Source organism: Orcinus orca, chromosome X, assembly GCF_937001465.1.
Source record: "Orcinus orca chromosome X, mOrcOrc1.1, whole genome shotgun sequence".
NCBI classification, from domain to species: domain Eukaryota; kingdom Metazoa; phylum Chordata; class Mammalia; order Artiodactyla; family Delphinidae; genus Orcinus; species Orcinus orca.
The window spans coordinates 54,540,142-54,612,230 of NC_064580.1; the positions used below are offsets into that span (position 1 = coordinate 54,540,142).

The following is a 72,089-nucleotide window of genomic DNA, read 5'->3' on the forward strand; positions in this document are numbered from 1 at the left end:
GCTTTTATTATAGGGCTCCTTAATGTAGATTTGAAAAATGGTACAATAGTTCCATTTTCTAGGCCTGGACAGTGAACTCCCTCATGGAAAATTATATTCAATAAAGAGGGAATTTTCCTATGAGGAGGGAGGAGGAGAGGGTTCTAAATAAATCTTTCTCTTGCTCTTTTCAAGAGTCTTTCTTCATCTTTGTTTTTGGCAGTTTAATTGTGGTTAGACGTGGATATTTTTGAATTTATCCTACATGAAGTTCATTGAGCATCTTGGATGTATAGATTACTGTTTTGTTATCAAAATTGGGATGATCTCAACTAATATTTCTTCAAGTATTCTTTCTTTCCCTTTCTCTCTCTTATTGCCTTCTGGGACTCCCACTGTGTGTATATACCCTTGATGGTGTCCCACGTGCCTCTTTATTCTTTCTCATTCTTTTTTTCTTCCTGTTCCTCAGACTGGATAATGCCAATTTATCTATCCTTCAAGTTTATTGTTTCTTTCTTTTATCAGTTTAAATCTTCCATTGAGCACCTTTAATGAATTTTTTATTTCAGTTAACTTTTCGATTCCAGAAGTTTTATTCAGTTCTTCTTAAGACTTTCTCTTTATTAAGTCTATATTTAGTGAGACATTGTTCTAATAATTTTCTTTAGTTCTTTAGAAATGTTTTCTTTACATGTGCCATAATTTTTGGTGAAAAAATAACCTTTTAACTAATATAATGTGGCAACTCATGAAATCAGTTGCTGTCTTCCACAGGGTTTGTTTTTGTTGCTCTTATTTTTGTTGCTGTTTTTTTGCTTAGTGGCTCTCCTCATCTAACTCTGTAAAGTCTGTATTCTTTAACATATGTGGCCACTGAAGTCCCTGCTTGGATAACTTAATGATCAACTAATAAATGGATAAAAATGTCCTTAAATGCCTGGAACCAGTACATTTTCCAACTGTTGCCAAGGAGCTCAGTGTATACGTTGGAGCAAGGCTTCAAAATTCAGTCAGGCAGTTTTCAACTCTGCCTTAGCTTTCATGTTCATAGTGAAGTGCCTCAAAGTCAGCCAGAAGTGAGAGATTAAGACCTTTTAGTGTCTTTCCATTCAAATAAGGAAAAGAGCATAAATAAATGAAATAGAGAATATTAAAAAAAAGTAAAGAAAATCTGCAAAAAAACAAAAACAAAAAAAACCTTTGTTCTTTGAATAGGTTAAAAACTGGCAAACTTTTACCTCGTGATGAAGAAAAAAAGAGAGAGAAAACTCAGATTACTAAAATCAGGGATAAAAGAGGGTGTATTAATAGCAATTTTACAGAAATAAAAAGAATTATAAGGGAATACTATTAACAATTGTATTGCAACAAATTAGTTATCCTAGATGAAATGGACAAATTCCCATGAAAACACAAATTATTGAAAATTATTCAATAAAAAATAGAAAACTTGAATAGACATATTACATATAAAGAGATTGATTTAGTAATCCAAAATCTTACTAAGAGAAGCCAAGGATAAGATGATTTCCTTATTGAATTCTACTACAGTTTTAAAGAGGAATTAACATAAATACTTCCTAAACTCTTCCAAAATAGTAGAAGAGAAAGGACCACTTTCCAACTCATTTTATGAGGCCAGTATTACTCTGATATAAAAATTAGATGAAGACATCATAAGAATATGGGACTACAGACTAATGTTCCTTATGAATATGATGTAAAAATCCTCAACAAAATACTAGCAAACAAAATATAGCAGCTTATAAAAAGGATCACACATCATGACAGAAGTGGAATTTATTACAGAAATGAGAGGTTGGTTCAACATATGAAAATCAGTCAGTGCAAATCACCACATAATAAAGAAAAAAACTATCAAATGGTCATCTCAATAGATAAAAAGAAAGCATCTGACAAAATCCAAGACCCTTTCATAATAAAAATATTCAACAAATTAAGAATAGAAAGGGACTCCCTCAATCTGATAAAGCGTGTCTACAAAAAACCCACAGCTAACATCATACTCAATGGTGAAATAGTGATATCTTTCCCGTTAAGATCTGGAACAAGACAATGATATTCATTCTGGCCACTTTTATTCAACGTTGTAGTTGAGATTCTAGTCAGAGCAATTAGACAAGGAAAAATAAAAGTTTTGCATATTAGAAAGGAAATAATAAAAGTATTTCTATTGTAGATGACATCATCTTAATAAATATACCCCCAAAAAGTAAACATTAGAGTTGATAAATTAATTCAGCAATGTTGGAGGATACAAGGTTAATATACAAAACTCAATTGAATACACTAGCCATGAACAATCTGAAAACTAAAAAATAGTAATTCAATTTATAATTAAATCAAAAAGAATAAAATAAGTGGGTACAGACTCAACAAAAGAAGTGCAAGGTTTGCCATCTTAATGAAAAGCTTTTATTATAGGGACACGGCAAAACATTGTTGAAAGAACTTAATACCTAAATAAACGGAAAGCAACCCCATGTTCCTGGACTGAAAGACTTAACGTTAAGATTGCAATACTTTCCAAACTGATCTACAGATTGAATGCAGTCTAATAAAATTCCAACTTTTTGCATAAATTAACAAGTAGATCCTAAAATTCATATTGAAATTCAAAGGACCCAGAAAAGTCAAAATAATATTGAAAGAGAAGAACAAATTTGGAAGACTCATATTCCTAATTTCAATTCTTACTACAAACCTATATTAATCAAGATTGTGTGGCACTAGCAAAAAGATACACACCTAGATCAATAAAATAGAATTGAGAGTCCGTAAACATGCTCTTACATTATTTGTCAATTGATTTTTGACAAAGATGCCAAGATATTTCAATGGGGGAAAGATTAATCTTTTCAACAAACGGTCCTGGGACAACTGGATATCCACATGCAAAAGAGGGAATTTGGATGCTTACCTCCTGCCATATACAAAAATTAACTCAAAATGGAACAGAGAACTACATGTAAGAGCTAAAACTAAACTAAAATTATAAAATTTCTAGAGAAAAACTGTTATGGGTTAAATTGCATTTACCCCCCAAAATATGTTGCACTTCTAAACCTCAGCATGTGACCATATTTGAAGATAAGGTATTTACAGAGATAGTAGTTAAAATGAGGCTATTAAGGTGTGCCCTAACCCAACATGACTGGTCTCCTTATAGAAAGGGGAAATTTGGACACAGAGACATACACACACAGAGATGATGTCACATGAAGATGACAACTGAGATCAAAGGATGCCTCTATGAGCTGAGGAATTCCAACAATTGCCAGCAAACCACCAGAAGCTAGGCAAGGGGCATGGAATGGAATTTTTCTCATGGATCTCAGAATGAACCAATCCTACTGACACCTTGATCATGGACTTCTAGCTTCCAGAACTGTGGGACAATACATTTCTGAAGTTTAAGCCACCCAATTTGTGGTGCTTTTTTACAACATCCCAAGTATACTCATACATAAACATTGGAGTAAATCTTCATGACCTTAAGTCAAGCAATGTTTTCTTACATATGAAAGCAAAAGAATTAGTGACAAAAGAAAAATACAGAAAAATTGGACTTCATCAAAATTTTTAAATTTTGTGAATCAAAGGACTCTATCAAGAAAGTTAAAAATAACCCACAGATGGAGAAAATATTTGGAAATCGTATATCTGATAAGAGCATAGTATTTAGAATATATGAATAAATTACAGCACAACCAGAAAAAAAGGTAAATAATCTAATTAAAAATGGGCAGAGGATTTAAATAGATGTTCCTCCAAAGAAGTATACAGTGGTAAATAAGCACAAGAAAAATGCTCAGCATTATTCTTTATTAGGAAAACACAATTCAAAAAGTGCAATGCAATGCCACTTCACACCTACATTTACGACAGTAACAACAGCAAAAAAGTTTCTCCCTTCATGTAACTTATCTTTTCATCCTCTTGCTAGTCTTTTGCAAATCAAAAGTTTTTTAGAGAGGAACCAAGAGGGTGGAATAGAAGGACGTGCTCTCACTCCCTCTTGCAAGAACACCAAAATCACAACTAGCTGCTGGACAATCATTGACAGGAAGACACTGGAACTCACCAAAAAAGATACCCCACATCCAAAGACAAAGGAGAAGCCACAATGAGATGGTAGGAGGGGCGCAATCACAGTAAAATCAAATCCCATAACTGGAGGGTGGGTGACTCCCAGACTGGAGAACACTTACACCACAGAAGTTCACCCACTGGAGTGAAGGTACTGAGCCCCATGTCAGGCTTCCCAACCTGGGGATCGGGCAACAGAAGGAGGAATTCCTAGAGAATCAAACTTTGAAGCTTAGTGGGAATTGATTACAGGACTTCAACAGGACAGGTGGAAACAGAGACTCCACTCTTGGAGGGCACACAAAAAGTAGTGTGTGCATCGGGACCCAGGGGAAGGAGAAGTGACCCCAGGGGAGACTGAACCAGACCTACCTGCTAGTGTTGGAGGGTCTCCTGCACAGGGTGGGGGGTGGCTGTGGCTCACCGTGGGGACAAGGACACTGGCAGCAGAAGTTCTCAGAAGTACTCCTTGGCATGAGCCCTCCCAGAGTCTGTCATTAGCACCACCAAAGAGCCCAGGGAGGATCCAGTGTTGGGTTGCCTCAGGCCAAACAACCAACAGGGAGGGACCCAGCCCCACCCATCAACAGTCAAGTGGGTTAAAGTTTTACTGAGCTCTGCCCACCAGAGGAACAGTCAGCTCTACCCACCACCAGTCCTTCCCATCAACCCTCTTAGATAGACTCATCCACCAGAGGGCAGACAGCAGAAGCAAGAAGAACTACAATCCTACAGCCTGTGGAACAAAAACCACATTCACAGAAAGACAGACAAGATGAAAAGGCATAGGGCTATGTACCAGATGCAGGAACAAGATAAACCCCAGAAAAACAACTAAATGAAGTGGAGATAGGCAACCTTCCAGAAAAATAATTCAGAATAATGATAGTGAAGATGATCCAAGACCTCCAAAAGAGAATGGAGGCAAAGATCAAGAAGATGCAAGAAATGTTTAACAAAGACCTAGAAGAATTGAAGAACAAACAAACAGGAATGAACAATACAATAACTGAAATGAAAACTACACTAGAAGGAATCAATAGCAGAATAACTGAGGCAGAAGAACGGATAAGTGACCTGGAAGACAGGATGGTGGAATTCACTGCTGAGGAACAGAATAAAGAAAAAAGAATGAAAAGAAATGAAGGCAGCATAAGAGACCTCTGGGACAACATTAAACCCACCAACATTTGCATTATAGGTGTCAAAGAAGGAGAAGAGAGAGAGAAAGGACCAGAGAAAATATTTGAAGAGGTTACAGTCTAAAAGTTCCCTAACATAGGAAAGGAAATAGCCACCCAAGTCCAGGAGGCACAGCAAGTCCCATACAGGATAAACCCAAGGAGAAACACGCTGAGACACATACTAATCAAATTGGCAAAAATTAAAGACAAAGAAAAATTATTGAAAGCAGCAAGGGAAAAACGAAAAATAACATATAAGGGAACTCCCATAAGGTTAACAGCTGATTTCTCAGCAGAAACTCTACAAACCAGAAGGCAGTGGCGTGATGTACTTAAAGTGATGAAAGGGAAGAACCTACAACCAAGATTACTCTAACCAGCAAGGATCTCATTCAGATTCGATGGAGAAATCAAAAGCTTTACAGACAAGCAAAAGCTAAGAGAATTCAGCACCACCAAACCAACTCTACAACAAACGCTAAAGGAACTTCTCTAAGTGGGAAACACAAGAGAAGAAAAGGACCTACAAAAACAATCCCAAAACAACTAAGAAAATTGTCATAGGAACATACATATTGATAATTACCTTAAATGTAAAAGGATTAAATGCTCCAACCAAAAGATATAGAGTGGTTGAATGGATACAAAAACAAGACCCATATATATGCTGTCTACAAGAGACCCACTTCAGACCTAGGAACACAAACAGACTGAAAGTGAGGGGATGGAAAAAGATATTCCATGCAAATGGAAATCAAAAGATATCAAGAGTACCTATACTCATTTCAGATAAAATAGACTTTAACATAAAGAATGTTATAAGAGACAAGGAAAGACACTACATAATGATCAAGGGATCAATCTAAGAACAAGATATAACAATTATAAATATATATGCACCCAACATGGGAGCACCTCAATACATAAGGCAACTGCTAACAGCTATAAAAGAGGAAATCAAAAGTAACACAATAATAGTGGGGGAATTTAACACCTCACTTACACCAATAGACAGATCATCCAAAATGAAAACAAATAGGGAAACAGAAGCTTTAACTGACACAATAGACCAGATCGATTTAACTGATATTTATAGGACATTCCATTCAAAAACAGCAGATTACACTTTCTTCTCAAGTGTGCTCAGGATAGATCACATCTTGGGTCACAAATCAAGCCTCAGTAAATTTAAGAAAATTGAAATCATATCAAGCATCTTTTCTGACCACAACGCTATGAGATTAGAAATGAATTACAGGAAAAAAAACGTAAAAAACACAAATGCATGGAAGCTAAACAATACGTTACTAAATAACCAAGAGAAAACTGAAGAAATCAAAGAGGAAAAAAAAATACCTAGAGACAAATGACGATCCAAAACCTCTGGGATGCAGCAAAAGCCGTTCTTAGAGGGAAGTTTATAGCTATACAAGTCTACCTCAAGAAACTAGAAAAATCTCAAGTAAACCATCTAACCTTACACCTAAAGGAACTAGAGAAAGAAGAACAAACAAAACCCAATGTTAGCAGAAGGAAAGAAACCATAAAGACCATACTAGAAATAAATGAAATAGAAACAAAGAAAACAGTAGCAAAGATCAATAAAACTAAAAGCTGGTTCTTTGAGAAGATAAACAAAATAGATAAACAATTAGCCAGATTCATGAAGGAAAAGAGGGAGAGGACTCAACTCAATAATATTAGAAATGAAAAAGGAGAAGTTACAACAGACACCGCAGGAATACAAAGCATCCTAACTGACTACTACAAGGAACTCTATGCCAATAAAATGGACAACCTGGAAGAAATGGACAAATTCTTAGAAAGGTATAGCCTTCCAAGACTGAACCAGGAATAAACAGAAAATATGAACAGACCAATCACAAGTAATGAAATTGAAACTGTGATTAAAAATCTTACAACAAACAAAAGTCCAGGACCAGATGGCTTCACAGGTGAATTCTATGAAACTTTTAGAGAAGAGCTAACACCTATCCTTCTCAAACTCTTCCAAAAAATTGCAGAGGAAGGAACACCACCAAACTCATTCTATGAGGCCACCATCACCCTGAAACCAAAACCAGACAGAGATACTACATAAAAAGAAAATTACAGACCAACGTCACTGATGAATATAGATGCAAGGATCCTCAACAAAATACTCGCAAATAGAATGCAACAACACATTAAAAGGATCATACACTATGATCAAGTGGGATTTATCCCAGGGATGTAAGGATTCTTCAATATATGCAAATCAGTCAATGTGATACACCATATTAACAAATTGAAGAATAAAAACCATGTGATCATCTCAATAGATTCAGAAAAAGCTTTTGACAAAATTCAACACCGATTTATGATAAAAACTCTCCAGAAAGTGGGCATAGACGGAACTTACCTCAACATAATAAAGGCCATATATGACAAACCCACAGCAAACATCATTCTCAAAGGTGAAAAGCTGAAAGCACTTTGTCTAAGATCAGGAACAAGACAAGGATGTCCACTCTCACCACTATTATTCAACATAATTTTGGAAGTCTTAGCCATGGCAATCAGAGAAGAAAAATAAATAAAAGGAATACAAATTGGAAAAGATGAAGTAAAACTGTCACTGTTTGCAGATGACATGATACTACACCTATAAAATCCTAAAAATGCCACGAGAAAACTACTAGAGCTAATCAATGAATTTGGTAAAGTTGCAGGATACAAAATTAATGCCCAGAAATCTCTTGCATTCCTATAAACTAATGATGAAAAATCTGAAAGAGAAATAATGGAAACACTCCAATTTACCATTGCAACAAAAGAATAAAATACCTAGGAATAAACCTACCTAAGGAAACAAAAGACCTGCAAGCAGAAAACTATAAGACACTGATGAAATAAATTAAAGATGATACCAACAGATGGAGCGATATACCATGTTCTTGGATTGGAAAAATCAATATTGTGAAAATGACTGTACTACCCAAAGCAATCTACAGATTCAATGTAATCCCTATCAAATTACCAATGGCATGTTTTACAGAACTAGAGCAAAAAATCTTAAAATTTATATGGAGACCCAAAAGACCCCTAATTGCCAAAGCAGTCTTGAAGGGAAAAAACAGAGCTGGAGGAATCAGTCTCCCTGTCTTCAGACTATACTACAAAGCTACAATAATCAAGACAATATGGTACTGGAACAAAAACAGAAACATATATCAATGGAACAAGATAGAAACCCCAGAGATAAACCCACGCACCTATGGTCAACTAATCAATGACAAAGGAGGCAAAGATATATAATGGAGAAAAGACAGTCTCTTCAATAAGTGTTGCTGGGAAAACTGGACAGCTACATGTAAAAGAATGAAATTAGAACACTCCTTAACACCATACACAAAAATAAACTCAAAATGGATTAGAGACCTAAATGTAAGATCAGCCACTATAAAACTCTTAGAGGAAAACATAGGAAGAACACTCTTTGACATAAATTACAGCAAGATCTTTTTTTCTTTTTTTTTTTTTTTTTTTGCGGTATGCGGGCCTCTCACTGTTGTGGCCTCTCCCGTTGCGGAGCACAGGCTCCAGAAGCGCAGGCTCCGGAAGCGCAGGCTCAGCGGCCATGGCTCACGGGCCCAGCCGCTCCGCGGCATGTGGGATCTTCCCGGACTGGGGCACGAACCCGTGTCCCCTGCATCGGCAGGTGGACTCTCAACCACTGCGCCACCAGGGAAGCCCACAAGATCTTTTTTGATCCACCTCCTAGAGTAATGGAAATCAAAACAAAATTAAACAAATGGGACCTAATGAAACTTCAAAGCTTTTACATAGTAAAGGAGACCATAAACAAGACGAAAAGACAACACTCAAAGTGGGAGAAAATATTTGCAAATGAATCAACGGACAAAGGATTAATCTCCAAAATATATAAAAAGATCATGCAGCTCAATATTAAAGAAACAAACAACCCAATCCAAAAACGGTCAGAAGACCTAAATAGATATTTCTCCAAAGAAGACATACAGATGGCCAAGAAGCTCATGAAAAGCTGCTCAACATCACTAATTATTAGAGAAATGCAAATCAAAACTACAATGAGGTATCACCTCACACCAGTTAGAATGGGCATCATTAGAAAATCTACCAACAACAAATGCTGGAGAGGGTGTGGAGAAAAGGGAACCCTCTTGCAGTCTTGGTGGGAATGTAAATTGATACAGCCACTATGGAGAACAGTATGGAGGTTCATTAGAAAACTAAAAATAGAATTACCATTTGATCCAGCAATCTCACTACTGGGCATATATCCAGAGAAAACCATAATTCAAAAAGACACATGCACCCCAATATTCATTGCAGCACTATTTACAATAGCAAGGTCATGGAAGCAACCTAAATGCCCATCAACAGATGAATGGATAAAGAATTTGTGGTACATATATACAATGGAATATTACTCAGCCATAGAAAGGAACGAAATTGACTCATTTGTTGAGACATGGATGGATCTAGAGACTGTCATACAGAGTGAAGTAAGTCAGAAAGAGAAAAACAAATACCATATATTAATGCATGTATGCGGAACCTAGAAAAATGGTACATATGAACTGGTTTGCAGGGTAGAAGTTTAGACACATGTATAGAACAAACGTATGGACACCAAGGGGAGAAAACCACGGTGGGGTGGGGATGGTGGTGTGCTTAATTGGGCAATTGGGATTGACATGTATACACTGATGTGTGTAAAATTGATGACTAAGAAGAACCTGCAGTATAAAAAAACAAACAATAAAAAGATAATACTAAACTTTCTTTGGGTTATTTGTATGGAAATATGTTAATATAAATGTTTTCAGACATTACATGAAATTTCTAAAAGTCTTATATGTTCTGGTATAATGTTATAAGTCATAATTCTAGTTATTAGTTTAAGTGTATATCTCAGAAATAACTAAATTTTCTTGTCAATTTCATTATTATGAACTTTCATCAAATCTTTAACTGTGGTCATTTTTAAGTCTTGTCATTCACAGACAGTTCCGGGTGTACTCTGATACTTTTGCAAAAATGTTCCTATAAAAGGGTTTCATCTTCAAGGAATTCATGGAAAAAACTCTGACAAGTACAGGTTTCTGGTAACTGACTATATTGCTGAACTGAATGAATAAGCATTTTCAGAACTCTAATGGAAAACTGGTGAATTCATAGAAGTGCTAACAAAAGACCAAGATGAAAAAATAATTAATTACATGGGACTGAGTGAACTGATGAGCATGATTATAATTTTTGTGACTTTCTGTTTGAATAAGAAATAAAAAATCCCACAAGGACTAAGAGGCAAAAAATATACAAATCAATTTTCACTGCAAAGTAAAGGAGCTGTTACAGTGGAGGATTACTGGACTGAATGTCAATATTATGACATAGTATGAGTGTGTTTCGTGTTTGGTAATTGCAATCATTGTTGCTTTTGTTGTGGTCATCCATTTATAATGCTTGGGTCAGTTTATTCATCTCTTGTAAAAATAAAAATAAAAAATAAAGGTTTTTAATTTTCCGAAGATCCAATTTAATAGTTTTTCCTTTTATATATCACACTTTTGTTATCAAGTCTAAGAACTCATGGCCTAGCTCTAGATCTCTCCAAATTTTCTTCTATTTTTTAAGTGTTATAGTTTTACATTTCACTTTTAAGTACCTGATCTGCTTTGAGTTGTAAATGATATTGGGTCTTTAATTTTTGCTTTACACATGTTCATTGTTATTATATAGGGTTGCAATTAACTTTTGTGTATTGATCTTATATTCTCAACCTTGCTGAACTTTCTAGTCTTGGTTTTCCAAGAATGCTTTTATTTATTTCCCTTTATTCACAGGACACTGAATTCACAGTTCATTCTTCTTTTATTTCAGCATTTGAAAAATATTCTGCCACTTCCCTTTGTCCTTCATGTTTTTTTGTTTTGTTTTGTTTTGTTTTTTGCGGTACACGGGCCTCTCACTGCTGTGGCATCTCCCGCTGCAGAGCACAGGCTCCGGACGTGCAGGCTTGGCTCATGGGCCTAGCCGCTCCGTGGCATGTGGGATCCTCCTGGACTGGGGCACGAACCCGCATCCCCTGCATTGGCAGGCAGACTCTCAACCACTGCACCACCAGGGAAGCCCCGTCCTTCATGGTTTTTGATGAGAAATCTGCTGCCATTTAAATTCTTGTTCCCCTGGGGGATAGATCAAGATGGCAGCATAGGAGGATGTGGTATTCACCTCCCTCCATGCACACATCAAAATTACACCTACATGTGGAACAATTCTCACCATAAACTAACTGGAAACTGGCAGAAAGACTTCTGTACAACCAAGGTTGCAAGATAGATCCACATGTAATTGGGTAGGAAGGGAATGAAAGTGATCAGGTCAGGACTGGTGCACCTGGGAAGAGACTCAGAGGAAAAGAGAGAATACATGGGTGGAGATCTACCCTGGGGAGTAAGTGATTTGAGCCATAGATTGGGTGCCCCAGTCTTGGGGTCTTACACAGGGGAGATGAGCCTGCTTGGCCTGTTGGAGAGCTGGGACTTAAAAGAAGGCTGAGGGAAGCCTGGATTCTGCTCTTGAGGAGCATGTGAACCCTGGTTTGCCCTCCAGGCAGGGCAGAAAGGGTAGATTGAAACCACATGTCTGGCTGACTCCTTCCTGATGACCATCTAGCCCTGTGCCCTAGCCTGAGCCAAGCAAATACTCCAGCCCCACTTACTCCATGTCACAGTGTAGCACTGGATCTAGGGCTTCCACAACTTAAGAGAAAACTCGACCATGGGACAGATAGGTGACCTGGTCCCAGGGAAGACCCTGGGTGGTGCAGCAACAGCCGTTGTTGGCACTTATTCAAGCACTGCCTCAGAAACAGCCCAGAACTGTGACTGCAGCCACTCCACCACAGCTCACATGCCAATATACACCAAGAGTCCACACAGGATTGCCTGCCCCGTCCAACAAGAGGGTGGGGGCTGCAGAGGCTGTAAGGAGTTGCCAGCTGTGGGGGACAAAGGAGACTTGGACCCAGGGCTGTGTCTGAGCAAAGCAAAGGAAACAATTGCTGGTGCTGGCACAGGCAACACATCAGAGACAGCTCAGAACTCTCTCTGTGATCAACATGAGCTGAGAGCTTACATGGGTTCTCCTTGCCTCAGCACTCTCCCTCTCTGGGGCAAGGGTCCCAGTGCTGGGGAGGGGAAAGCATACACTTAAAGGAAACTGAGCCATCTCAGGCCAACCCTCAGGGCTGCTCCAGCAACTTGGGATCAGACCTCAGCCCAATCAGGTGGTGATAGCCATTGAGCAGAGGAGAAATCCTATCTAACACCTGGCTCCAGCTGTAGCCCTTCCATCTCCAGCCCCACTCCTTATGAAGGTGATAGCTCCCAGCACATCTTGAGGAAAGATGTGACTTGTATCCATGTCAAATTCAGCTCTCCTACCAAAAGCACTAGGCACACACAGTCTGTATAGAGATGCTCCCACATCAGAATACACCTTCAAGATCACAATAGGCAACAGTTTCACCTAAATTCATTAAATCAAAGGAAGTTAAGCAAAAGGAAAAGGCAAAAGAACTCATCACAATTGAAAGAGTGAGAGAAAAACCCTGAAAAAATAATGAAACAGAAATAAACAATTTACCAGATAAAGAATTCAAAACATTGGTAATAAGAATGTTAATTGGATTAGGGAAAATAATATATGAATACAGTGAGAATTTTGACAATGAACTGGAAAATATTTTTTAAAACCCAATCATAAAGGAAGAATTCAATAACTGAAATGAAAAGCACACTAGAAGGAATGAATAGCAGACTAAGTGTTACAGAAGAACACATAAGTGATCTGGAAAATAGAATAATGGAAATCAACTGTCAGAACAGAAAATTAAAAAAAAATTTTTTAAATGAGAACAGTTTAAGAGATCTCTGTGATAACAATAAGCATATTAACATTCGCATTATAGGGTCAAAGAAGGAGAAGGGAGAGGGAAGGAGATCAAAAAGTATGTGATGAAATTATGGCTGAAAAATTCCCAAATCTTAAGAAGGAAACAGATCCAGGTACAAAAGCACAGAGGGTCCCAAACAAGTTGAACTCAAAAAGACCTACACTAAGACATATCATAATTAAAATGGCAAAAGTTAAAGACGAAGAAAGAATTCTAAAGGCAGCAAGAGAAAAAGAGTCATATACAAGGGAACTCCCATAAGGCTGATTTTTCTGCATGTAATTTGTAGATCAGGAGGTAGTGGAAATGATATATTCAGAGTGATGAAAGGGAAAAGCCTGCAACCTAGGATACGGTACCCAGCAAGATTATCATTTAGAATTGAAGGAGAGAAAAAGATCTTCTCAGGCAAGCAAAATTTTAAAAGTTCATCAATACTAAATCTGTATTAAAATAAATGCTGAAGAGCCTTCTCTGAGTGGAGGAGAAGTAAGAATCTATACAAAAAGGGAAAACCATGTAAAATGAACTAAAACTATGATAAACAGTTAAAGGATTAACATGAAGATTAAAAATATGACATCAAAAACACAAGATATGAGGAAGGGAGAAAAAACATAGATATTTTAGAATGTGTTTGAACTTAAATAACTACCAGTTTAAAACAAGAAGATATAGGTCAACATATATGAAACCCATGGTAACCAGAAACCTACAATAGATACACAAAGACTAAAAATAAAGGAACACAAACATAAAACTAAAGAAAAGCAGCAAACCATAAGGAAAGAAACAAAAAGAAGTAATGGTCAGAGCAGAACTAAAAAGACAACCTGAAAACAAGTATTAAATTGGCAATAAGTACATACCTATGAATAATTACTTTAAATGTCAATGGAATAAATGCTCCAATCAAAAGACATAGGGTGACTGGATAAAAAAGCAAGACCCATCTATATACTGCCTACAAGAGACCTAAAGACCTCAGACCTAAAGACACACACAGACTGAAAGTGAGGGGATGGGAAAAGACATTTCATGCAAACAGAAAGGACATGCAAGCAGAGGTAGCAATACTCAAATCAGACAAAATAGACTTTAGAACAAAGGCTAAAACAAAATATGAAGAAGGGCATTATATAATGATGAAGGGATCAATACAAGTAGAGAATATTATACTTTTAAGATATATGAACCCAATACAGGAGCACCTAAGTATATAAAGCTAATACTAACAGATATAAAGGGAGAAGTATATAATAATACAATAACAGTAGGTGACTTTAACACCCAACTGACATCAATGGACAGATCATCCAGGCAGAAAATCAATAAGGCAACAGTGGTATTAAATGACACAATAGACCAGTTGGAATTAATAGATACCTACAGGATATTCTAACCAAAAACAGTGGAATACACATTCTTTTCAAGTGCACATAGAACATTCTCCAGGGTATGTCACATGTTAGGTCACAAAACAAGGCTTAACAAATTTAAGAGGATAGAAAATATATCAAGCATTTTCTCTGATCACAATGTTATGAAACTAGAACTCAATTACAGTAAGAAAAATGGGAAAAGAGCAAACACGTGAAGATGAGACAACATGCTACTAAAAACCAAAGGGGTAAAGGAGGAAATCAAAGAGGGAATCAGAAAATACCTCAAGTCAAATGAAAATGGAATCACAGCTCTCCAAAATATATGGATTCCAGCAAAAGCAGTTCTAAAATGGAATTTTATAGTGATACAGGCCTCCTTCAAGAAACAAGAAAAATCTCAAATAAACAACCTAAACTACCATATTCAACAGTTAGAAAAACAAGAAAAAAAAGCCTGGAATTGGCAAAAGGAAGAAAATAATAAAGGTCAGAGAGAAAATAAATGACATAGAAACCAAAAAAAAAAAAATCAATGAAACCAAGAGCTATTTTTTTAAAGATAAACAAAATTGATAAACCTTTAGCCAGACTAACCAAGAAGAAAAAAGAGGGGACGCAAATAAACAAAATAAGAAATGAAAAAGGGAAAATAGCAACCAATACCACAGAGATACAAAAAATCATAAGAGAATACTATGAGCTATATCACAACAAATTGGACAACATAGAAGAAATGGACAAATTTCTAGGAGCATACAACCTGCCAAGAATGAATCAAGAAGAAACAGATAATTTGAAAAGACCAATCAGTAGAAGTGAAATTGAATTTGTAATAATAATTAAAAAAACTCCCAGAAAGCAAAAGTCCAAGACTGAATGGCATCACAGGGGAATACTACCAAGCATAGAATGAAGAAATAATTCCTATCCTTCTAAAACTACTCCAAAAAATTGAAAAGGATGCACCAATCCTAAATTCATTCTACAAGATCACCATTATCTGATACTAATACCAGACAAAGACCCTACCAAAAAAGAAAATTTCAGGACAATATCTTTGATGAATATACATGCAAATATCCTCAACAAAATATTAATGAAATGAATCCAACAATATATAAAGTGGTCATACACCATAATCAAGGAGGATTTATTCCAGGGACTCAAGGATGGTTCAACATTCACAAATCAGTCAATGTAATATACCACAGTAACAAAAGGAAGGATAAAAATCATATGATCACCTCAATAGATTTAGAAAAAGGATTTGACACAATTCAATATCTATTCATGATAAAAACTCTCACCAAAGTTAATATAGAGGGAACATATCTTGACATTAGCAAGACCATTTATGACAAATCCACAGTTAACATCATACTCATTGGTGAAAACCTGAAAGGCTTTCCTCTAAATTGAGGGAAAAGACAAGGATGCCCATTCTCACCACTTCTATTTAACGTAGTATTGGAAATCCTAGCCATAGCATTCAGACAAGAAAAAGAAATAGATGGCATCCAAATTGGGAGGGAAGAAGTAAAACTCTCACTACTGTCATCTACATGATACTTTATATAGAAAACCCTAAAGTCTCCACCAAATAACTATTAGAACCAATAAGTGAATTTAGTAACATTGCAGGATACAAGATAAACATACAGAAATTTGTTACTTTTCTATACACTAATAAGAAACTATCAGAATGAGAAAGTTAAAACAATAATTGTATTTAAAAATCACATCATAAAGAATAACATACCTAGGAATAAACCTAACCAAGGAGTTGAAAGATTTATACTCTGAAAACTATAAAACACTGAGGAAGAAAATTAAAGATGATACAAAGAAATGTAAAGATATCTGGTGCTCTTGTATTGGAAGAATTAATATTGTTAAAATGGCCAAACTTCCCAAAGCAATCTACAGATTTTATGTAATTCCTGTCAAAACACTCATGACATTTTTCACAGAATTAGAATAATAATCCTAAAATTTATATGGGACAACAAAAGATCCCAAATTGCCAAAGCAATCTTGAAAAAAAAAAATACAAAGCCGGAAGTATCACCCTCTCTGAATTACAAAGCTACAGTAATCAAAAGAGTGCGATACTGGCACAAAAACAGACACATAGAACAATGGGACAGAATAGAGAGCCCAGAAGTAAACCCACACACCTATGGCCAATTAATCTATAACAAAGGTGGGAAGAATATACAACAGGGAAGAACAGTCTCTTCAATAAGTGGTGCCAGGAAAACTGGACAACTACATGTAAAAGAATGAAATTAGATCATTTCCTCATACCATACAAAAGTAAACTCAAATGGATTAAAGGCTGAAATATAAGACCTGAAAGCTTAAAACTCCTAGAAGAGAGCATAGGCAGAACATTCTTTGACATAAATCATAGCAATATTTTTTTTGGATCTGTCTCCTCAGGCAAAAGATATAAAAGCAAAATTAAACAAATGGGAGGGCTTCCCTGGTGGTGCAGTGGTCAAGAATCCGCCTGCCAAAGTAGGGGACAAGGATTCGATCCCTGCCCCAGGAAGATCCCACATGCCATGGAACAACGCAGCCCATGCACCACAACTACTGAGCCTGAACTCTAGAGCCCGCAAACCACAACTACTGAGCCCGTGTGCCTAGAGCCCGTGCTCCACAACAAGAGAAGCCATGACAATGAGAAGCCCGCTCACTGCAACGAAGAGTAGCCCCCGCTCGCTGCAACTAGAGAAAGCCTGTGCACAGCAACGAAGACCCAACACAGCCAAAAATAAATAAATAAACAAATGGGACCTAATTAAACTTAAAGGCTTTTGCATAGCAAAGGAAACCATCAACAAAATGAAAAGACAACCTATGGAATGGGAGGAAATATTTGTAATTGATATCACTGCCAAGGGGTTAATATCCAAAATATATAAACAGCTCATACTACTGCATATCAAAAAAATCCAATCAAAAAATGGGCAGAAGACTTGAATAGACATTTTTCCAAAGAAGATACACAGATGACTAACAGGCACATGAAAAGATGTTCAACATCATTAATAATCAGAGAAATTCAAATTAAAGCCACAATGAGATATCACCTCACACCTGTCAGAATGGCTATCATCAAAAAGTCTACAAATAACAAATTTTGGCGAGGTCGTAGAGCAAAGAAAACATTTGTACACAGCTGGTGGGAATGTAAATTGGTGCAGCCACTGTGGAAAACAGTACAGAGGTTCTTTAGAAAACTATAAATGGAACTACCATATGATTCAGCAATTCCACTCTTGGGTATACACCTGGAAAAAATGAAAACAATAATTCGAAAAGATACATGCACCCCAATGTTCACAGCAGCACTATCTACAATAACCAATATGTGGAAGCATCCCAAGTGCCCATCAACAGAAGAATGGATTAAGAAGATGTGTTATGTATGTACAACGGAATACTCAGCCATACAAAAGAATGTAATTCTGCCATTTGCAACAACGTGAATGGACGTAGAGAATATTATGCTTAGTGATTTAAGTCAGATATATCACTTATATGCGGAATCCAATAAATAGTTTGTTTTATTTAACAAACTAATATATATAGTAAAATAGAAACAGATTCATTGATATAGGAAACAAACTAATGGTTCCCAGTGGGGAGAGGGAAGGGCAGAGGTACAGGATTATGAGATACAAACTACTATGTATAAAATAGATAAGCAACCAAGAATATATTGTGCAGCACAGGGACTTATCACCATTATTTTGTAACATCTTTTAATGGAGTATAATCTAAAAATAATAAAGCACTATGCTGTATACCTGAAACTAATATATTATAATCCAACTATATTTCAATATGAAAAGAATTATTTCTGAACCATTGAAAATTTCTTATTTATCTAATAAAACCAGAAAAAATAAATTGAATAAAATTGTGACTTTCTTTAATAATTATTAAAATAAAATCAAATTCTTGTTCCCCTATAAGTAATATATTGGTTCCCTCTGGATCCTTTCAAGGTTTTTTTCTTTTCTTTAGTTTTCAAGTTTTAATTATGATTGTTTGTATTGGTCCTATTTGAGGTTCACTCAGTTCCTTGAATATGTTAGTTTATATCTTTCACCAAAATTTGGAAGTTTTCATCCATCATTTTCTCATATACTCTTTCACCTCCATTCTCTTTTCTCTCCTTCTGTGACTCAAATGATACAAATGTTATATCTTCTGTTTTTGTCCCAGTGGTATTATGGTTTTGTTCATTGTTTTCAACCTATCTTCCCTCTATTGTTCAGATTGCATAAATTCCACTAATCTGTCCTCAAGTTCACTGATTCTATCCTCTGTTATATCCTTCAATTTTGAGTCTATCCAGCATTTAAAAAAAATTCAGTTACTGTTTTTTTTTTTTTAGTTTTAAAATTATCATTCGGTTCTTTTTGATGACTTCTAATTCATTGTTGAGATTTTCTAATTTTTCATTTGCTTCAGGAGAATTTGTTATTGGCTGCTGAGGCATTTTTATGATGGCTGCTTTAAAATCCTTATCGGATTATTCCCAACATGTGATTTATCTCAGTGTTGGCATCTGTTGATTGTCATTTCTCAACAGAAATGTCATATTAGTTAAAGTTTGATTTTCCTTGCTCTTGTATGATGGGTGATTTTTTATTTTATCATGGATATTTTGCATAGTATGTTAGGAGACTCTGCATCCTATATAAATGTTTTATGTTAGCAGGCAGTCACCCTGTTTAGGTTTAACATGCAGGTCCTGGACTACTTTTGTGGGCTGTGGCTTCAATGGCAATTTAGTTTTCTTTGTGGTCTTTATGGTACTATTTTACTCTTCTTGGTCTATCTGGTGCTGATGGAATTCCCATTTGTTTCTGATGTTGCTGCCTGAGGGGTGGAGAGAATCCCCCAGGCCAGGCTACCTGGTGAACCTAGGTTAAGGGGAAAATAGTCACTGTCCTGCAAGGAGGATGAGCATGTCCCAAGCTGGGCCACTTGTTTTGCTAGGATAACCCTTGCGGGTACCACATAGTTACCTGATGTCTCTTAATAGTAGAGAGGAATCTGAAGCCTAGCAGAGAAAGAGAATGATTCCTTTTACTGCTTATTATTAGCAGGATTCCCAGTCAATCCTCTTTGCTGGTGCTGTTGGAATCACATGATGTTGTCAGAGGGACATCTGTTCCTTCTGGGAGAGGGTTAAACTTTCCTTGGCTGCTTTCTGTTGTTAGGTTTGGGGTCAGGAAATGCCAGGTCCATGTCACCATTTTTTCATGGGTTGGAGGATGCATGATGTCCTGCTGTTGTGCTATTTTCCTCCAATTCTATGATCCCTAGCCAGCTCACCTCTTCTTTCCACTTATAAAGTTCTCCTTTGGTTGTGTCTTATGTTATTTCCAGAATTTATAATTGTACTTTAGGGGAAGTACTTCTGGACCAGAAGACCCTGTAAAACATTTTTTAAAAGTCATTATTACCTGTCATAAAGATGAGTAATGTATTACTTCTGCCCTTAGGGAACAATAGGCTAGTCAGAGAGATGAGACAAGAATATAAATATAACAGCAGCATTTATTATGTTTCAGTTTACAGTTAACAAACATTAAGTTAATAAATGTTTAACATTTTATAACAACCTCTGAGGGAGGTACTAATATGTTGCCATTTTAAATATGCACAAGAAAACTTAAGCAACTTGCTCAATGTGACACAGCTAGTAGGTAGCAAAGTCAGGACTGGGACCTAAGCAGTCCGGCTTAAAAGCTACTACTCTTACCACTATACTATGTTGGTTAACAACACAGAAAGGCAAATGAATAGGGTTCAGAACACCAAATGAACCTCCTATGATGTGGAAAACAGGAGGAGGTGGCATTTAGGAAGTGTAATGAAGGATAAGTAGGATTTCAATGGGTGAAGGTGGTGGAAGTCTAGTTAGAGGGAAGAGCATGTATAAAGGTCCTGTGGTGGTAACAGTGGGGGCCTATTGAGGAATCAGCTAAAGTATCTAGTATATAGAGTGGTGAGAGTTAGGACTACAAAAATGTTTGGAGCTGTAAGATAGAAGGTTTTGAATGCCAGGTTGAGGAAGTCAGTATTAATTTCACAGGCAATAGTGACTTCACAAGAGGCATGGCCTGAACAGTTGGGTGATTTTAAAGAACATTCTGGTGGCAGCAGCTGAGAGTAGATGCATGGAGCTCAGTGGAGACTGGGGTTGAAGGCCTGACCTAGGACCATGGCAGCTGAGATGGAGAAGAGGTGATGGATTCAAGAAATATTTAAGGGGTAGAGTCAACAGAATTTAGTGAACAATTAGATATGGCAACTGAGCATAAGAAAGGAGTCAATGATGACTCTTTTTAGGAGTCTGACTGGCTGGTAATGCCATTAAGTGAAATGTTGAATTCTTCTGGCTTCAGGAAATGGAAAAAAGCAGTATAGCGTCCCCAGTATATCTGTATTTTGAGATGTGGACATTATTATTCTGTTGACAGGCAAATTTCTTTTCTCAAGGCAAACTTCCTTTCACCTTTCCTCATAGATCCTATTTCCAACTGTTATAATAACTTTCCTTTGCTCTCCTCTGGACATACTCTAATTTCTTGCACTCTTAGGATGCAAGACACAGGCAGACTGGTGAGGGTGGGGGTGAAGAGAAAGAGTGAGTGAAAGAGTAAGTGTGTGTTTGGGACAATGAGGCTACGGAATAAGGATATGACCTGAATTCTAACCTTAACTTAGAGAAGGCAATGAGGTAAAAGGCCTGTGGTTATCTTACCCAATCAGTACTGTTGTTTTCATGTCAGAGCCTTGTCCATTTTGACAAGGAATCAGAGGAAAATAAAATGGTAATGGAGCCTTCAGTGTTAAGACAAGGAACTAGGAGTCCCGGGGCCTAACTCCAGCTCAGCCTTAGGTCATCTGAGGGGACTTGAGAAATCCTTTTCCATTCCAGGTACTCCCCTCTGCTAAAGATGACATTCTATTAGGTTGAACTACATGAAATTGCCAGTACTCACCTAGTTTTGACTGGCACAAACAGCAATATCACATGGTTCAACTTAGTACTTTCCTCTATTGTAATCATATGCCTGCTTGCCTTACCACTTTCCCACAGCATGTATGCATGTGCAGTCACAGACATACACACACAGAAATACACACATACACACAATCACTAAATTGGAAGCTCCTTTATGATTGAAACAGTTCTAGATCTCTGAAAAAAAAGTTCCGTATTTGTAGTGTTTGCCAATTTCCATGGTGGTAATTACTCTCACCGCTGCCAATTTCATCTACCAATGTGATATCATTGAATGTGGAGTTGGAAAGAGATGTGCACAATCGGTTCTTGAGAGCTGGTACAAGCTGGCTGTAATACACCACTGCTTATCTCTACATCCATTTATAACACTTAGCACAAGATCTCAGACTTAGTATGAGGGCAGTAATTGTCAGTTTGAAGATGCAGCCTCCTCCAGAAGAATCCAAGCTGCACAGATAATGCCAGTAATAATGACAACAAGGGGCTTCCCTGGTGGCACAGTGGTTGAGAGTCCACCTGCCAATGCAGGGGACACGGGTTCGTGCCCCGGTCTGGGAAGATCCCACATGCCGCGGAGCGGCTGGGCCTGTGAGCCATGGCCGCTGAGCCTGCGCGTCCGGAGCCTGTGCTCTGTACGGGAGAGGCCACAACAGTGAGAGGCCCGCGTACCGCAAAAAAATAAAAATAAAAAAAATAATAATGACAACCATTTGGCACCTTGCTTTACAGTTTTCCAAATAACTTGTATATCCATTTCAGGAGGAAGACAGGAGGGACACAGGACAGGAATTCATATTCTTACCTGATGGATGAGGAAGTTGGGGATAAACTGAGATTGAGGAGTTGGGAGAATCAAGAAAGTGAATTCCTTTAGTTACAGCAATTTTTCAAAATAAAAAAAAGAAAACATACCCCCCCACATACACGTCAAAAATAAGATTTTAAAGTCACTGTATCCAATGACTGGGTTGTTACAATGTAGGATGTGGCTACTGGCTTTTCATAGGGCCCTGGCTTTGTGAGAGAGATGAGCTCATAGAGGGCAGACAACCAGTGCCAAAGCATTTGAGTACTACTATCACCTTGCATTTCTGTAGCCTTTTACAATTTTTTATAAAGTACTTTCACATTTAGTGTCTACTGCATTTTCCAGTAGGAAAATGAAGGTGGTCTCTGCTGAAGTACAGGCTTGGTGGGAGGGAGGCTGAGTAGGCATTAATGGCCCCATTTAGCAGGTGAGAAAACATGCTCAAGGCTGATGACAGACCTATTCAGAATCTCAAGGACTTGCCTGTTACACACTCTGGCTGCTCCCAGCACAGGGCTGCCTCAAGACATTTTTTCAGCTTCCAGGTGAGTAGAGTCCTTCTTCAGACTGGCCTACCACTAAGCCCAGCCCCAGAAGTGGCATTATAAATACCCTACAAGTACTTGGCTTTAAGGCCTGAAGGCAGCCCTCAAGGTAGGGACCCTGAGGAAAGCATTTTGGTTAGTCCTCTGTTTGCACCCTGTATGTAGATACAGCTCACATGCTTACACAAACAGTTGTTGGGAACTCATAAAAGCCCAGCCTTGACACCAAGCACCAGCCACTGTTATCTTCTTCACACTCACCTGTTTGGTCCTCCTGTTCCTCACTTTCTTCCTCCCTTTGTACCTGGGCTTCTCATGCCTACTTTAAGCTCCTTACTTAGATGATGGTTTTAATCCTGATTATACAGCTCAGACCTTAGCATGCTCTTCCAGGTACAGCCCACTACAGCTTTCAGGCACCTCCAATTTCTGATAAAAGAAGTCAAACTTGTCATGCATTCTCCTTGAAGTCTCCAATCCTACCTTCCCTTGGGGTAGGACATGGGACCTTGATCCTAGATACTGACAGCCCTGGCTTTTCTGGGAGCCCCAAGTCCAGCCATCAACAGGCACTCACAGAACTCAATGGGAGAAACATGATAGGCCCATACTCTCACTTCCCCAGCAGCTTAGGCCTTCACAGAGGGTGACCAGGTTGACTAGATTCTCTCTCACTACAGGTCCACACCTACCAAGGATCCAAAGTGAGGCTGTCTATGTGCCAAGGATACAAGCCACAATGACAACTGAGATTGACCATCATCTGGGTAGGGCTCACATGGGCCAGGCACTGTACAGAGAAGCTTTATACACACCATCACTAATCCCCACAAGATACAGATTATTTCTTCCATTTTACAGATGAAGATGTTGAGGCTTAGAGAAGGTCTCACTTATCCAAGCTCACATAGCTGGAAGGTCGTGGAGCCAAGAAGAGTATCCAGGTCTGTTTGACTCCAAAACTCATACCACTTAGCTTCTTGTAGGTGTCCAGGAGTAATGAAAATGGACCCAGGTGAATTTGTCTAAAGAGTCTTGTTCTGGGACCCAAACTTGAAGAGGGCCACTAATACTGGAGTGCGTCCAGGAGGGATTGAGAAGGCTGGGGAAGGGGCTTAGACCAAGGACATATGAGGAAAGGTTGGAAGGACCTAGGGCTGTTTAGCCTGGAAAAGAGACAACTCCAGGTAACATGAATCAGGTCATGTCATTCTCTGCTCCCATCTAACTAAGGACAAGAGTCAAAGACTTTACAATGGTCTTCCCACCTCCCCTACTCCAACATTATCTCTGTGACCTCATTTCCTATTACTGCCCCCTTCACTCACTCCAATTCAGGCACACTGGACTCCTGGTTGCTCCTGGTATTTATTATCTGCTCTCACCTCAAGGTTTTAGTTCTTCTCTCAAATGTCACCTGCTCAGTGAGTCCTCTCTTGACCACTCTATTTTATTTATTTAATTTTTTTAACATCTTTATTGGAGTATAATTGCTTCACAATGGTGTGTTAGTTTCTGCTTTATAAAAAAGTGAATCAGCCATACATATACATACGTTCCCATATCTACTCTATCCTGCGTCTCCCTCCCTCCCACCCTCCCTATCCCACGCCCCCAGGCTGTCACAAAGCACCGAGCTGATCTCCCCGCGCCACGCGGCTGCCTCCCACCAGTTATCCACCTCACGCCCAGTAGTGTATATACGTCCATGCCACTCTCCCACCCTGTCACAGCTTACCCCTCCCCCCCATATCCTCAAGTCCATTCTCTAGTAGGTCTGTGTCTTTTTTCCCATCTTACCCCTAGGTTCTTCATGACCTTTTTTTTTTCTTAGATTCCATATATATGTGTTAGCATATGGTATTTGTTTTTCTCTTTCTGACTTACTTCACTCTGTATGACAGACTCTAGGTCCATCCACCTCACTACAAATAACTCAGTTTCGTTTCTTTTTATGGCTGAGTAATATTCCATTGTATATATGTGCCACATCTTTATCCATTCATCCGATGATGGACACTTAGGTTGCTTCCATCTCCTGGCTATTGTAAATAGAGCTGCAATGAACATTTTGGTACATGACTCCTTTTGAATTATGGTTTTCTCAGGGTATATGCCCAGTAGTGGGAATGGGAGAAAATATTTGCAAATGAAGCAACTGACAAAGGATTAATCTCCAAAATTTACAAGCAGCACATGCAGCTCAATAACAAAAAAAACAAACAACCCAATCCAAAAATGGGCAGAAGACCTAAATAGACATTTCTCCAAAGAAGATATACAGATTGCCAACAAACACATGAAAGAATGCTCAACATCATTAATCATTAGAGAAATGCAAATCAAAGCTACAATGAGATATCATCTCACACCAGTCAGAATGGCCATCATCAAAAAATCTAGAAACAATAAATGCTGGAGAGGGTGTGGAGAAAAGGGAACACTCTTGCACTGCTGGTGGGAATGTAAATTGATACAGCCACTATGGAGAACAGTATGGAGGTTCCTTTAAAAACTACAAATAGAACTACCATACGACCACTCTATTTTAAATTGCAACCTCCTATCTTTCCTTTATTTTTCTCCATTGTACCTATCACCATCTGACATACTATAACTTTTGTTTATTTATTTTGTTTTATTCTCTGCCCACCTGTGGAAATAAGTAAGCCCCAAAAGGACAGGGATTTTATTTTTATCTTGCTTATTCACTGTCACACCCTCAGAACCTAGAACAGAACCTGGCATATAATAGGTACTCAATATTTGTTGAACCAAAGAACACCATCTGTGACTTCCGATCTGGAAGGACTGTTACAGGGCAAAGAGAGTAGATAGCAAACGGGATCTGTGTGGCTCCCAGGGACTAAGCTAGGCCTATTCCAGCTCAATATATGTAGGGACATCTTAGGTATTAAAATTGCCCCAGGATTCTATGTTAGGGGATATGAGCAGGAACAAGACAGATGTTGTAGGAGAAATTTAAGCATCAAAAAGGAAAGGGTAAGGAAAGGACCACAGCCTGAGATTCTGTGTTCTCCAACCCCTCATTTAAGGATGTAGAAACTGAGGCTCTGAGCAATCAAGTTTCTATCAGTTGCAGGCGAACTAAAGGGACTAAAATCTTGGTGTTCTAAATTCTAGGACAGTGGAATAATTTTTTTCTTCAATAAGGCAGTATTTTGTGGCAGGGTACTTTCTGGAAATATTTGTGTTTGTTTGTGTGTTGTCCCTCTATGTCCCCACTCCCCATTCTCCTGCTCCATGGAGGTAATCAGGCCTTTGAAAGACCTCTTGCAAGATGGATTTCACAGTATAGAAAGCCAAAGCAGACTGAAGTCACCGAATCTATCATTCTTTTATAAAAGTATGACAATCCCATTGAAGATATATAGTCATAAAGGAGAAGGAAAAGCCCAGAGAGAGAAAAAAATAAAAGAACAGAGATCCCTACCACTCCCAGCCCCACCTGGAAAGGGAGAGCTCCTGAGTCTGGGGCAGTAGAGAAACACAAGCACTGCTTAGGGCAGTGCCTCAAAGATGGGGAGGAGATGGCTCTAAGGTACCCAGAAGAAGGCAGGACCTAGGACCTCAGAGCTCTCACCTTCCCTTCCCTCACTGTTGGCATGGAAAATGAGGGTATCAGTGGTGACTGGAATAGATTAGAGATTAGTTGTCCTTGCCTTAATTTCTGGGTAATCGAAGTACCCCTTGGATTCCAGTGCCACCCTTGAGTGGGTCCCCAGTCATGACAAACATGGAATTTTCTGCTTCCCTGCTAGGATGGGAGGTTTGGAGTCAGAATTCAGTTACTTTAAATAAAACAAACAAGGACTATTTCTTGCCCACAAGAAATTGTGGGAAACCTCATGAGGTTCTTGATGGGCTGGGAGAACCACTTAGAAAATATGCTCAGGCATCCAGGAGGAAGTGGAAAAGCAGGAGAGAAACTGAAGGAGCAGCCTTCAAGAGCCCATCAGACAGCAATTATTATTCCAGAGAATGAGACTTTCCCACTGTGACTATTAAGTGATTTGCAATTAAGTAACTCTTCATGAGGCAATGCTCCAATTGATGGTGAAGGTCTGAGTGGACAGAGGTCAGTTCTCCAGGCTCATGTCTATTGATTCACTCTGCTATTCATCATTTTTCCCAGGCTGCTTATTAGCAGGTTTAAGTGGGAGGAGGGTTGGGCCCACCTGGCTGGGAACAATTCCCAGAGATCCAAGGCTTCAGGTGGGAGTGGGGGAAAGGGGTTGCTCCCTGGGCTCACAAGGGCCTCTGACCTGGGCTTGGAGCTGGGAAGTTAGGCTGGGCTCAGTGGGATAAGGAAGCAGCCAGAGGTCCCTTTTAGCTTTAGGATGCTCTGACTTTGGGCCTGCTGCTGGGAACATTGCTGGGATTCACCCCTAGCACCCATAATGTACATTGTAACAGCAGCTTCACTACAACAGAAATAGCAGGAGATTTGAAGTCTATTTATCTGGTTGTGTGAACTTTGACAAGGGTCTTAACGTTTCTGAGGTCCTGTTTTCTTATCTGAAAATGCAGATAACAACAATGTTGACCTCATACAGTTAAGGTAAGGATTACACAAGATAATGTAAAGTGTCTATGGCCTGGCACACATCAATGATATTATTATGTGTTTGGAAAATTATTATTATTAATCTTTCTCTTCCACCACATCTTCCACCCCAGCCTGCCCATCCTCTTTCCAACCCTGATTTTCAGTCAATGTTCTAGATCACCATGAGCAAGTCATTTCACTTCTCTATGCCTCCATTTCCTTACCTGTAAACTGGGTATAAAATAATCTGTTCTGCCCACCTGCTTCAGGGGCCTTTTAGAAGAAAATGGAGATAGAAGGAATTTGCAGACTAGAAAGTGCTACCACAGGTCACTTGCTCCTATTGGCTAGGTTTGGCTCCTGAAAGTCATGCAGGCCAAAGTCTAGGAATTATCCAGAAGAGGAACACAGTCAGTAGGGCCCAGAGCCCAGTCAGGGTGGGGGCAGTGGGGAGCTAGCAGCTTGCCCACAGCATCCTCCAAAAGTCTTGCACAAAGTTCTCTTCTCTGCAGGGTTTCCATCTGCTCTAAACAGAAACTGAGAACAAAGGAAGCCCATTTGCTAGGCACAACCCCAGCCCTCAAGCAGACCAGAAAATAGCACTAGAGCTGACTGAGCCAGTTTTCTTGATGATCTAAGGAAGATCTTAGGAGGTTCCCTCCACCAATGGCCCTCTCTAGTATTGCAAAGGACTCCCCAGGAGGTCACAGTGAAGGTAGCTATCAGTCACAGCAGAACAGGAAGAGGTGCAATACATCAGTCATGTCGGGTACCACAAAAAGAACTCCCCCCAAGGCCAACTGAGTTAGAATCAGTGTGGGAAGTGCTGGACTTAGGTAGTTGACAAAGTTCCATTGGTCACTCTGAGGTAGTCCAATCTTCTGTCTTGCATACGGAAACTAGTCTAGTCAAATCTATGCCCATGCCACCCGCATATTATTGTTGGGGAAACTGAGACTCAGAAGGAGAAGGGATTTGCCCAAGTCCTCATAGATTAATGAGGGGCAAAGATTAGGGCAGAAGGCCCAGCCTCCCTGACTCCATGACTCCCGTGAATTTCCAATGGATGTAATAAGGCCTTCCCAGAAACTCTTGCTCCAAAAGCTCCCTGAGCAGCTACAACACTCTTCTTCCTTTCATGAGCAGCCCAGGGCGGACAATTCCATTTCTATACATTATCAACTTCCCTCCCAGGATGTTCTCTTTTCTCTCTTGGAATTTGCTTCTATTTTGGCTTTGCTTGATTCACGAGGTCCTGAGGGCCATCAAGCTTATTATCTAGTCTGAAAAGGGGCCCCAGGGAGCCTAGCAACACTACCTACTGCACATTCAAGCAGCTGCTATTTCAGGCCTTCTGGCTTGTACATGGCAATTGGGCAGAACTCAAGGAAGCCCATCAACAGGTGCCAGATGCCCTTGCTTACCAGGAGCCAGTGGTAAGAGTTTGGATTAGAGAAACCTGAGCCATTAGCACAATCACCTTCTCCTGTTTGATGGCACAGGTAGGCCTTTATGTGGGTAATAGAAAAGGGAAGGTGATTACTGCCTAGGCTTGGACAGGCCTGGATATCACGATATGACACAGGTGACTGAGTTGTTGCTGTGACATCTGTTGACCCAGGTGACATCTGTTGCTGGTGCCAACAGATGAGCTGCCTTGCAATAAGGGGCAGAAGCCACATGCTCCCCAATCATTCCCACAGCTGAATAGGTGGGGCAGTCAGCTGCCTGGCCAGCATCTCTGCCCACAGGCCTGGGTAAAGGATGCTATTCCTTTCAGGTTGGTCTGAGAGTCCCACCATTAGATGCATCCTTTTGCTGGAGCCATCAGTAGGAGGTCCACACCTCTGCCTCCTGGCTGGTGGGGAAGCCAGCACACTTACATGAACTGAGGCTAATTTCAGAAGTGCTAGCCAGCCCCCAGGCAGGTCTCAGGGCATGCATGGTGTGATGGAGAGCAACACATCATCAGACTGAGATGCAGGGAATGGCTTGGATGAACTGAAGTTTCCTCTACTTTCAGTTTCAGCTCTGGCTTCTGTTCCCCCTACTTGTTGACTCCCACACACCCCCTTGCTTTTTTTCATTTCCCTTCAAGGGCAAACCCAACAACCATGGGTCACAGGCATGTTGCTGTGGAACAAACCACAAGAATGCACTTTAGTGACTGGGGGTCCCTCTTGAACCCAGTTTATTAGCATTCAGCAAAAGAAATATTTGTTACAAACAGGCAGTGCATCAAGATATCCAGATGTCAATGAGAACTAGGATTGGAGAGATCACAATCCAGGCAATTCCATGATGTCTCAGGGATAGGGAAGGGGAAGTTAGGGCACATCCAGGGGCCATGCTCCCCTTTTTGCACTGGGAGAGAAAGAACTCTTACACCTGGGGTGAGGATGTACTGCAGTTTCTAATTTCTTCCCTTTGTCCCCCAGCCGTTTTATTTAACATGACCTAAATATACATTCCTGGTTTCTTCCCCCCCCCCACCCCATATACATCAGGGAAAATAAGCACCAATAGTAACAAGAATAATAATTAAAGCCCTGCCTCTCAGTAGGCCCAACCCTCACACATATACACGCCATGTGGATTTTCTTCTTTGGAGTGACTATAGGATGGAAAAGTAGGGATCAGGCCAGCAAGCCATCACCCTAACAGTCACTATTCCCCAAAGTCCCATCCATGTGTGAGCTGGAGCAGGGCAGGGGAGTAAGAATGGCGGCAGAGGAAGAGATTCCCCCAAAGCAGCAAGAGGGGTCAAGGAATTCCCCAACGTCTCTTCTGGGTGAATATCACAATCAACTGAGCTCCTGGAAAGTCCCATGTAAGGGTTTCCTCAATGAGATGGTCAATTCCTGATGATTCAAGCATCACTTCCATCCATCTCCCCCAGCTTCTTGGGGAGAGGGGGAATAGTTGAAACCCCCTGCCCTCCTCACTGGGCGGAGAATGTCCCCAAAATGCTCCTTTGGAGAAACTCAACACGACAAATAGCAAAACGTGGGCACTCTGGTTTCAAAGCTAGAGCACAAAACATAAAGAGGAAAGAGAGACAGAAGGTCTATACACGGGTAAGGGCAAGGTCTGAAAGAAAAAAATAAACCATAAACAACACACTGTCTACCAGGTTCCACATGCCTGAGTCACCTGGCATTTGTCTTAGTACCTGGGCATCTTCTGCTGTCCCTATCATGGAGGGAGGGTATGGACAGTACGATACATCAGGGATGGGGAGAGGGGAAAGAGCGAGAGTCCTGGGCAATTGAGATGCCAGCCCTCTGCACAAGCAGCAATTTTTGTGTCATCTTCGTTTTGTCTAAAACTGTAAACAGCACCGCTTAAAAATAAAATATATCAGAAAAGAACAATTGATAAACATTGTTTTCCATGAATATAAAATGCAAACAATACAAAAATAGATAATTGACTTTTGATATATATATATATATATATATATATTAAAAACAACTTGGATGCAACATACACATGGGTAAACTTGAAGTCTCCCTGCTAACCCCCCTATGCCTCCCTCTAGCTATTGGGCCCAGGGGCCGAGGGTAGGTGGGGTGGTAGCACTGGCAAGGGTGGGAAAGTCACTGGCAGCAGGATGAGGGGAATGCACCCTGGGTGTGGGAAGCTACTTCCCTCCTTGGTACAGTACTGAGGGAGAAAGACTGGTTTTGACCAAAGCCTTTGGCCCAGGAGGCTCATGGACTGGTGCCCAAGCTGAGTCCAGACGATTGGGGCAGGCCCTAACTGAGCCCCAAGGCAGGACTTCCTTGAAGGTGTTAAAGCACTAAGAAACTGACAGCCCTGGGAGAGACCTTCTAGGTGGCCTTCTCTATCCAGTCACTGGTCCCCTGAAGACCAGTCTCATTTGAGAATTCTCAGGATCAGAGCTGACACTACATAAGCCTGCTTGCTGGGTAGCAAGATAAGAGCAGTCACCTTCTCTCAAGTCATATCTTCCCTTGAAGTCATATCCAAAAGCATTATCCCATGACCTTGCAGTGCAGAAATGGTGTTCATTTGTGGACTTTACATCTACACATTTAGTAGTCCGGGACATATTTGGTGTTAGCTAAGCAAACACTGGCATATGCTTGGGGAGAGGCCTGGAGCTTGACTGGCTCTCCCAGTGTCACCCTGTTCTGTCATCATGAGTCCCCAGCCAGTCTTCCTTCCTCTTCTAGGCTGCAGCTGGGATTCAGCCATGAACTGCTTGGATCTAGAGTGAGACTCAGAGGAGCCTGCTTCTGCAGCCATGCACCCTGACTGCCTTACTTTTGCTGGTGAGGATCCTGTCTCTGGGCTGGCCGGGACAGTGAAAGGACTTGCAGGCAACAATGTTCAAACCATGAGCTGATGCTCAGTCCTAAAACTTACTGTGATATGCGACCTTCCAAAGCCCAGCAAAGTATGTCAAGGCTATGACTGCCCCCTGCAGAGGTGGCACCTCTTGCTGCCCTATTGTTACAGAGGGCAGCTCTCAGCCCTTGGCCAAAGGCTGACAACCTACTTTTTCTCTTCTCAGATAGACTCAGCAGGCTCTGGAGGTTGGTGATGGCTCTACTACCTGCTGTGGCTGGCACAGTCCACATATAAACAGCAGCTTAGGCTGCCATGAAGGACAAGCAGAGGCAGAAGAGGCAAGTGGTGGGTTTTCCCCTGTTGTAAAGGCATTTGGTGAGTGTTTCCTGCCTGCCAAACAGCCAGGCCAATTTCAGCCCCACTCTCATAGGTCAGCTTTGGTGAGAGGCCAGAATTTGGGCACTTCTCTCCTGGAATGCTGTGCTAGGGGTGAGGAGGGCCTTCCTCACCCTCTTTGATTCTCCAGCTCCATGACTAATGCATTTCTTCACAATGCAGACAAAGTCAGCCTGGAGAGATGGTCTGGGTCCCTTGAGTGTTGGTGTCAGTGCCATGCAAATTCATGTGGTGCTTCCAGGGGTACAGCTTCTACCATCCAGGTTTGCTCTTTGTGGTGAGGGGCACTGGGCCAACCCCAATCTGAGAAATGGTGACAAAGACCAGCACAGACACATCCCTTGTCCAGGTGGCGGTTTGCCCACAGTCATCTTGACTTGGGGGGCCAACAGCATCTGTTCCTAAGCTAAGTTGCCATATCTTGGGAATAGCAAGAGCCCTGTTTACCACTTCTCTTAACTGGCATGGAGATGGGTGGGGGATAGGGTCAGGGGAGCAAGGATCATAATTTGGGTCAACATATCCAGGTAAAAAATGTTCCATAACCATTTCCAATAAAGAAATTTAAAAGGACCCCTCTCATGTTGGTGATTAATGAGGTAGAGCCTAGCAAGATTAGCCTGTTGCGATGTTTTCCTGACAGCAACTCTTCCCCACAAATATTTCCAAGCTAGTTTAACATGAAAACTGTGTGAATGCAGAAGGGAGGGTGCCATTCATTCCATAAAGGGCTGCAATTACCACACAAATCAGTCCTTCAGCTTGGCAGAGTAAGGGCAGGTCACAGTCTTTTCTCTCAAGAAGCACGGTCCTTTGATGATGCTAAGAACTTGGCTAATTGGAAAATGAAAGGTCTTTAGAGAGCCTGGAACAGCAGCCTAAATGCCCTTGGTGTCCTGTCTCTTGGGAATGCTAGCATGGAGCCTCTTTACTGAATCCAGTGAAGGGGTAGGCAAGGCTTAAGGAAGTTTTTGTCTTTAAGGGGGAAGAAATTTTCCCAAAAGAAGCTGAGTTGCCATGAGCTCTGCAATGTATGAAATCCTCTCTCCTGATGGCTGGACAAATGAACCTCCTTTTTCTATCCTCTTGCAACCTGCAAAAACCCCAGCCCCTACAGCCAAACCTAATTTAGGCCGCTTCTCTTCCTGTATATCAATTAAAAGAATGTGTTCCTTGTAATGAGATAATAAAAATTTCCTTTGGAGGAAAAAAGAACCAAAATTCAAAAGCATCTGCAATTCAGGCAGTTACAAGCTTGAAGAAACAAAGAAGGAAAAAATCCTATCATTCCAGAGCTCAAGACTTATGGCAGTGTCTACAATAGAACGCTATTTTGTCTTCTGTTTGCAATGAGATGAGTTTGATCACTCCATTAAGGGAATTAACGTTTTTGTCTTCAACCCAAGCTGTAGCAGGCCAGGATAAAAGGCCCTCATCTGGTTATGATGCCAAAGTCCACAGCAATAGGCAGTGAGACACATGCTACTTGATCCTCTCTGAGGACAGCTAGCTGGGGCTAATAGATTATATCATCTGATGTAATGGTGGCAGCTATGCCAAGACCAAAGGAAGTAGGGGTAGGGGGATCTGTACCGTAATTTCACATTGCTAACAGCAAACAAGCTCCCTGTCCCCAAGTGGGAGGCAGTGTAGATGCGGCTGCTCATCAGTGGTTCATCATTCACTGGGTGGAGAAGTTGCGGAGGGTGCTAAGGGTTCAGTCTGTGTCAAGGATGCATGCTATATATATATATAAAATCACTACCTTGGCAACTGGAATAGGCACAAAATTACAGCATCCCAAACCCTGCACGGGTCACAAGAAAAAAACCCAAAAGCGAAAATTGAAGCACAGCAGCAGCAGCAGCGATCTCCCAGGGCAGATGTACTTGAGCTGAATGTGGCCACAGATGGCAGACAAGGGAAGTGGGGGAAAAAAAAGGTGAAAACTCATAGGAGCTTTCCTTGGTCAAAAGGATTTTCAAGTTAAACAGCAACCCCCACCCCCCACCCCTCTGCCCAACCCTGATCCCCATTCACATGCTCAGGCCCCACGCCCCCCACTCCAGAACTGATGATGACTACTCAGCTAGGTTTCCATTCATGGCAGTGGAGGAGTAGCTGGTGGGGAGAGAGGCACCTTGCTCAGCCCTCTCCTTTGACAGGTCAAGGCTGGAAGCCCCATAGTGAATGGGCTGAGGCTCTGGGGGCTCAGGCCGGACCCTGGGCAGCTGAGGGATGCCATGGGTAATGCCTACAGGCTTGGCCTGGGGCAGAGGGCTGGGGCTGAAGCCTCCAGGAATGGAGGAGCAACTGGGTTCATCAACAGGCAGCAGCACATCTCGAGGCCTGGCCCTCGGACTCTGGGAGGCCTTCCGCTGAAGGTTATAACAAGGGCCCATGGGCAGGGGTAGGTGCGAAGGTCGAGCTAGCTGAGACTTGGCTTCCCCAGGTGCCCTTGGCTCTGGCCCTGATACTGACAGCAACATTGACATGGCGACAGGAGATATGCAACAGACTGCCTGTCCATATAGAGACTGGCTGGAAGGCCCACCCAACTGGCTAGGACTTATTCCTGCAGGGCCTGACCCCACTGCGAGAGGACAGGGAGCCCAGGCAGGCCAGTCATAGGTCCCTGGAGGTTCAGTATAGAGGGACAGGGGACTGTCTCGGCCCCATTCTTCCTCCTCTTCTTCATCTGAATCTTCTTGCTGAGCCTGAAGCTCATCAGACTCCATGTAGCCCTGGCCCAGGTGAGAATTGGAGAGCTCCAGCTCCAGGGTCTCAGCAGTGTCGAGGGAGCGGCTCCTCCTGTTGAGGGCCATGGCAGCAGGTGGAGGACGAGGGTGCATGCCAGGCAGTCCCAAGTATCGAGGGAGACTGCTCACACCCCAGGGTAGGCCTTGGTAGAATCGGCTGTGGTAGCTGTTGAAGGCGCGTTTCTGGTAGTAGCCCAGTTCAAAAGCTTCCAAGGAGGCTGCAAGGTCTTCATCATTGTGGAACTCAGGATTTTCTTCACACTTGCCTTCCCCATCCCGTTCCACATCAGCAATGTCAAAGGTCACCATGGGGGGCAGCTCAGGGAGGTTTTGAGTGAAGGATGAGTCAGAGTCAGAGCTGCAAGACATGCTGGAGAAGAGGTTCCCATTGCTGGTGAACTCCACAAGGGCCTGAGAGAAACTCACAGTGACATTCCCTTCCTTCTCAACCTCCTCTTCCTCTGGCTCCTCAGGGGGTGAATAAGTAGGGTAAGCCCTCCTGGGAGATCCTCCAAAATTTGCTTCTTGCATGTCTGGCTCAAACATAGCATCACTCTGGAAGAGCTGCATCAGGCAAGTACTTTGATCTTTCTTGGAGCAGGTTCCCTCGAAACGCTTCTCCAAAGGACGGAAGTCCCTCCAGTCTGGCTCACTGCTTGCAGTGGCAGGGAAAGCTGAGGTGGTTCCTCTGTGGGAAGTCTGAGAGGCCCCTGATGCCCCTTCCACCAGGCCCATCACTGATGGCCCTAAAGGCCTCATCTGATACTCCATGATGGGCTTCTCCTGCCGGACTTGGACCTCTCGGACTTGAGCCTCTCGAGCACGGACCTCTCGGCCACAGGCCTCCCTGGCATAGGCCTCTCGAGCTCGGGCCTCTCTGACATAAGCTTCCCGGGTGTGGGCCTCTCGAGCATGGGCCTCCCTGGTGTGAGTTTCTTGGGTGTAGGCCTCCCTGGTGTGAGCCTCTCGGGCACATGCCTCGCGGGCCTCTCGCTGCTCCCGCCGAAGCTCCCAATACAGCAACTGTTTCTGGATGGTCACTAGCCGTTCTTCCTCTGTCTCCATTGCCCCAGGTGGCCGAGAGGAAGAAAAGGGCTCAAAGTTCAAGAAGGGGTCAAACATCTCAGAGCTGTGACCATGGAGGTCATAAAGGCAGTCATCCCCAGGTGGGGAGTTCTCAAGACTATCATCTGGCTCATAGAACTCATAGAGGGCATCGCCACTATAGCTGTCTCGGGGCAAGCAATCCCTGCGGACAATCCCCAGGGCCTCACCTGAATCATCCTCAAGTCCAGGTGTGGTGGAGTCATAATAACCCTCATCACTATTGGGGGCAGACTCTTGCTGATCGCTCTGAGGAGTCAAAAGGTCCCCAGGGGCTAGGCCAGGATAAGACCTAACTGGGTCAAGGAGCATGTAACCAAGGTGGCCTGAGGATGTGGTGGGATGGTAGCCTGGATTTAGAATGGGCCTTGGGTACACCTGGGAACTTGTCCACAGATATTCTAAGTCATCGTCTTCTTCCTCCTTGACTTCCTCTTCTTCCTCCTCTAATTCCACCTCCTCTTCCTCTTCTTCCTCGTCATCATCATCAGCCAAGGCCATCTCCTCGCCCCCTCCTTGGTAGGTCACCAGGCAGGAACTTCGTTTGGTCCCATCTCGGTTGGCCCTCTGGCCTCCAGAGGCCATGCTGTCTGTCATACTGTCCATGTCCTGTTCTGCTATTATGTCACCACAACCTGTCAGTGAGTCAAAACTTTTCAGGGATGTGACATCCCCAAAGAGGAGGCTCAGCTGGTCCCCCACAGGGCCATTGGGTGGATTTACCTCTCCTGACACAACCTTCTCCCCTGTTTCTGGGCTATGGGGCTCCTCTGGGCCACTGGCTTCAGGGGCAGGTTTGGGCTGCAGGAGTGCTGAGGCACAGGCCTCCATGGTTTTTTCTGGATCTTTGCAGGCTGTCTGCTCAGTGGCTGCTGGAGAAGTCTCTGGTACTGAAGAAACTTTTGGCCCAGGGACATCTTGGGATTTGGCATTTTCCTTTCTTGGGGCTTGGAGGTTCTCAGTGTGGGACAGAAGGGCTGAGCTCACATGCTCATGAGGCCTGTCTCTGGCCCCCTCAGGCTCCTTGGCTCTTGGATCACTTTGCTCAGCCCCAGAGACCTTGCTCTTCCGGTGACGGCGGATACTGCTGAAAAAACCTTTCAGGCCTTTTTTTGGCTTGGGCACAAAGGGAGCCTTCTCAGCCCTAGCTTTCTCTGTGGCTCCAGCCACAGATGTCTTGCGTCTGGAGTCTGCCTCCAAAGATCCATGGGCACTCTGAGAGCCGGGAAGTCGGCAGGATGACTCAGGCAAAGGTAAGGAGAGGCCATCTCCTTCACTGACAATGTCTTCAGGGCCATGGACTGCTTCACTCAGGCCATCGTGGGTCTTGCTCTTGCTAAGACCCTTCTTAGAGCTGCCTTTCCCAGAACCTTTGCTTCGTCCCCCTCCAAAGAAACTAGGCAGGGTACAGATGCTCTTCTTGCCACCAAAGAGTTTCATGGCAGTTTTCTTCAGCCTACCTGGGCCAGATGAGGGTTGCTCTGATGCTGGCCCTTCTGTCATCTCAGCTGCCTTGCTCTTGGCTCCTTTCTCTGCCCATTGGTCCTGGGTATCCACAGAGACTGCTGTTCCCTTGGCCTGAGCAGCTTCATCCTTTTGGGTCTCCATGATGGTGGGGACAACTCAGGTATGTTCAGCTGAAAAATGCAGCCTTCTGGCTTCTGGGCACTGTTATAACATCATCAGTCAGGAAGCATCACAGTTGGGGCTGAAGATGAGAGAGACAAAGACAGAGAGACAGTACTGGTGAGCAAGCAACCAGGCTGGGTTTGTTTTCACAGGTGTCTGTGGTTTCAGGCTTGAGTGGAACCAGAAAGTAAGAGAAAATGTAGGGAAAACCTTAATGCACTCCATATGCTTGACTTGCTGGGCCAGCCTCCTCTGGGCCCCAAGGCAGCAAAACCCTACACTGAGCAACAGGCAGCCATCACCCCTACCCCACTTGCTGGGTCCACTCACTTCAGGTCACCTTAAGCTCAGGGGAGCACTGGGCAGGGGGAACTGCAGATATGAAAAAGGCCCATGGTACTATTGGTCATGAGAGGGATTATCAAAGGGGGTGGAGTAGAGAGGCAGGAAAGGCAGAAGGGAAGTCAACTCTTATGACACAGAATTTTTGAAAAGCATCTGGCAAAATAGCCTACTAAGTATTCACTGGGTTCTGCAACATCCAGGCCTCAATTTCACATAAGCCAGGGCTCTCACTGACATTTTGCCTTGGGCTGGGTAGAAAAGTAGACCTGAAGTTTCACCTTCTTCCCCAGGCTCCCTAAATTGCCTGTAGGACATGCTCATACCTGCAAAAGCTCAGAGTAGAAGCCTTGCATACCCACATTCCAGAGCTGCAATCCAGGATCAGCTAAGATGGCATGGTAGCCTTGGGGCAAGGTACTCGCTGGGATTCAGTATCCTCTGTCCAAGACACCTAGAAATACCTCCCTGTCATAGTGGTTATGTGAGGGGTAGGTCTAGGTCAGACTCTCTAGTGATTGTCCTGCTCGGAACAGATTTTAATGTGGCCCTCAGCAACTGAAACCTCCAAGTTCCACTTTAGAACCATGAGGCAGACTGTTTCTTCTCTGCTCCTTTCGTTACTTTGGCCCCCATCTAGCTCCCTATCTAGAAAAGGAACTCCTTGAAGGCACAACTCCACATGATTCATGTCCCTGGTCTGGGAGTTAGGCTCTCAACAGCTATTTAAATAAATAAACCTGGTGCAACAGGGCACTCTACTCAATGCTCTGTGGTGACCTAAATGGGAAGGAAATCCAAAAAAGAGGGGATATATGTATACGTATAGCTGATTCACTTTGCTATACAACAGAAACTAACAAAACATTAGTTTCTATATGCTAACATATAGTAAAGTAACTATACTCCAATAATTTTTTTTAATTAATAAATAAATAAATAAACAAACCTGGTACAAGACACACCCTTCTGGTCTAAGCTCCCAATCCTCTAAATATCCAAATGTCACAGAGATGGAATAAAAAGAAGAGCTAGCCAGCACCTACCCCAACATATCCCCCTCCCCAACCCCATTGTCTGATGTATTGATTCCAGTGACTACAACTGATTGACAGCTGGATCAGTGACCAGCCTGCTAAAACCCAATGACACTTCCCTGGAAAGTCCCTCACCACTGTCCCCTCTCTGTAGGGTAGCCGCCAGCAGATAAGGAGCTTGGGTAGGGCAGGGAGGCAGAACAGCTGCTGGGAGCCAGAGAGAGAGAAGGAGAGGCAAGCAACACTGTTGTCCTAAGAGCAGCTAGCCAGCACATCAGCCCTGTGATTGGTTGCCACGGTAATAACACTCACACATTCACCTGCAGTGAAACTAAGGATCAGCACTGGAGGTGGAGAGAGCCTGGCAGCTACACTCTGGCCTCTGACCTCTGACCTCATTAGAGGAACCTTGCTGGAGTCCCTGATCTTGTCTAGCAAATATTAACTTTGTGCCTTGTGCCTTGTTTGGCTTGACACTTGAATCATCAATGTGATCCAGGCTTCCATCAGGGGCTCTGCAGAACTGAATATTAAACTAGGAGCAAGATAATGGCTGGTTATCCAGAAAATAAGAGAAAAAAAAAACCTCATCTGATCCCCTCTCTGCAGAGATCTGTATTGCCATTTGCTCAAGTTAGGTTTTTGTTTTTTTGATTCTGTGTGACATACTTTAACATGGCATTGTTCCAGCTCAGCCCTGTAACTGATAGGCCCACAATAGACAGTGCTACCCCTCAAATACACAATCATACACACATACACTCAGAGTCCTCTGCACCAGGGTCGTATGGGAATAAGGGCCCTATCATCTATCTGAATCGCTCATTTTCCAGAGCACAGATGTTTTTACCTCAGCCCAGAAATTACTGACAGTGTTGTCATTATGGTGCTGGGCATTGAGGAGATGGGGTGGCAATAAATGGAGTTATTTGTGAAATTCTACTCCCCTCTGTGGAATTCATGAAATGAACCTCTCCAGAACATTTGGTTAAATGATAGTTATTAAGCTCAGTGCTGCCAGAAGGGGAAACCCCAGTCCTTGCTTTTGGGGATCCCCTAGGCTAACAGGTAGAAAAACCTATATATAATAGTCTGAAGGCACAATATGATGCAGGCCTTAGAGAAGAGTCCCCATTATTGCTTAAGCAGAGTGTTGAAGTATCATTCTTCAGACCTTGTGATCATATCCCAGGATAAACTTGAAAGGCAGAAAGATAGCTCCTGGGCTCAGAAAAGCTGCCTTGATAAGGAGGCATTCAATCTGGGCCTTGTTAGACAGGAGTGAGTAAAAACAGCAATTATTTAGGGGAAAGGATGGGCAAGACTAGTCATCAAGGAAGACCAAGGGCTAAGTGAAAAACCTTATGGGCTTACCCATCCTTGTGAATCAAAGGCTTAATTGTCCTACTGGTTTTGGAGCTGGAATTCCTGTGAACAGAAGAATTAGGCAGACTGAATCTCAAAGAGGGCTGCTTTCCAGAACCTTGATGCCTTGGCTTGAGGGTAGTCCCTTTGGGCTTTCTCTTGCCCTTGCTTCTGTGCTCCATTGGAGTAGAGGCCAGCCCACTGCTCTCTACATTGTCCCCTTCCCTGTCACAGGGATCTGCAGTATGTTGTGGAAGGAGCCATGGGCCACAGGGCTGTGTTGCATACCATGCCAAGGGACCCTGACCAGGCCAAGGCACTCCTCTGAGCCTTGGGTGCTTGTGAAATGGAGATCAAAATATCTCCTCTATCTACCCCCTCTATCTCCCCAGTGCACTGCAGTAATGTGAGGTTAGATGGGATAATAGACACCAAAAGCACTTTGTAAACTGTAAAGTGCAAAGCAAATGAGAAAGGTTGGCATTACCATTATTTCAGGTCAGATCCCAGTTTCTTAGAAAGTAGTAGACCATGTGTAAAAGGCCACTCATTTGAGAAAGCCATTCACTACAGGAAGTCCAAGGGACTAGCTGCCTTGGCTCATGCTGAGGAAGAGCCAGGTGTGAGGGGATTTTAAAGACATGTTCCTGGATTTATACAAAGTCCTCCATTAAGGGCAGTTTAAAAAGCCCTCTGTGTATGTGGTGGGAGTGGGTGAACTAGGCAAGGTTGTATCCCTGGGAATGAAATTCTCTTCCTCCAGCTTCAGGCTTTCCTCCTAACTAGGCCCAGGGTTATCTTTGCTGGCAAGGACCAGCCTTGAAACTATGCTGTCTCCTACCTCCCTGCCTTGTCCCTCCCAGAGCCATGTACCCCACTCATAGTGTCTCTTCCCTGTATCCCCCTGCAAGACAGTAGGACAGGAGGTGGCAGGAATCACCCATAGCTAGTAGCCCCCTAGCCCAGCCCCACCTAGCCACTTCTGGCCCAGGCCCCTTCTCCATACACCTTACTACCTCACCAGGTCCCAATGCTGTCCTTCCCCAGTGGGCTATGCTGCCGTTACTCGGGGCCACAGAGTACACTGGTCAGGAGAGTGAGGTGGGGCAGAAGGCGAAGGGGACAGCAAAGGGACAGATTCTGCAGCTCCCCCAGGCTGAGGCTGGCTCCCTTCATGGTTCCTGCCAAGAAAGTGGTCCTGCTAAATGCAGAGCCCCTCCACCCTTAGGTTCCTCAACCTGTATGGCTGTCTAAGTTTCAGGTGGACTGGTGGGTGAGGGAACCCTCTAAGGCTACTCTGTGGTCCCTGGCAGGGGCCACTTGCTACAGCTGTTGCTAGCATGGCCAGAATTGGGCTGTGGGCATCCCTGCTCCCAAGGCCAGCCTCAGGCCATTCTCGGACCAGTGAAAGGCTAGGGCAGAGCTAGGGCAGAGCTTCTTCCTTCTCCCCTCCTCTCAAAATACAGGCAGGAGACCAGTCACAAACCTGCCCCAGGAATCCTTCTCCATAAGGAGGTAACAGCTCCACCAAGTCTTAAACATTCTGCTCCCAGCCCTATTTCCTGGGGCCAGCTCAGCCAACTTAGAGAAGGCTGAGTTCAGGGAAGAAGTGTGTGGATTTACGCAGTAGCTCCAGAGGCATGGCCTCAACCAGTCATAGTTTCCCAGACCTCCTCCAAGAAGTTTTCCTGGGAGCAAGCCCACTCTGGGCCCATCCTGCCCTCATGTATGTGGAGGAGGGTGGTCTAAGGAAGGAGTAGTAAGGACAGGAAGCCCAGCCCCCCACTCCCTGAGAGTCAGCCAGTTCTGCACTGTAATCAGCTCTGCCTACCTGGGGGAAATCCAGCAAGTTCTTTCAGTTTCCCCAACTGGTAAATGATGCTATTAAAAGTGCCTACCTCTTAAAGCTATTTTAAGGAACAAAACCGATGTATATAAAGTACCAAATAAAATGCATTATATAACAGAGGCTCAAAAACATGGTGACTAGTTTTATATGTATTTTATTCAAACTATAGTTGGACAGTTTCTAGCAGCAAAACTACCTCAGTCAGGGTTGACTAAAGTGCTCCCCAGTGCTCTAAGGGTATGTCACCAAACCTCCTTGGGCCTCAGTTTACCCAAATGGTAAATGAGAGTGACTGTGCAGTTATCTCACAGGAGGCTTTACTTGTTCTTTTAGCCAATCTTTGACATTCAGGAACTCAAAATGTTGCCTCAAATCAGCTACTGGCTAACAGCTCTGGATTATCTGGGAATTTCAGGTAGCCAGGTTCTCTAGCCCAAGCCAGAAAGGTCAACAATTCAAACTCAGCTAAAGTACCAGCATCAAAGGAAATGCAAATCAACGGATGTCCTTTATCCACTCACGGTACTTACCAGCTTACAAAGTGTTCCCTACTTCCTCACTCCCCATTTCTCCTTCCCAGAAATCCATTAATCAGGCCTGGTAGGGGATGGTAACTCCTTGTCACAGAAAAGGAAACTGCCTAGGCTTGGGAAAAGACTTGCCTAAGGTCACACAGTGCGATGATGACAGAGCCACACCAGTTTCCAGGCCTCTTTGAGTCCCAATTCTATGCCATTCTGCTGTACCATTCTGGCCCCTAATCAAAGGAAGAAGACTGAGAGTAAGGACTGTGCGGGTTCCCCTCACACCTGCAAGAGCCATCATCTCCCCCTCCCATCACACTCCTGTCCCAACCCAGCTGAGCCTTCTCTGAAGCATTTCCAGTCCTCACTGGCTGCCACTATTTTGGCTCCACCTAGCACATTCCAGAAAGCCTGCTGACTTCAGAATCCAAGAGCTGCCAACCCAGCCTGTGGCTGTTCTCCTCATCAGCAACCCCATCATCACTACTCCCAAACCGTGGAATATGTTCCTCTACTCCTCTTTTCCTTGGGAGATAAGTTTGAGGGGCCCAAAAAAAAAGGTCCAAACAGAAACCTGCCAGTGGGGACAAAGATAAAGGTAAAGATAAAACGGGGACAAAGAATTTGAGCTATTATTTAAGGAAAATGATCTTTGAGATTTGGAATTTGAATCAACCATTTCTAAAGCCCACAGCCAAAGTCTACTCTCAAAACCATTTTTTTCAGGACCTGAAGGAAGGGCTGTCTAGCTTGGTATTCTTTGGTGGAGCTGTAAAAGCTGCTGGCAGAGCCCCACCCAAGCTATCCCCGAAACCACTCCTCTCCTAATGTGCAGGCTTCCTGAGGGGCACCTCTTCTCAAGGGGGCATCCCACCAACTCTAGATGCAGCACAGACCCCAAACTGGGCCCTCTAGCCCCTGCTCCTATTCCCCCACCACTAGTCTGTTAAATGAATTAACATACTCAGCCTTGGGCAATTCATTCTGGCAGGCCTCAGTCTGCCTTTTCATTTCTCTCAATGCACCCTCCTTCATCTTATACAGTAGTCACCATATCTAGCACAGAGCAGGAGCTCAAACAACGTTGGTTCAACTGAATTCTAATTTAGCTGGAGTTTGTCAGCCCAGAACTAAAATGCCAGCTTCATCTCTTTCAGGCTGTGGGATATGAGAAAGTGGCCTAACCTTTCTGAAACTCAAACGCCTTATCTATAAAATGAAGAAAATGCTACCTACCATCTAGAATTGCAGTAAGGATTAGAGATGATAAATGTAAAAGACAGATTATTTGCCATGTACCAAGCAGATGTTCAATAACGTGCCCTTGTGATGGGGCCTCTTGCAGCTACCTTCTCCACTCCAGCTCGTCAGATTCCCCCCCACTCCTCCCGGTCCTATGAGGATGACAAAAGCGTCTTAGCAGAGTTTCCTCTGGTTCCTCCCTGCCATGACACTGAAATCCCACCCCGTGTCTCCCCACTTCCATCTCATCCATCCTGCACACCCTTGCCAGATTCATTTTCTTACAATCCTGATTTCAGCACATCACTCCTCTACTTACCAAATATTCCGCATTGCCTACAGGATCAAGGCCAAACCCCTTTGCCTGACTTTCAAGACTTGCTCTCTGCATGCCCTTTGCAGGTTTCCTAGGCTCATTTCTCTGCCCCTTAGCTTCAGCCTCAAATATACAGGGGCTTCTCCAGTCTGGGAGGTGTGGTCACCCAGACACTGCCTCTCCCTAGAAACAGGCCTTCCTGGTGAATGTTCTTGATGCTCTGTCTTTCTCCTCAGGCTGCTGAGGCTGCCTACCCAACTTGCCTGGAACGGTGGGGGCTCTGGGAGCCACCTACTTGCCACTACCCTCTCAGGCTCCCAAACCCCTTAGAGAGGAATGTATCCAAGGAAGGTGTCATGCCTGCATCATAAGGCTTCCACTATGTCAGTACTAACCCAGCAAGGGTGAGATCAAAGACAGGCACTACCTCCTTCCATCCCTGTTCAGATGAAGAACAAGAGAGGAGTTAACCCCAGGGAAACAGATGTGACAAGGAAGCCGAGGAAAGCCTGCAGAGGAGCAGCTGGGTGGAGTGAACAATAGAGACTCCTGACTTTCCTATGTATCCACCCCTCTGTATGCACCATACCCTATGTGAGAGACCAGGTAAGGAAACTGAGGTTTGGCGGAGGGGGCGGGGAATCAGGATCAGTGTGCTTAGAGAAAGAAGCCTAGAATTGGGGGGCAGGAGCTTTGTGCTCTCATGTAACCTTGGGCAAATAAATCCCTTCCCTGTTCTGGGCCTCTGTTTTCCCATGTAGAAGAGATTGGACCGGGGATCTGCTTCCCCCAGGATGCATGAGAAGCTGGGGAAAGGGCGGTCCTGTGTCCAGTTTTCTAGTGGCTGCTGAGTCAGGAGGCATGTTGAGGGAATGGGATGTTGGGTATCTTAGGCTTCACTGGGAGGCCTGGACGCCTAGCTGGTTGGGTCCACTGCAGAACAGAGGTGTACTCTGGCCCAGCCTCACTCCTCATGCCTCTCACTTCTACCCCCTACAAGCCCACCCAGCATTTTACTCTTTCTGAATGCAGGAGGCCTAGCCTATGAATATTTCATACATATACAGAGAGGAGGGGGACCACAACTGTCTGGGCCTAGCCCTCTCTCTCCGGAAGGAGCTGCAGCCCCCCGAAAGGGAGGGCTGAGGAGTACTGGCTAGAGAAGAGGGGTTAGTATCTGCTTCGAAACCCAGCAAGGGGAAAAAAAAACCCTGTAGGAGATGAGAGCAATGAACGCTCTGCAGCAAGAAATGTAGATCAAACGGTTGCAAAGCTCCCCCACCCCCACCCCCTGCAGCACCACCATGGCTGCCTCTGACTCCACCAAGCTCCCTTGGGCCATTTCCTCCATTGTTCATATTATCTCCTAATCCCAAAAGGGGAGGTGCAGGGGAGCAATGCACCCTCACTCGGCTGGCACCTGCACCTCTGCAGTGGTTCTGGTTTCCCTGCCTGCCTTGCTCGCGATATACTTACACACGCACAGGTTTGAAAAATAGACCAAGGAGAGGTGAAAAGACTGTGATTATTTAATTCAGAGAACAGAAGTTGGAGGTGGAAGAGATGGTTTAATGCCCATGAAATCTCCAATGAATTGTTAAGCAGAAGAGCAATGGTGGCCAGCTGCTCTCAACCCCACCCCCCAACACACACACACACACACACACACACACACACACACACACACACACACAGTTGGTTTAAGCATAGCATGAGAGGCTCAGGTTAGATCTGAGAAAGAACTTCCTGGCAATGAGATGGGTAACTCAGGAATGAATGACACAGGAAGGCTATGAAACGCCTCCTCCGAGGGCTTTACTTTTATCACCTAGTCTATCTGCCAGGTCAGGATTTGAGGCAGGGGCACTGATGAAATAACACTGGGCATGCCCTCTTATAGCCCATCTGTAAATGAGGGGGCTGGAAGCCCTTCTCCCTCTTTGATTCTACAAGCAAGCCAGACTTGTTGCTATTTCTCTCATTTCCTTCATCCCCTGGTTCAGAGATTGTAAATGTAACAGTTCTTGAGGAATTTTTAAAACCTCCACTATACTAGGAGAGAATCACTGGACTGCCAACTTCTTTCAATTACCTCCCTTCCTGGAACTTTCAGCCCCTGACAGGCTGTAGACTAAAATGCAAGAGACATGCCAGGGGAGGAGTTCCTAGCAAGCTAACTTAGCATCCCTTCACTCTTGATGAATGGGTGAGGTAAGATGAGGGGTTAGTTAATGCAATTTGTGCTGATTTGTGTTGAATGGAGGCTGCTGGAGACAGTGGGATACAGTGGAGTCACTGCACAGGAGGCAGCAGCCTCTCCCTAAATGCTGTGTGACGTTAAGCAAGTCCCTGCTGCTTTCCAATGCCTCAGGATTCCCATCTGTAAACATAGGTGTCCAAACTGGTGCTCCGTGAAGGCCTGTCCAGCTGGGAGAAAAAGGATCAGCAGAGGCCTGAGGGACACTTAGCCTCCACCATGTTGGTATGTAGGCTCCAGGCTCCCTCCTTTCCCCCAACCCCCTGCAAGGCCAAAGAGAGGCTGACAAGATACAGTTTCCCTCTAGAGATAGCCTGCCCCCCAGTTCTTTCAGATCCAAAGGTGGCCTCTTACCTGCCCAATTTATGGTGCTCTTCCTATCCCTTTCTAAGACCCCATTCTAAAACCCTTTCTAAAATCCCATTTTATTGTGGCATGTCTGCACACCAAAAATATCAAAACCTCCCAATTCCCCATTCTTTGATGGCCCCTTCCTCCATTCCCCCAAGATCAGATCCTCATTCCACAACCTGGCATTTGGGAACACCACCACCACTGGGCCCCAACCTCCTTTCTACCTTACAGTATCAACCAGAAAAGACTGTCACTGCACTCAGCCTGCTTGCAAGCCACCCGCTCCTACTCATAATTTTGCTTATACCACTATCCTTTGCCTAACCAAACCCCTCTAATTTCTGGAGGCTTCCCAGGACAATTCCCCTGTATATACAGATCTCTCATCTCTCTCCATAGTAGTTTGCCTCTAGACTCATGAATCAGCAACCAAAGGTAGTGTAGTCTGGGGACTGGGCAGTCCAGGTCCTGAGCTTATTGAAGGGAGACATCATGATTTATTTACTTTTAATTTTAGATGTAACCCACCCCCTTCTCAATCTTCATTAAGTATACTCAATAAATATCTGAGCCTTCAGTATCATTTTTCTAATCATTTTCATATGAACCAGGACAAGTGCCAGTGGAGAGGTAAAGGTCTCCAAAGCTTTACAGACAGCAAGTCCTTCCAGAGCATTCATTAACTGCTATGCATTGCTAGGCTTTGAGGGGATTGTGGCTGAGATCCAGGTTTCCTTTACCCCCCTGAGAGGTTCCAAAAGAACCCAAACATCCATGATATCAGGGAGACAAAGTAGAGGCAGGGAAACTCAATTATTATTTGTCTCCTATTATAATTTAAGCCCCAAAATGCCCAAGGGATGCAGGCAGCCTGGAGGAGTTCTGAGAAAGAAGAGGTCATCATGGACTGCAAGAGACAGGCAGGAAAGGCACTAAGGAGATAGGCCCAGAGCTGAGAGGGAAGAGAATTTGGACAGTGCAGGGTGAGTGGGTTTGGGTGTGGGGAGGGAGTTATATAGGGCAGGTATGTTAGATGGCTGTTGGTTTGAGGCAGTGCAGAGGACATGTCCAGCTCTGGGCCGGGGATGCGCAGCTGCAAGTAGGGGGACTGTACTGGTGCTTGGTCAAAGTGAGAGGAGGTGACTGTAGTGTAGTATCTGCAGTCCTGGCTAGTGTCACAAAGGTCCCCAGCTAGCCTTCCCTTAAGTGAGTGATTTATTGGATCTCACTGTCTCCTCTCAAAGGTGCCTAGGCTTTGCCTGGGCCCTGCAGCCCACAGAGTTCTCCACCCTCAGAGGTGGGTCAAATGTCCAAGAAGAGCCTTTCAGGCCCCTAGGTAGCTCCCTCCCTCTTGTTCCTCAGAAAGGCCTAGAGTCTATTGCCAGAGGCACACAGCGGTGGATGGGGCCGAATGAGCGGAGCTGCACTCGGGGAGGGGGCTCTGCTGGAATCCCCAAGGGGTGGGGTGCAGAGTCCAACAGCGCAGCACCCTCCACCCAGCCCAGATGAATGCAGCAGGCAGGCAAAGCTGCAGAGGGAGATGTTAGTGTGTGAGGGGCAAAGGCTCACCTTGACCCCGCGGCCCGTGCCAAGACAAGTCTGGCCAAACCGAGGCTGGCTCTGCGGAGCCAGTCCAGCTGCCGCCTGGGCTGTGGCGCGCCTGGGCTGTGGCGCGCCTGGAGGGCACAAACCCTCACCACCGGAAAGCCTAGGCAAAGTCCAGCGGTCACCAGTGTCAAAGGTGTCTGCAGCAGACAATGACAGCAGCCTGGCAGCCTGGGTATTTTAAGTAACTGCGAAGTTGGAGGGTTTGGCTGCCTCTCTAGCTCTCTCACACACACCCAAACGGTTCGTTCCCTACTACAATAATTGCTCCCTCGGCCTCTGGCACAGAACACCCTCCCCCCCACATACACACACACACCCCACCATGCTTATCGCTATTTTTAAACCGTTGACTGGAGAGAAAAACGCGGCCAGTGCCCTCCAAGGGGAGAGGAGGCGAGGGGCGGGGGGCGGGGTAGGTGGGGGACACAAAGCGGCCTTGCAGCTCTAACCCAAGGACTAGCTTGAGCTGCTGCACTAACGCAAGGTACAGCGAGAGCCGGGTTGCCAGCCCGCCTGCCCGCGGAGGCGGGGGGGGGGGGGGGGGGGGGCGCCAGATGCGCCTGGAGGCCCAGGAGCAGGGGGCGCGGCTGTTGGGGCCTCAAGGCCGACGTTCCAAAGGGAAGTGAGCAGACCACAGGCCCAACTGAGTTCCCCCAGGGAGGAGGCAGACAATGTAGATACCCCAATCCACGCCAAAGTAAGTACCCGTCGGGCCCAGCCTAGCGCGCTGCCTTCGTCCCTAGAGGACAGGGAGAGGCAGGAGATGCGCAGGGGAGGGGAGGGGAGGGGAGGGGAGGGGAGGGGAGGGGAGGGGAGGGGAGGGGAGGGGAGGGGAGGGGAGGGGCGGCAGACGAGCCGCTGGGGTGAGCAATACCCGCGTAACACAGCTGTTCCAGCTAATGTGCTACAACAAAGCTGTAAAGCTCCTGGCCTACAAATGCACCGCTGGGAGTGCTGGTTGGCTGCTCCCCTCCCGAGACCGCAGGGCAGCACGTGCGGGCCCCATCCCCGCCTCCCCCGAGAGCCCCAAGGCATGGCCCAGGATAGCCCGCCGGCCTGCCCACCTCTTCTCCGCCTCTAGCCGCGGTCGCTTGCGCCCAGGGGACACTGCTCTGGCCCTCACCGGACAGTCCTCAAAGCGGGTTTCAAAGGGGAGCGCAGAGCGGTCCGGATGCCGACCAGCCCAGCCCTTAGAGCTCCTCTCCAGGCGGCCAGAGCGGAGCACGCGAGACTGCATTGGACGGCGGGCAGGCGGAGGCTCCTGGCCGCGCGCAATGCTTACCCGGCCCGGTCCGGTTTCCAGCCCGCTTATTGTCTTTTGCGCCTCCCTGGCCGGGGCTGGAACCTTGGCTGCCACGGCTGAGAGTGTCGCCACAGCCACCCCTGCCGCCGCCGCGGCTCCAGTCACCTCCTGCACCGGCTCCCCTACCCCAAGCTCTGGGCAGCTCCCCCATACCCTTCCCCCCGGACTCCACAGCCACAGGGTGGGGCATCGGCGCCCTGATTGGCAGGCGTATGGCCCAATCGCCACGGTGAGAAGGCGTTTCCCGACTCGCCCACTGTTTTCCTTGGTGCATTTCTCTTTAAATGCAAATAAGCGCGGGCGTGGTGTTGGCAGGGGACGTAGAGGCTGCAGAGCCCCTCGCTGGGACTCCCCACTCCCCCCTCCACGCCGGGCTGGTCGCTGCTTGGCGACACCGCAAGCTCTAGGGGCCGGTCCCGCCCGGATGGGGCTCGCTGGAGCCTTGGAGCTCGGTTTCGATTTTGCATGCGTTCCCATTTCCGTGGCCGCGGTGCAATCGCGCTGCGGCGCCCTGGCCGCCACCCGGCAGTTTATTCCAGAGCAAGAGGCCGGCGGGGAGAGGCGGGGGCGGAGAGGTTGGGGACTACAAAGCCCCTTGGCACCTTGCCGGGCCCATCCTTAGGCATAGAAACAGGGCCCCGGGGCACGCGCCCCTGGGCCGCGCCGAGGGACTCACCTGCCAGGAAAGCGAATTGCAGCGCCCGCGTCCCAGCTTCCTCCGCCTCTTTGGCACGCTGGAGCCTTAAGAGACCATAGAGTCCAGCTTCCACCAGTTACTGAAGGGCCTGCTGCTGCCCAGAGAAGAGAAAGTGCTTCCCCAAGGTCACCTACCCTGCCAGCGACTGGGGCAGATTTGGAGTTCAGAACCCAGGCTCCCAGTCCAGGGCTGCTTTCACTTTTCTCTGTAAAGACCTGTTTTCGTGATTGACCCTCACCCAAATTTCCCAACTTTTACGGAACTTGAGGGGATCCCCAAAGTCTCTAGTGGCCTCCTCAACCTTTTAATGGTGAGCTAGGCTTTGTGCAGTTTCCTGTCCCTGAAAAATATGGATATTTAGAGAAAAATCTTGTCTGGGCCCAGACTGGAGGTCAAAGTTGAAGGTGGAGTGAGGAGGCCTGTACTAGCTTTGCCGCTGATGTGTCAGATGTGGCAGGGGGCCAGCCTTGAACTTCGGTGGTCTCTAACTAGCCTGAGGGCATTAAGTGGCATTGGTGGCTGCCAGGGTCAGGTGAGCAGAGGAAACAAAGAATCCAGTTCTACCACTAGCTCAAGAATATCCAGAAGGCCCAGCCCTAAAACGCTGTGAAAGTCTAAAAAGCAGGGGGTTGGGGGTGGAGGTGGTAAAGTTGAGGAGAGGGGAGGGGTTAGAGAACAATGCTTGCCATTTTTGCATTGCAGGAGGAGTGTTCTCTGCTGCTCTATTGGGTCCTGTCTGCCTTGAAAAGATCCAGCTGCTAAACTAGTAAGAGGAGGACTGCTGCCCCTGCATGTGTGGGGCACAGGAAGTGACATGGCTGCTAGAGCTGGGATCTGGCTCCTACTCTGCCTCAGAGTTGCTGTATGACCTTGGCCAGTCCGTTTTCTTCTCTGGGCCAGTCCATTACCCCATCTCCACAAGGAGGGAGTAAGACTGTTCAAGCTCATTGATGTCTTCCAACTCGGACAGTTCAACTCAATTCTTTTTATAATATTATGTGACTTTCCATGACATTCTATACATGGCCAACAAAAATCAGTATTTGAACATCAGACCTCCTCTCCTAGTCCTAGGTCCAAATAAATGTCAGGGAGGAGGGGGCTGTGGCTAACTCATTGTGCAACTTTGTTGGGCAAGTGCCTTCTTCTCCCTAGCCTCAGTTTCCCCATCAGAATGGCTGGACTATAATGTTTCCCTGGTGCTGTGCTTTCCTGCTTTGCAAAGTCCTGATTCTCATTTATTGGACCTGATTTGGAGGTGTCTTTTTTTTTTTCCCAGCACCTCCTTCATAGGCTTTCTCACTGCCTCGTGCCTCTGGTTGCCTGCCATCTGTTCCCTTTTCACCCAGAACCTTGATTCACTGGAGTAGACCAAAGATTACAATTTGGAGAAGACAGTTTCCAAATCTGGAGCCCAGGTAAACACAGGGCCAGGACAGTCTCAGCTGTGGTAACAGGGAGAAGAGACGTACAAAGTAGTCAAGTGGTGGGCTTGAAATAACCCTGAGGTGAGGGGGCACTGTTGCACGGCTCCTGTCACAGGAGCTAGTCCTCCATATCCTCTGTCCAGCTACCAAACATTCTGCCACACCAGTCAGATTTGGGACTGATAGATATTTGATGTTGGGCTGGGCCCAAAATAAATAGGGATTGATGAAAATGAAAGTAGTCTTTGACATGCTAAAGAGGTCTCAGCTGGGTGCCCTTCTTCTTGGTCCTGATATTTCTAAGTCTCAGGTAGAGATTGTGTATGTACACATTAAGGTAGGAGGGATATTGGGGGGGGGTGTGTGGCACAGCTCCTTGTTTGTATAGCCCACTCCTCCCCAGGGACAATGTATGGCAAGACCAAGTATGGGCATAAACTTGTACCTCAAACTGCCTTCTTGAAGAGGGTACCCTCCAGGCCCCCATTACACATGCTGAGTGATACGTGATCAACTTGTTTGGTCACTACAGGGGCTGGTGGTGGGGAGCAAGAATACTTTCTCGTCTTAAGTTTATTCACCTACAAAGTGGAGATAATCACTCTGCTGCTTAATACCTTGTTTCTGTGGTGAAAAGCCCATGAGAACAGATATGCAGGCTGTGTGGAGGCAACTCTATAAACTCAGGTAGACAGACTGATTCACATGACTACACTGCTCATTTCTTTCTTCACCAAATGTTCCATGGGCACCTCCTCTATGCCAGGCCTGGTGATAGGCATTGGGAGGAGTGGGTACAGTGGTAACATTCTGGGAGAAAGGGGACTCTGGCGATGGAGTTCTGAGAGGAGCTGAAAGCTAGACGTCTGGCAAAGGTGATCTGGAGCATTGCAGATGAAGAGGTTCCTTCCCTCCAGGGTAGGGAAGGGCATCAGAGAAAAGTTCCATGGAGGATGGCCTTGAGGATTATGTCAAGTCAGAAAAGTAGGGAAAGGATTCCTGCCCAATACAAAGCCCATCAGACTGAGAGAGTATGGTGGGTTAAGCAAAAGCTAGGATTCTGGACATCTGGGGCTGAGTATTTGTATATAGAGAGAGGAAGAGCTGGAAACTGGGCTGGAAAGATAGGTCTGGAATGAAAGTGTAAAAAACCATGGCTGTCTGGCTAAATTGAGGCTCAGCTAGCTAAGTTTGTCCTTCCCATGGAAGCAAGCTAAATAGTGTAGTGGCACTGCTACCAGACTGCCTGGGCTGGGATGCTGGCCATACCACTTTGGAGCAGTGTGAACTGGGCAGGTTAATTCCCCTCTCTGAGTTTCAGTTTTCTCTTCTGAAAAAAAGTAATAACAGGAGTGCCCATGTCACAGAGTTGTGGTAAGAATTAAATGAGTATTACACGTAAGTACTCAGTACAGAGCCTGATACATACAAAAACTCTCAATAAATGTTAGCTGCTGCTACTGTATTATTATTGTTGGTCTACTTCTGATTCAGTGTACAGCTCTTCAAAGTTATAGAACTAATTTTGAAACCATTTTTTCATATAAACACACAAGAGCCTGTGACTCTTTATACAGAGATTTTTTTAAACTTGCTTATTTTATTGAAATATACTTGATATACAATGTTGGGTTAGTTTCAGGTGTTTAGCAAAGTGATTCAGTTATACAACATATATATCTTTTTTTTCCCAGCTTCTTTTCCCTTATAGATTATTGCAAAATGCTGACTCTAGGTCCCTGTGCTATACAGTAGGTCCTTGATGGTTATCTATTTTATATATAGTAGTTAATCCCAAACTCCTAATTTATCCCTCCCCCCAACTTTCTCCTTAGGTAACTATAAGTTTGTTTTCTATGTCTGTAGATCTGTTTCGGTTTTGTATATAAGTTCATCTGTATCTTTATTTTTTTTAAGGTTCCACATATAAGTGATATCATATGATATTAGTCTTTCTCTGTCTGGCTTATTTCACTTAGTATGATAATCTCTAGGTCCATCTGTATTGTTGCAAATGGCATTACTTCATTCTTTTATATGGCTGAGTAATATTCCATTATATAAATATACCACATCTTCTTTATCCATTCATCTGTTGATGGACATTTAGGTTGCTTCCATGCCTTGGCTATTGTAAATAGTGCTGCAATGAACATTGGACTGCATGTATCTTTTCGAATTATGGTTTTCTCTGGATGTATGCCAGGTGTGGGATTGCTGTATCACATGGTAGTTATTTATTTTTTTTTTTTAAGGAACCTCCATACTCTTCTCCATAATGGTTGCACCAATTCACATTACCATCACCAGTGTAGGAGAGTTCCCTTTTCTCCACACCCTCTCCAGCATTTATTGTTTGTAGACTTTTTGATGATGGCCATTCTGACGGGTGTGAGGTGATACCTCACTGTAGTCATTTCTCTAATAATTAGTGATGTTGAGCATATTTTCATGTGCCTTTTGGCCATCTGTGTGTCTTCCTTGGAGAAATGTCTATTTAGATCTTCTGCCCATTTTTTGATTGGGTTGTTTGTTTTTTTGATATAGAGCTACATGAACTGTGTGTATATTTTGGAGGTTAAACTCTTGTCGGTTGAATGATTTTCAAATATTTTCTCCCATTCTGTAGGTTGTCTTTTGGTTTTGTTTATGGTTTCCTATGCTGTGCAAAACCTTTTAAGTTTAATTAGTCCCATTTGCTTATTTTTGTTTTTATTTCCATTACTCTAGGAGACAGATCCAAAAAGATATTGCCATGATTTATGTCAAAGAGTATTCTGCCTATATTTTCCTCTAAGAGTTTTACAGCATACAGTCTTACATTTAGGTCTTTAATCCATTATGAGTTTATTTTTGTGTATGGTGTTAGAGAATGCTCTAATTTCATTCTCTTACATGTAACTGTACAGTTTTCCCAGCACCACTTATTGAAGAGACTGTCTTTTCTCCATTGTGCATTCTTGCCTCCTTTGTCATAGATTAATTGACCTTGGCACATGGGTTTATTTCTGGGATTTCTATCCTGTGACATTGATCTATATTTCTGTTTTTTGTGCCAATACCATACTGTATTGATTACGGTAGCTTTGTAGTATAGTCTGAAGTCAGGGAACCCGATTCCTCCAGCTCCCTTTTTCTTTCTCAAGAATGCTTTGTTATTTGGGGTCTTCTGTGTTTCCATACGAATTTAAAAAAGTATTTATGCTAGTTCTGTGAAAAATGCCATTGGTAATTTGATAGGGATTGCTTTGAATCTGTAGATCGCATTGGGTAGTATAGTCATTTTAACAATATTGATTCTTCCAATATAAGAACATGGTATATCTTTCCATCTGTTTGAGTAATCTTCGATTTCTTTCATCAGCATCTTATAGTTTTTGTAGTGTAGTTCTTGTGCCTCCTTAGGTAGGTTTATTCCTAGGTATTTTATTCTTTTTGATGCAATGGTAAATGGGATTGTTTCCTTAATTTCTCTTTCTGATCTTTCATTGTGAGTGTATAGAAATGCATCAGATTTCTGTGTATTAATTTTGTATCCTGAAACTTTATGAAATTCATTGATGAACTCTAGTAGTTTTCTGGTAGCCTCTTTAGGATTTTCTATGTGTAATGTCATCTGAAAACAGTGACAGTTTTACTTCATCTTTTCCAATTTGGATTCCTTTTATTTCTTTTTCTTCTCTAATTGCCATGGCTAAGACTTCTGGAACTATGTTGAATAAAAGTGATGATAGTGGAAATACTTGTCTTGTTCCTGATCTTAGAGGAAATGTTTTCAATTTTTCAACATTGAGTGTGGTGTTAGCTGTGGGTTTGTTATATATGACCTTCATTATGTTTAGATACATTCCCTCTATGACCACTTTTTGGAGCGTTTTTATCATAAATTGATGTTTAATTTTATCAAAAGCTTTTCCTGCATCTTTTGACATGATCATATGGTTTTTATTCTTCAGTTTGTTAGTGTGGTGTATCACACTGATTGATTTGTGGATATTGAAATTTCCTTGCATCTCTGGTATAAATCCCAGTTGATCATGGTGTATGATCCTTTTAATGGATTACTGCATTTGGTTTGCTAGTATTTTGTGGGGATTTTTGCATCTGTGTTCATCAATGATATTGGCCTGTAATCTTTTTTTCCTGTGGTATCTTTGTCTGGTTTTGGTGTCAGGGTGATGGTGGCTCCATAGAATGAGTTTGGAAGTGTTCCTTCCCCTACAATTTTTTGGAACAGTTTCAGAAGGATAGGTGTTAACTCTTCTCTAGATGTTTGGTAGAATTTGCCTGTGAAGTCATCTGGTCCTGGTGTTTTGTTTATTGGGAGTTTTAAAATATAGATTCAATTTCAGTACTTGTAATCATTCTGTTCATATTTTCTGTTTCTTCCTGGTTCAGTCTTAGAAGATTATACCTTTCTAAGAATTTGTCCATTTCTTCTAGGTTGTACAATTAATTGGCATATAGCTGCCTGTAATAGTTTTTTTATGGTCCTTTGTATATATGTGGTGTTGTTTGTAACTTCTCCTTTTTCATTTCTAATTTTATTGATTTGAGCCCTATCCCTTTTTTTCTTGATGAGTCTGGCTAATGGTTTATCAATTTTGTCTATCTTCTCAAAGAAACAGCTTTTAGTTTCATTGATCTTTGCTATTGTATTCTTCATCTCTATTTCATTTATTTTTGCTCTGCTATTTATGATTATCCATCTACTAACTTTCGGTTTTGTTTGTTCTTCTTTCTCTAGTTGCTTTAGGTGTAAGGTTATGTCGTGTATTTGAGATTTTTTTGTTTCTTGATGTAAGCTCGTATCACTATAAACTTCCCTCTTAGAACTGCTTTTGTTGTATCCTGTAGGTTTTGGATCATTGTGCTTTTGTTTTCATTTGTCTCTAGGTATTTTTTTATTATTATTCTTTGATTTCTTCAGTGATCCATTGGTTATTTAGTAGCATATTGTTTAGCCTCCACATGTTTTGTGTCTTTTGCAGTTTTTCTCATGTAGTTGATTTCTAATCTCATAGTGTTGTGGTTGAGAAAGTTTCTTCATATGATTTCAATTTTCTTAAATTTACTGAGCCTTGCTTTGTGGGTCAGCATGTGATCTATCCTGGAGAATCCATGTGTACTTTATTAGAAGGTGTATTCTGCTGCTTTTGTATGGAATGCTCTATAAATATCAATTAAGTCAATATGGTCTAATATGTCATTTAAGGCCTGTGTTTCCTTATTGATTTTCTGTCTGAAATATCTGTCCATTGATGTAGGTGGGGTGTTAAAGTCCCCCAGTATTATTGTGTTACTGTTGATTTCACCTTTTATGGCTGTTAGAATTTGCCTTATATATGGTATGCTCCTATATTTGGTGCATATATATTTACAATTGTTATATCTTCTTTTTAGGTTGATTCCTTGATCATTATGTACTATCCTTCCTTGTCTCTTGTAATAGTCTTTATTTATTTATTTATTTATTTTGTGGTACGCGGGCCTCTCACTGTCGTGGCCTCTCCCATTGCCGAGCACAGGCTCCAGACGTGCAGGCTCAGCAGCCATGGCTCACGGGCCCAGCCTCTCCACAGCATGTGGGATCTTCCCAGACTGGGGCATGAACCCGTGTCCCCTGCATCGGCAGGCAGACTCTCAACCATTGCACCACCAGGGAAGCCCACAGTTTTATTTTAAAGTCTGTTTTGTCTGATATGAGAACTGCTACTCCAGCTTTCTTTTGATTTCTATTTGCATGGAATACCTTTTTCTGTCCCCTCATTTTCAGTCTGTATGTGTCTCTAGATCTGAAGTGGGTCTCTTGTAGTCAGCATATATATGGGTCTTGTTTTTGTATCCATTCAGCCAGTCTATGTCATTTGTTGGAGCATTTAATCCATTTACATTTAAGGTAATTATCAATATGTATGTTCTTACTGCCATTGTGTCCATTGTTCTGGATTTTTTTGTAAGTCTTTTTTCTTCCTTTCTTCTTTTGTTCTCCTCTCTTATGATTTGTTGACTATCTTTAGTGTTGCATTTGCATTCCTTTTTCTTTTTTGTGTGTATATCCATTGTAGAGTTTTGGTTATAGGTTTCTGAGGTTTTGTTATAGCAGTCTATATAGATTCATGATTGTTTTAAGTTGCTGATCTCTTAATTTCAAATACATTTCAAATATCCTGCATTTGTACTCTCCTCCTCTCACAATTGCTGGTTTAGATATATTTGTGTGTGGATGATTTCCTACTTTTACTGTATGTTTGCCTTTACCATTGAGCTTTCCCATTTTGTAATTTTCTTATTTCTAATTTTGCCCTTTTCTTTTCCTCCTAGAGAAGTTAATTTAACATTTCTTGTCAAGCTGAATTCTTTAGCTTTTGCTAGTCTGCAAAGCTTTTGATTTCTCTGTCAAATCTGAACAAGAGCCTTGCTGCATAGAGTATTCTTGGTTTTAGGTTTTCCCCTTTCATCACTTTAAATACATTGTGCCACTCCCTTCTGGCTTGCAGTGCTCCTGCTGAAAAATCAGGTGATAACCTCATAGAGATTCCCTTGTATGTTATTTGTAGCTGTTCCCTTGTTTCTTTTAATATTTTCTCTTTATCTTTAATTTTTGTTCATTTGATTAGTATGTGTCTTGGTGGGTTCCTCCTTGGGTTAATCCTATATGGAACTCTCTGTGCTTCCTGAACTTGGTTGACTGTTTCCTTTCCCATGTTAGGGAAGTTTTCAGCTATCATCTCTTCAGATATCTTCTCAGGCCCTTTCTCTCTCTTCTTCTGGGATGCCTATAATGCGAATGTTGGTGCATTTGACATTGTCCCAGAGGTCTTTTAAAGTGTCCTCATTTCTTTCCATTCTTTCTTCTTTCTTCTATTTCATAGCAGTGATTTCCACCACTCTGTCTTCCAGCTCACTTATCCATTCTTCTGCGTCATTTATTCTGCTATTGATTTCTTCTAGTTTGTTTTTCATTTCAGTTATTGTATTCTTCAACTTTGTTTGGTTGTTCTTTATATTTTCTAACTCTTTGTGAAAATTTTATTGTAACTTATCACTCTGTGCATCCATTCTTTTCCCGAGTTATTGGATCATCTTTATGGTCATTACTCTGAACTCTTTCTTGGGCATATTGCGTAACTCCATGTTAGTTATTCTTCTGGGGTTTTATCCCATCCTCTGCCATCTCATTTTGTCTCGATTTATTTTTGTATTTTTATGTGTGGAAGGTTAGTTATGTTTCTCGACCCTAGAGAAGTGGCCCTTTGTAGAGTATGTCCTATGTATCCCAACAGTACACTCCCCTCTTGTCACCCATGGGCCAGGAAACAACTGGTCCCAGAGCAGGTTCTAATCTGTATTTGCGGATTCAGTTCTGCAGTGTCCTGGATAGTAGCTTTCTTGCTTCTTGTGTTTGCCTCTGGTGGGTGAGGCTGGTCTAGATGTTTGTGCAGGCTTCTTGGCAGGATTGGCTGATGCCTGCCCACTGGTGTGTGGAGTTGGTCCTTGGCCCTCTAGTGGGCAGGGCTGTGTCGAGGGGCATGTCTAGAGTCAGCTTTGGGCTTGGAAAGTCTTTAGCCAGCCTGTCTGCTGATGGGTGGGGCTGTGTTCCCACCCTATTGGTTTTTTGGCCTCTGGCATCCCAGGGCTGGAACCAACAGGCTGTTGGGTGGGGCCAGGTTTTAGTGCCAAATGGCAACCTCCAGGAGAACTCACACTGATGAATATACCCTGGTACCCCTGCCTCCAGTTTTCTTGTCCCCACAGTGAACCATAACTCACCCCTGCCTCCCGAGGAGACACTCCAAGACCCACAGGTAGGTCTGGCCCAGGCTTCTATGAAGTCACTGCTTTTGCTCTGGGTCCTGGTGTGCATGAGACCTTGTGTGCATCCTCCAAGAATGGATTCTCTGTCTCCCCCAGTTCTGTGGAGCTCCTTCACTCAACCTCCCCTGGCCTTCAAAGCCAGATGCTCTGGGGGCTCTGACATAGTTACTGACATAGTTTGTGCCTCATTTCCTTCAAATGTCTCTCAAATGTCACCTTATTAGTGAAACCTTCCCTGGATACTTGAATATAAAATAGCAATCCCCATTCCTAACCCCTTTACTCTCCAATCCCTTAATTGGCCTCTTTTTCTTACCCATAGCATTTACCACTTTCTGGTATATTATTTTTATTGTTATTTATTTGTTTTTATTGTCACTTTTTAACTTTCTATTTCCCATCATTATAATGAAAGCTCCATGAGGGCTGACAATGAACAAAATACATAAGTAAAGTATATAGTATGTCAGATGGCAATAAATGTTATGAAGAAAAATAGAGCAGGAAAGGGGTAGAAGGAGTATTGGTGGGAGGGTGCTGCTTTAAACAGGGCAGTTGGGGTAGGCCTCACTGAAAAGGTGAAAGTCAAACAAAGATCTGAGGGAACTGAGGGAGCAAACTATGAGACTATCTGGAGGAGAAGCATCCCAGGCGGAAAGAACAACAAGTACAAAGATCCAGAGGTGGGAACATGCTGGAATATTAGAGGAAAAACAAGGCAGGCAGTATAGCTAGAGTAGAGTGATTGTGGAGAAAAGTGGTGGGAGAGGGGGTCAGAGAGAACATGGGAGGCAGATGGCATATGACTTTTTGCATTATTTTAAAGACTTTAAACTTTGCAGATTTTGAGCTGAGGAGTTGGCATGGTCTTAGTGAAATGTCTAGGGAGCTGTAGCAGCAAGGAAGGAGGAAGCAGTGAGATCAGGACAGAGGCCCCTACAGTGATCCAGGTGAGAGGAGGGTAGAGGCACTAGAGGCAGTGAGAAGTAGTTGAGTTCTAGATGTATTTGGAAAATAGAACTGGCCAGACTTGGTGATGAAGGGTGTGAGAGAAAGAGAAGAGTAAGGAATAGGAGCTTTCAGAACTCTGAGAGGGAGGGATTGGCAAGGTGAGACCAGAACCAGGAGAGCTGACTCTCCCAGAAGCCAGGGGAGACACAGGGGTTTTATAAAAGGTGATATTACCAAGAGTGTATGTGTCAGATGCTGCCCAGAAGCACAGCAAGATAAAAGTAGAAAAGGTGCCATTGGATATGGATCTGAGTAGTCACTGGTGATGTGGGCAAGGCCAGTTTGGAGCAGACATGAGGGTGTATGACAGACTGCAGTGGAGTGTCAAGAATTTGGTCTGCAAGGAAAGGGAGAATGTATGCAGCTTCCTTGCTCTAGAAGTTTGTCTGCAAAGAGATAGTAGGTAGAGGGGGTTCTTGGGTTCAGGTTGTTTTTACAAGATGGAAAGATATGAGCTTGTTTATATGCTGAGGGGGAAAACCAATCAAGGTGAAGATATAGGAAACAGGATAATTGATGTGTGGGAGGCCCTGGATGTGGTTGGGGATGGGAACCAGAGCCCCTACAGATGAGTGGGCCTTGGCTGGGAGGAAAGACTAAGACAAGAGGGAAGGATGTGTGGATGCCATAGAATGTGTTGTTATGGAAAGTTGATGATATCACATCTAATGACCTCTACCTGCTCTGGGAAGTGGAAGGCAAAGTCCCCAAAGTGAGAGGAAAAGCAGTAACTGGGGAGGTTCAAGGAAACTTGCTATTATTGGACAAAGTTTGAAATAGTTACTGTAGAGAATGGGAAAGTTGATAAAGACCTTTTTGTTATTATTATTTCTTCTATAGTGTTCATCAGCCCAGGCTTAGGAGAGTACAATGGCTTGATCCAAAGTTTGTGTGTTACTGGATGAGAGATTGAAGTGATTTAATGAACACAGGGTCAAAGATAGACAGGGAAGGAAGTGAAGACAGGGGAGGGAAACAAATGAAGAGAAGGTAGGAGATAACATAGTCCTTAAAACACAGAGCCTGGCACAGAGTAGATCTCAGTAAATATTTGTTGTGTGAAAGAATGGGAGATTCTGTGGGGTCAAACCATAAGTTTCCAGGAATGTAACTTCTGGAAACAGGTAATTCTAGCTAGAAAGGAGGACCAGCATTTCCAGGTGAAGCCAAGGGAGCAGGTGGTAAAATGGAGGGTAGATGATGTTGTGAGAGTCAAGGAGGTGAAGGAACTGCAGGTGAAGACATTGGATGAGTCACTTGAGCAGACCTTGCCATCAGCCCAGGCTCCACTTTTCTACTGGGAGGAGGCAACCTCTACTGGGAGGAGACTGGCAAAGTAGGAGCTAGCAAGTAGACTAGTTTCTGGAAGCCAATGTCGACTGTGACTGTAACTCAGAAGGTACCAGGATGAAACAGATGGTTGTTCGTCTTACATCTTCATCAAGAAGATGGCTTGAACATGGAAGAGCAGGGTTCCCTGAGGCTAGGAGAGCAATGAAACCCCTTTAGAGTTTGGAAATAACCAAAAAAATAGAGCAGGGAGAGGGAGAGCTCTGCTCCTCCCATATGTCCAGACCCTCACTTTGGACTTGCCCCAAACCCTTTAGCCTATCCTCAGTGCCTGGGACCGCCACTGTTCCTTGCTTGCTGCATTACTCCTGAGTGCCCATTCTATCATGGGGATAAGGGCTGGGGCCTCTGACAACTAAAGGGCTGCCACCATTCTCAGTAAGAGAGAGCCCTGTATATCCACTGCCCAGGCCTATGAAATGAAGTCAGGGCTTGCCCCCGTCTTCCCCAGTGCTCTCACTCACATATGAGGCAGAACATGGTATCCTGTGAAAGCCCTGTCTTAGACAAGAAGCCTCATGGGTTCTAGTTCTGGCTCTACCATTGCCTCACTGTGTGACCTTGGGCAACTTTCTTCCCTTCTCTGGGCCTTAGTTTCCACATCTGTACAAAAACTGTTCTGCCTACCTCAGAGTTATAATAGAAGTAAATGAAATAATGGATGTGTAAATGTTTTGTAAGCAGTCAAATGCTCTGGGCCCACAAGAGAGTGGTTAAATTAATGCTGCCGGAATAAACCTAAGCATATATGGTCAATTAATTTATGACAAAGAGCCAAGATATACAATGAGGACAGGACAGTCTCTTCAATAAATGGTGTTGGGATGACCATTTATGGAAAGTTGATGATATCACATCTAATGACCTCTACCTGCTCTGGGAAGTGGAAGGCACATGCAAAAAAAGTCACATGCAAAAAAATGTCACATGCAAAAAAATGAAACTGGAGACTCACATGCAAAAAAATGAAACTGGACCTCTATTTTATACCATACACAAAAATTAACTCAAAATGGATTAAAGACTTGAACATAAGACCTGAAGCCATAAAACTCCTTAAAGAAAACATAGGTGGTAAGCTCCTTGACATCAGTCTTGGCAGTGATTTTTTTGGGTTTGACAACAAAAGCAAAGGCAACAAAAGCAAAAATAAACAAGTGGGACTACATCAAACTAAAAAGCTTCTGCACAGCAAAGGAAACTATCAACAAAATGAAAAAGCAACCTACCAAATGGGAGGAGATACTTGCAAACAATATATCCTATAAGGGGTTAATATAAAATATCAAAAGAACTCATACAACTCAACATCAAAAAAACAAACAACCTGATTAAAAAATGGGCAGAGGACCTGAATAGACATTTTTTCAAAGAAGATACAGGTGCACAACAGGTACATGGAAAGGTGTTCAATATCACTAATCATCAGGGAAATGCAAATTAAAACCAAAATGAGATATGACCTCACCCCTGTTAAAATGGCTGTTATCAAAAAGATAAGAAATATCAAATGCTGGCAAGGATGTGGAACAAATGGAACCCTTGCGAACAGCTCATGGGAATGTAAATTGATGCAGTCACTATGTAAAAAAGTATGGAGGTGCCTCAAAATTAAAAATAGAACTCCCATATGATCAAGCAATCCTGCTTATGTATATTTATCCAAAGAAAACAAAGACACTAGATATGTGTTCACTGCATATGTGCACACTAGATATGTGTTCACTGTTCCATGTTCACTGCAGCATTATTTACAATAGCCAAGACATGGAAGCAACCCAAGTGTTCAAGAATGGATGAATGGGTAAAGAAAATGTGATGTGCGTGCACACACACACACACACACACACACACACACACACACACACACTGGAATATCATTTTGCCATAGAAAATAATGAAATCTTGTCATTTGCAACAATATGGATTGAACTGGAGGGCATTTTGCTAAGTGAATAATTCAGAGAAAGACAAATACTATATGATTTCACTTATATGTAGAATCTAAAATTAAAAAAAAAAAGCGAGCTTATACACACAGAGAACAGATTGGTGGTTGCCAGAGCAGGGGTTGGGGGTGGACAAAATGGGTGAAGGGTGTCAAAAGGGACAAACTTTCAGTTATAAAATAAATAAGTCATGAGGATGTAATGTACAACATGGTGAATATAGTTAATAATACTGTATTGCCTATCTGAAAGTTGCTAAGAGAATAGATCTTAAAAGTTCTCATCACAAGAAAAAAATTGTAACTGTGTGGTGATAGATGTTAACTAGATTTGTTGTGGTGATTATTTCACAATATACACAAATATTGAATTCTTATGTTGTACACTTGGAATTAATATAATGTTGTATGTCAGTTATATTTCAGTAAAAAATGTAATTGTGCCAGATTTGCCCTGGGAAATCAGGGAACATGTTCTCTATGCATTCAGTAAGTCATTCCTATGACTATGCATGCCCCATTCTAAGGACTGAAATCTTCAAGTCCGAAAGACCAGGATATTCAGGGCCCTCTCCAGTCTAGTCCCCAGCCTAGCTCTTGTTGAAACACATTAAACTTGAACCAGACTAAATTGGTTACCCAAACTGCCCTGCTTTTTCCCACTTCTATGTCTTTGCTCACTGAGTTCCCTCCACTAATACCTTTTCTTTCCTTTCTACTAATTAAAACACTTTACACCCTTCAAGGCCAAGATCAAACACTACCTCTTCCATTATCCTTTCCCTCAAGTTAGCAGCTGAAGGGGAACTCTGTGGTTTCTGCAGTACAGTGGACCATTTGCACTTTGGATCTTGTCTTTGTGGGCCACCTTTCTGAATAAAGCGAAAGAATTTTCCCATTGCAGGAAAGAATGCAGACTGGTCAGTGGCATGTGCAGAGCAGATCCAGCCCTAGGCTAATGGCAATTCCAGGAAGGGAGGGAGGGAAGGAGAGAGGGAGAGAAGAAAGAAGGAAAAAAGGGAAGTTAGGAGGAGACAGGGAGAGAGGGAGAGAAGGGTTAAGATTCAGCTTTCTTGGAAGCTGCATTCCCACTTGTTCAGTTTACAGTCAAGATCTAACTGGGAAAACAAATTACCTGGAAACTGGTGGTTGTAATGGAGGGTTTGGGGAGGCTAGGTTATTATCTGGGGGCAATGCCAATAAGAGACTAAAGGCCAAGGGTGACATTTCATTCTAGGAACCTCCTCCTCGCACCTCCTAGGGAAATTTGCCTCAGAAGATTCATCATCAGAATTTGAGATGATCCATTTTCACTCCAGGCCTGTTGTCTGGATGGGGAAGAAACCAAGGCAGCGGGCCTTAAAGTTTCTGCCCACAGCAGCACAGGCAACTGGAAGAACAACAGCTCAGAGAGGTCTGGAGAGCTGAGCTGCCAATAACATGGGCACTTAACTTTGAAAGTTTCTCAGTCTGCTCATCTGGGAAATGGGGCAAAGAGTTTCAGCTCTTCCTCTGCCTAGAATTTGGTATACTCCTACATCCTAGTCAAATGCAATTCTTTTGATATGCCCAGAGTTATCTACATACTTTCAAGTGTCAACCAGAGAATTGGTGTTCCAGATGGCACAAGGGAGGCCACCCTGGCCAGGCCCCATTTGAAGGGTGTACTTTCCTGGGGTCCTAAAGTAGATGGAGCTGCTGAGCTTGACTCCTAATCTCCTAAACCCTGACTAAGGGGATGGGGAGCAAAGTGAGGAGTGCAATCCCAGATAACTCACCCTCAGGAACCCAGATTGAAAGAAAGGTAGAAGAGACCTGCAGCTCACTGCCCTAAAGTCTGTGTTTACAGTCCAGTCCTTCAGTTCTCTTGCCCCTTGGAGAAAAACAGTTGCACTGCTCTCCAAAATGCTTTATGCATTTGAAAGTCTGGAAGCTGAGTGGGGCAGGACCATGGGGATAGATGTCCAGTATTCTTGCCTTCCTTCCTAAAGTCTCTTAGGCACTAGGAGCTAGGGAGAGTGGGAGAGGTAAGAATGGGGAGAGGCAAGTCAGTTCAAGACCCCATTCCCTGCCTCCCTTCCTGCATGATGGGAGATATTTATGTAGGGGCGTGGGGGGTGGGTCTGTCAAGGCAGCTCCCAGGAAAAGCTCCAAACATCTAAAGTACTCCCCATATACAGATTATCTGGGCTTGCATCCTCTACCCCTTCACCTTGTGTCTTTTTCACTGCTCATACACATCCTCACCCATAGTGGTTTAGGAGATATAAAAGAAGGTACTGTGGAAAGATGAAGATTTAGCAAAATTGAAGGTGCCTGGATCTGGATTTGGGTGGTTATATGTGCTGATTGAGGCCCTGGTTGCCTGGACCAGTTAGGAGGACTAAGCACTGCAGGCTGTGTTTCCCAGGCTCTCATATTAGTTGACTTCTAGTTTTCCTCAGTGAAACAGACATTGAAAGCAGATTGAAGGACAAGAATGAGGGAAAGGAGAGGGTATTTTTTCCTTTTCTCTTGTTTGGATACCCATGATAAGCCTGTGATTCTACTTTCTATCAGGTGACCCCTGTCCCTAGAGTTTGGCCATACCTCCTCCCTCACCCCTCCAACCTAAGGGTGATGTTGGCCTCCTGCTGTCACTAAACTCTGGGTTAACTTCCTGTCCTTCTTAGATTCTCTGCCTATCACCTATGTAACCAATTTATTCTCTGTGTTAAATTCGTTGTGACAAATATTTGGTAGTTTGTTTTCCTAGTTTCCTATATAAAATAGACTAGTGTAATTGCAGCCTATGATTCAAGGTGAGTGAATGGGAGACTCCTTGGTCACTTGACTCAAATAGGGCATTGGGCAACAGCCCCTGAAAAGGGTGAAGCCCCTTTACTTCGCCACAACCCGGTGTCAGTAGATTGGCTGTGGACCCAAGTTTGGTTTGGTGACAATAGCAGCCAGAGATTCAATGGAGATACAGGGCTGAGCAAGATGATGCTACCCTTATACCTACCTGAATTCTTCAGGACTTGCTTCTAGGACATTACAGCTCCAAATTCTCTCAAGGATCTTAGTGGGGATGTATAGGCCATTGGGTTAGTTTTCTCTTTCAGTGGCTAGGCTCCTATGCCTGTTGAATGCCAGATCACTCTAATCCTTCCCCATGGCCAACCAGACCCGTTCCCCCGGTGAACTTCCCCACCCCACACACACATCAACACAACAGCCCCCAGGATTTATTTTGTTGAGGATTTTATTGTGGAGGATAATACAGGAGAGCAGCTTCAGACGAGTGGGTAGAGCTGTAGTGCCCTCAAGCTACCTGGGTCCCCAGGTGGTTTTTTGGAGGCATTGTGTGTTTCTGGGCAGGCTGCAAGGTTACAGTTGGTGTTTAAGATAGCTAATCAACACAGGAGGAATATCCAGCTGGTCGATGGCTTGTGGCTGGCTGGTGTGGCGCAGGGCTCTGCGGATGACTAAACGAGCCTGTGATAGTAGTGACCGTGGAGTGGCTACAGGAAGGAAAAACAGGTCATGAGAAGCAATTCTCAGTGTAGTTCTCCCACCCAAGCTTACATCCATCCTGCCCTGGCTACTGCAGCCCTAATTGCTCTCTCCCTTCTAAGAAATGTCCCCTCCCTTCCCTCAATGCATGGTACCAATGGGGACACACTGAGGCCTAGAGAGGGCATGTTCAAGGCCACAAAACAGTCATGGGCAATGCCAGAAGAAGAAACTGGACTAGTGCTATCCCCTACCTCATCTTAGTGATCCCTTCCCTAAAAAGGAATCTGTAACCTCTTCTCCACTGGGGCCCCAGGGAAGAAGATGATGTTTTCTCCAACTCATCCCAGAAGGATTAGCTTGGGGGGTGATTTGGGGCCCTCGGCCCTCCAAGCCAGGAGGCCTATTAGAGCTGGGCTGCATGACACTCACCTCGGGCCTGTAGCAGCAATGCAGTGCCCTTATCATATTGTGAGTTCAGGTCCAGGGAGAGAGATGGAAGGTAGATGTTAGCACCAAAATCAATTAACAGCCGGATGTACTCTGGCTCACAATTATGGTGCAGGCAGATTTCGAGGAGGGTGCGGGACCGTGGGACTCGAGTTAGTAGGTGCTGGTCAGTACAGTTGTAGTCAGGGTCTGCCCCATGGAGCAAAAGCAGGCGGAAACAATCAAGGTGACCGTAGACTGCAGCCAAATAGAGGGGTCCAGAACATGAAGCTATGTTCGATGCCCAGACTGGTAGTTTTGCCTTGACGTTGGCCTCTGCACCATGACCCAGGAGCTCCTGCAGGATGGCAACAGCACCATCACGGGCAGCTGTGAGCACAGGAGAGCAGTTGTTGTAGATGCTACCACCAGGACAAGCACCAGCTTCCAAAAGCACACGCACACAGTCCAGATGGCCATGACTGACGGCGGTAAAAAGTGGTGTCTGTGCCTTGACGTCCAAGCTGTCAACATCAGCACCATGTGCCAGGAGGACCTGCAAGCAGCTAAGGTGGCCATAAGAAGCAGCCAAGCGCAAGGGTGTCCCAGGGATGCCCCAGCCACTTCTACTGTTGATGAATCGTTTATAACGCTCCTGGCGCAAAAGCTGGTCCAAGGTATAAGAGTCATTGTTGTACACTGCTTGATTGAGAGCCTGCTTCTCCCCCGTGTCGGTGTCCTCCTCCTCCTTATCGGGCTGCAGGAGGGAGAAGATTTTGGTGATGTCCATGAGGTTCACCTTGGCTAATTGGAGCAGAACTATTCTCATTATGAGCAGGAGGATATGCCAGATCTGTGGATGACAAAAACAGGAGAGACTGAGGGCTCCCATCAAAAGCCTGGATGCTTGGCCCCCATCTTTCACCATCAGGCTCTTCAATCATGGGTCCCTTGCTTCTAACTCCTACTCCATCTTATTTCAGACCCTAGAGATGGCTGCCAAAATAGATCAGGCCATTTCACAGCCTGATGCCTTTGCATATGCTCTTCTGCCTTCCCTTCAAACTCCTACTTCTGGGAAACCTTCCATAATCTCCTCCTACTCTGCTCAGGGATTCCAAAGGATTACAACTAGGCTTTAGCTATGAATTTTCACATCACATTTCCACTTATCTGTGCTTCATCAGTGCATAAACTCCAGGGTGAGGACTCCTGTCTCCATCTTATTTTTTTTTTTTTTAAAGAAGATGTTGGGGGTAGGAGTTTATTAATTAATTTATTTATTTTTGCTGTGTTGCGTCTTTGTTTCTGTGCGAGGGCTTTCTCTAGTTGTGGCAAGCGGGGGCCACTCTTCATTGTGGTGCACGGGCCTCTCACTATGGCGGCCTCTCTTGTTGCGGAGCACAGGCTCCAGACACGCAGGCTCAGTAGTTGTGGGTCACGGGCCTAGTTGCTCCGTGGCATGTGGGATCCTCCCAGACCAAGGCTCGAACCCGTGTCCCCTGCATTAGCAGGCAGACTCTCAACCACTGTGCCACCAGGGAAGCCACTGTCTCCATCTTATTATTCCTCCACTCCCAGTAGAACCTACATCATGGCTGGGGTGTTGGTAGATACATCTTCCTTGGTTCAGAATGTGTGGACTAATGAGGTGGTTCTGGTCTGGTAATTGCTAAGCCAACAGAATGGTGTTTTGTGGTGTCAAGCTGTCATCCCTGAGCATTCTGACATCAGTCTCATGGGGCAGGCCCTCAACTCTACCTCTCAACCTTTTAGATGAGATTCAGCCTCTTCACAGCCCCTCGTATGTGACCTCCCCTCAGACTCAGGCCCCATGCTTCAGGCAACAGGGTTGCTCAGGAAATGGATGTTGAATGGCATTCACTGATTAAATAAAGAGGTGACATTAAAAGTAAAAGTAAAAGGGACGTCAAGTAAAACATAGTCAAAGAGATAGTAGGAAATAGTTGAGGTTTCCAGGACAAGTCCTCCTCTCTGTTGACAACTAGTTTTTCCACCAGGACCATTTCAATCCAGGAGTCCCTTTGATTGCCAGCATATTTTTGGAAACTATGGCTTCCCAGTCTCTCCGAGTCAAGCCTTTTCCCATCCTCTCTGTTCCACCCAGCCTGGAGCCTTGCCTCAACCCTCAACTCTTCTCTCCTCATTATCCCCAGGCCCTACAAAATCACCCATGGCCCAATGACTGACTCAACCTAAACCCTTGGCATTTCTAGTCCTGTTCCTAATGCTCCAAAATCAGTCATTCATCTCAGTTGGTAATGTCATCAGGGTAAGCTGGTAGGGTTTTCAGAGGTTGAGTCTCCCTCTTCTCCCATACCCTGCAGCCCTGGGCTCAGGGCCTCACACCTCCTTTTATTCACTGTCCACCTCCACCCCTCTTTGTTAGCCTGGGACCTCAAATACACACCTCATAGAATAAACTTTGAGGTGGGTGGGTGGGGTCTCCCTCAACTTTAGCCCCCCTGCCACAAGTCAGCATCAACTCCATATATGGTCTTTTATTTACTCACTTTTGGGGTACAATTATAAGAAGATAATTTTAGAAATCAGGCAGGCCTAAGTTTGCAACTCAGCACCCCCATTTCCTATCTGAGTAAGCTTTGGGAAAGTCTATTCCCTTCTTTGGGATTCAGTTTCCTCATTTATAAGACAGAAATGATAGTCCCTGCCTCATGGGGCTGTTAAGAGAAAGAAAGCTACCATATACTAGATCTTCAAGGGTGAGCTTCCTATGTGCCTTCAACCTCTCCCCTGGCTCCTCCCCCTCAATCATCTTTGGAAACAAAACACTTCTATGGTCCTTTGTCCTACTCTAGCTACCTTTCTTTTCTTCTCTCTCTTTTTCACCAAACATCTCCAAAGCGTTGTCTACCATCCATTTCCTCACCTCCAATTCCACCCTCTGCAGTCTATCTCCATCCATCCTCAGTCACACAGAGATATTTCTTTAAAAGTCATCCTTGTGGTTAAATCTACTGGCTGTTTCTCAGCTCTTTCCTTTTCTGACTTTTCTGGGACATCTGTCTCCACTGACCACTTCATAGGAGGCTTCCTGGCCTTCCTTGGCTTCCTGGCCAGCACACTCTTCTGATTTTTCTCCCCTGAAATAGTTTTGTTCCCCTTGTTCTCTCCTTTTTCTAGAGCTGTAGCTCTCACCTTTATCAGGATGATTTCAAGCCTACCACTCCAAGTCCCCCAGCTCTCTCTTCAGCAAAAGGTATGTATTCACTGAGTTCTTTCAAGTACTTCAAAGTCAGCAGTATCACACCACCACTACTACTATCACCATCACCAAACTAGATCCACATCTCAGTTCTTCATCATCCAACTGGTCAACCAAACCAAACGCTCAAGACTAATGTCAGGCCTCTTATCTCATTGTTCCACTCGCATCTAATTGGTCATCAAATCTAGGATTTTACTTCCTAGAGGCCTCTATAAGCAACCCGATTGCTAGTGCTTTATCCAGACCCCCATCATCTTTTGCATCAACTGTTGTAGTAGTCTCCTAGCTAGTTTATCTTTTCAATAATTTCTCCACATTTTGGCTACAGTGATCATTTAAAAGTACAAATCCTCTCTGTGCCAATCTTCTATTTTAAATCCTTTAATCACTCCCCTTTCTTTCAGAGTATAGCCCAGATGCCTTGCCAGGCTCACAGGTCCTTCATGAGAAAACCTTGGCCAATATCTCCAGCCTCATTTCCTACCACTCCTCTATTTATACCCCAAGATTCACTGATAAGGGAAGAGAAATGATGGCTGTTGATATACATCATGCTTCCTTCTGTCACATGTAACTCCTTCTAACGGGTTAGTTCCTTGAGTCTTTGCTCTTAATAGTACTATAGCAGTCA

At 43.8% G+C, this 72,089-nt stretch overlaps 2 protein-coding genes across 9 annotated transcripts in view; both read right to left on the bottom strand.

Annotated features, from left to right (window-relative positions):
• Positions 1–18,513: 18,513 nt before the first annotated feature.
• Positions 18,514–50,193, bottom strand: AMER1 (APC membrane recruitment protein 1). 4 transcript variants are annotated; one of them, XR_004480261.2, is made up of 2 exons: positions 50,013–50,193; positions 18,514–20,106 (listed from the first exon to the last, which is right to left on the bottom strand). XR_004480261.2 is itself a non-coding variant. In XM_004286286.3 (2 exons), exon 2 carries the CDS (start codon positions 37,813–37,815, stop codon positions 34,426–34,428), a length of 3,390 nt encoding a protein of 1,129 aa, XP_004286334.2. In that variant the 5' UTR covers positions 37,816–37,915; positions 50,013–50,193; the 3' UTR covers positions 29,790–34,425. The 4 variants fall into 4 exon arrangements, 3 of the variants coding, with proteins under 3 accessions (XP_004286334.2, XP_033273348.2, XP_049560541.1); XM_004286286.3 differs by lacking the exon at positions 18,514–20,106 and adding an exon at positions 29,790–37,915; XM_033417457.2 differs by lacking the exons at positions 18,514–20,106; positions 50,013–50,193 and adding exons at positions 29,790–37,915; positions 49,795–50,003.
• A 17,317-nt stretch (positions 50,194–67,510) lies between these two features.
• Positions 67,511–72,089, bottom strand: part of ASB12 (ankyrin repeat and SOCS box containing 12) — a 6,661-nt gene continuing 2,082 nt past the window's right edge. The window contains exons 1-4 of one of the 5 annotated variants that reach the window (XM_049704633.1): positions 70,425–70,542; positions 69,970–70,092; positions 68,212–69,061; positions 67,511–67,787 (exon numbers count right to left, since the gene is read on the bottom strand). In XM_049704633.1, coding sequence (XP_049560590.1) covers positions 67,654–67,787; positions 68,212–69,037 — 960 coding nt within the window. In that variant the 5' untranslated portion in view covers positions 69,038–69,061; positions 69,970–70,092; positions 70,425–70,542 and the 3' untranslated portion in view covers positions 67,511–67,653. The other 4 variants (XM_049704631.1, XM_049704634.1, XM_049704632.1 and 1 more) reach the window with 4 other exon arrangements.

Excerpts from the sequence above, each read along its gene's own strand:
- AMER1 (XM_004286286.3), bottom strand. The coding sequence starts at position 37,815 with ATGGAGACCCAAAAGGATGAAGCTGCTCAGGCCAAGGGAACAGCAGTC.